Source organism: Homalodisca vitripennis, chromosome 6 (assembly GCF_021130785.1).
Source record: "Homalodisca vitripennis isolate AUS2020 chromosome 6, UT_GWSS_2.1, whole genome shotgun sequence".
NCBI classification, from domain to species: Eukaryota; Metazoa; Arthropoda; class Insecta; order Hemiptera; family Cicadellidae; genus Homalodisca; species Homalodisca vitripennis.
The window spans coordinates 61147499-61219587 of record NC_060212.1 but is presented as its reverse complement, the minus strand read 5'-3'; the positions used below and the strand labels follow the sequence as shown (position 1 = coordinate 61219587).

The 72089-nt window shown below is 33.8% G+C and overlaps 1 protein-coding gene across 1 annotated transcript; it reads left to right on the top strand.

Annotated features, from left to right (window-relative positions):
- The first annotated feature begins 24969 nt into the window (after positions 1-24969).
- LOC124364368 (transcription factor Sox-1a-like) lies at positions 24970-67834 on the top strand. Its single transcript, XM_046819770.1, has 6 exons — positions 24970-25126; positions 29173-29387; positions 40694-40903; positions 45420-45432; positions 63109-63226; positions 65536-67834. Exons 1-6 carry the CDS (start codon positions 25008-25010, stop codon positions 66067-66069), a joined length of 1209 nt encoding a protein of 402 aa, XP_046675726.1. The 5' UTR covers positions 24970-25007; the 3' UTR covers positions 66070-67834.
- Positions 67835-72089: the final 4255 nt, after the last annotated feature.

Here is a 72089-nt window from a genome sequence, read left to right as displayed (position 1 = left end):
TGAGACACCGTCAGATACCAGGCGCTGCAATAAAAGAAAGGTGAACTAGAGCTAAACTCGAAATTCAGTTTAATCAACCCTTCCTAGCATAGCTACATTATCAATACAGAATACGTCTGAGTTCATTAGCTTGACTAAATTAAGGACCGAAAACAAATTGACACGTCTCTAACAAAGCAACGAATCTACATATATACACGTCACTCAACTTCAATGGCGCCAATCCCTGAATATCTTATAATACTAGACTCATAATTATAATACAAGATAAAACATATTACGCAGTAAAATAAAAACAATTCAATAAAATTAAACCGATTTCAAAAACCTGTAAATGTTTTAACCAAAAAGTAAAATATAAAGATTAAAAATGTTTTAATTTATGAACATTTTTTGTAAGTGTTATTGACTTTGGAGACATCATATTTCGATAGATTTGTGCTTGTTCAACTCTATTTATTAACCTTTACACCTTAAGAAGAAGAAGATAGAATTATACATAAAGATGATACATTTCCAAAATCCTATTCTCTTTCAAATGAAAAGAATATAATTAAATTAAAACAGGATATGTATTAAATGCTACCGATGAACTATATTTCTGGTGAAGCATTAGGCATTCAATTACCTATTGGCAAGGTAGATTGCTATCATAGAGATACAACCTCTCATATATGAACACGTAGTGTAATAGGCCTGCTATTCATTATTTAGTGACTAATACAGCAATAAACGTTCATTACAAATGTTATATATGGTGTGGTTATCGACATATATCTATCACATTCACGATTGTTACATTCTCTAAGCCGCTTGACTGTTCGTTTTGTGTAGAACATTTCACATGAATATTAATAGGAAACGGATAACTATATTACGGATTGACTTTCTACTATTTATATGTCTCATAATATTATTAATTGTGGCTCGGACTTTAATTATTCTGAGACACCGGCTTTAATAAATAGCTTTCAATTTCTCAAATAAAAATTCTTCTCCGTTGTAATTCCTGATTTGGTTTTGACAATTTTTCAGGTTTTTGAAGTTGGTTCAGTTTTATTTTAAATTTTAACGATGAGTCTAAATCTAATAAGACGCCTTGTGGAATTAAATCTAGTCTTGTAAAAATATTGGTTTGAAGAAACATTTGATAAAAATATTAAAAATCAACTTGAGAAGAAATACCTTTTCCACATAGAAAATATATCTGCGTGTTGGGAAAAGGTTATGACGGTCGACAATGTACGCATTTTATACATAGGGAAAAGCAAATTTTCCGATCCGAAAAACTACTCACCTACCATCTGTTTGTATACATAATATACTGCTTCCCATTGCTTAGAATTCTGAATAGGAATAGTTCTATAGAGTGTGCTATGGTGTGCAATGATATAAGATCTAGGTACTTTATCTCAGAACTGAATTTTATAGCCAAAGTGAATTTAATTCTTGAGCTGTAATCAAGCTGGATACATAAAATCATGCATTCATTAGAGCATGGATTGAACAAATATTTAGATCCAAAGGAAACGTATAGTTTAATAGTACACTGAAATATGAATTATAACACACTCTTTCACTAAATTATATGAACAAACGTCTGAGATAAAAATAAAATCACTAAAGGACACTGCCGACTGAATTCTTGCAAAAAAATGAAACCATACTACAGTTTAAATTATCAAATCGTAGAGTTAATAGAGTCTTCCAATAGAAGTTTTGTTGCTCTGAGTTGCTTTATTACACCACACGGAGTCGTAAAATTCAAACCGATTTGGTTCCTGCAGGCTGCAATACATATTTAGCATTATTCGTCCAATGTTAAAAATATATTAAAAAATGTCTTTTATTTTATTTCTAACTCAGTATTTTCAACAAAAACGCCTTTTAAATCAAGATGAACATTATTGACTTATAAATGTTCAAGTGTTTAATAGTTATTTTAACTTTCCAGACCCCTTCATAACGAGAAGTATCTAATTTATAAATATATTTCTATTTAAATTGTATTAGAAATAATATATTGCGAGAGTCTTAAAAATGGAACGTTGTAACCAAAAGAAACTTGTACATTACAACTCCAAAAGTTAAAGATCAGAGATCTATCTAAGAAACTATAGATACTCTGATGTATAGACGAGGAAGTTTTTCCTAAAATTAAATTAAATTATTTGTACGATTGTTTTAAAATGTATAATTCTTAAGAGGGGCGAATAAAGGTGAACTATTAAATTTACGCTCTAAACTTTCCAGCATTAAAATTAAATTTGTTAGAAGTTTCAATTACAAATCAAACCAAATTCGCTTCTCAACCATAACAATATTGTTCATTCGAATAATTAATCTAGTATTTGAACAGAATATAAATAAGACACTTTCATTGTAATTAACGAACAAATACAGCTGAATGAGTTACTTGCCTGTATTGGCCAGGTTAGTTTAACACGTCCAAGAAATGTATACTATGGGTTTTGTAAACATTTATAGAATTTCTGAGTCAAAATAAATATGGTTACAATCAGCACTTTTCATTAAAAATGTAAGTAACAATCATAAGATTCGGCGAAGATGCTGATTCTGTATCTTTGTAAGTTGAAGTATTGTCCGGAACGAAATAATGATAATTTAAAAATCTTCCGGTTCTTGAATTCCTTGATTATGATTTGCACAACACTTGACAAACCAACAAACCTAAAGAACAAGAAAATTATTTTCCTTGGGAAGGAAAATATCTGAAGGAATTTTAGGTAGCCTACCAGTCATGAATCGGAGGTGTGGATGTTCTTAGAGCAAGTTTTACAAAGTGACAATGATTAGGAAAGCCCAAGAAAATAAACTCCTTTGCTCTCGGGAACTACCTACATCGTAAGTCGAGAAATTAAAAGTGCGGAAGTATAGAGGGAAAACGCTCATTTCAAGCCTTCAAAGATCTTAAGATAAATTATTCAGGAAATGATTCTATAAAACGAGCTACAATAAAATTTTGGGAATGGTGAAATCCGAAAAAGCAAGGTTTTGATAAATTTATACAATAAAGAACAAGGGTAATGCCAGTATCAAGGACTAGAATGACAATAAACCACTTAATTCCTTATTATGAAATGCTACAGACCCAGAATAAGATACTTGATCGTTCCAAATTTCCAACCAGAACTCTCGAAGCCTTGGATATGAATTTGGAATATTGAGATTAATAAAGAAAGTAGTGTTTGAAACCCGCAAGGGGAAGCCAAATGTGGAGATGGTGTTATATGTGAGCTTTTATATGATGCCAAGAATTACAAATAACTAACTGACACTCATATATGAAGGGGAGCATTTAGAAGCATTAAGCCAGAAAGTATGTTGTAAGACCCTAGACCCCAAAAGACTGGAAATGTTCAAGGGGTAAATACTCTCGGTGTATGTGAGAACAAAAATTAAATTATTCCAATGACAACTAGGTCTAATATTTAAATCGGATAGCACACGCATAAATGGCTCGAATACATTACATGGTAGTGTTTAAATAGGTAGTGTAAAATTCATATTTAAATACGTACAAAGCGATTAAAGTAAAACACATTATGTAATATTAGACCCAAATCAGGGAACTGAATATGAACCAGTAAAGTTCGTACATATCCAAATTGATTCTTGACGACATAAAAAAAGTAAACAATCGTTGTAAATATTATGTAGCCTAAAATTACACATGTGTTATTGGAGTTAAAACTATTTTTGCATTATGACTACATACGAATAACATGTTTGGCTTATTCCAGTTGAATTTTTGTATGTGGTGACATTAACCGTTCGCCCTTGACATTATTATTTTGCAAAAAAGATTGTTTAAGTTATGATGAGGGATTGACATATTATTGAGAACTGCTGGCCACGTATATATAAATTTCATGTCCTGTTTGTGTAAAAACTAATCTTCAGATATTTAATTTGGGGCATGAACTTCATACTCACCTCACACGACTATAGACTACACAGAACATTCCTTATCCTCGATTGATAATTAGGTAATTCATTCAAAATTTCATCATTAGGGGGCTGCAATTCAACCCATAAGTTTGCTTGAAACCAATAAGTAGTTTTACAATATTCTATCGGGACGGTTACTGATTAAGTATTACTATGAAATTTAAACCGGTTTCGAAATCTGCGTTCATACAGAATACTAAAAATCAAGTGTTTATCTCGATACTGACTATAAATTGATACAGTGCAACAGCATTGTTTTTTTTTAAAGTCATTGTACTCGTACCTGATATAAAAAAGACTGAAGGAGGAGTTTTTTGATTATTAGTTTCAAATGTTGTAGTTCATCTACGTAACTAAATATTTATGATCTTAGAATAGATCTAGCACAGTAAAGTTACAAAGTGGCACTCAGTTTCCAGGAACTTTGTTCGGATGTTTTCCATACATCCCTGTCTACACAGAACTATGGAACAGACAATGAAACAATTTGTACCATTTCTGTAAACATCTCGAACAAATATTTCAAGTCTTAATACTTGGCCATTTTAGTACCGTAACTTTTAAAAATTTTCATATTTTATCTTTATTTTTCGTCAGAATCATCCGATTTACAAATGTGTACGAACTTTAGTGTAGTACCATAAGTATACATGCTGAGTAAGATTGATTATTTATTTATTCACGGTAAACCCATTACATACAAAGATTGAACAAATTGGTAGAAAAAGCTGAATAGAATAATCAATAGTAAAGAAGTTCAAAATAATTATGATTATAGTACAAGAATAATTCAAATTAATAGCGTAGTAATAATAATTTAAATGCAGACTACGTAATAATAATAACATATCAACAACGTATTAAAAATAAATAATATATAACAACAATATAATAATAAATAATATATAACAACAATATAATAATAAATAATATAATAACAACGATATAAAATAAATAATATAAATAGCAATAACAGCAGTAAATAATCACAATGAATAAATACATCTATACTTACTTAAACTATAATTTAACTTCAACAGCACCATTATAGTTGTCATAGTTATTGTGTTTTGAAGAGACCAACAATAAGAGGTGTTTTTATAAATAACAAAAGAAAGCAAAACAATGGTTAATGGTGAAAAAATAAAAATATTAACAATTCCTAGTAATCAAAAACGACCGAGCTATAACACGCAGAAAAATAGTGCCCACTTTTAATAGTATATAACAACTACGGTATATATTTTAAAACAACAAAAACAATATTGTACAATAAACAGTTAAAACTCTAAAGACATTTCTTTGTATAAAATTTCATAGAGAGGTATACAAGCTGAAAGAGTATTCTCAGATACGTTGTACCTAAAAACCATTCAGGCATGCCTAATCCGAAGGGGATACAAACATACGTAAATCTCTTGCCATAACGACCTTCATATAATAGGCTACTTATATACATTCGTAAACCAAAAAGCAATAGGTTGAATGATAAGAACGTGAATGAATATAAAACTTATATTCACATATATATGCGTATATATTTTAGGTTACTTGAGGAACTTCTCTATATTCTTCCTCATATACTTTTAAATTTCACCAAGATCTTAATTACGGAACTGAATTTATATATTATTAAATTGTTATAATTACATCCTGAAAAACTCTAATTACTTCCAGCATACCTACTATTATTTAATATCAATGTTAAAAAACGTCATCATTGAAGACGTGATTATAAATAGTCTACAGGTGAACTCCTTGGAACAAAATACAATTGCTTGCACATGTATTGTATTATAGAGCGAGAGGGAGTCTCTAGGTGGGTTAATCTCAGTTTAGCCCTAAAGGAGTACTCTACTGTCTTCCGGCAATTTGGAGGCCTGCAGGTAAGAAAGTGCGTGCACCGCTTCCCCACACACCGCACCACCCTTCAGTCGCTACTCTTGGCCCAGTTTTAACTGTATTGTCACCCGGTACAATACAATTATTTATTGGGCGAGAATGGTAGGCCGGTAGCCAATGGGGTGCAGGGGCGGAGCGAGGGGCGGGGCTCGCGGGGGCGGCGGTAGGGGGCGGGGGGCTCGATACCTCAGTGCGTTCCGAGCTCTCTTCTCACACACGTCATAATGTACCTCTGTGCTCCTCGCCAGCTATAATAACCCCTGCTATTCCAGACTGTCGCGCGGATTTTGTTTGCTCTGATTGTGTTTTTGTTTTTTGTTTGTTCTCGTGTCGCGGTCCACTACACCATTCTGGATCTCCACCAAAGGGCGACCGACTTTTTCATCCGGTAAGTGGCTTTGTTTTACTGGCTGCTAATGTTTATTGGTGACCTCACTGTTAAGAATCCGTCCTAACAAATCTACAAATAGTTTTCCATTTGAATTTTAATACATCTGAAAATTGTGTGTTTTGTAACAGACTAGTAGACTAGATTGACTTGTAATACGTATGTGATCGATAAATATGTTTTGTGCTTATGTAAGAATTTAATAACAAGTTATACTTTCGTTTAGACTAGCCTAGTTCTGCATTTCAAAGACGTAATATTAAATTACTAAATCAAATAATCGCTACTGTTATAATGTTTGTAATAATCGTATTAGGTCCTATTTTATTAAATTGTGTATGAATTGACTATGGTCGTTAAATACGTCTAAAATAGATACACCCAAACCATTCAATGCTGATTGATTTAATGCTGTATTTGTATATGTTAAGCCTTAAAATAATAGCAGTTTTATGTGTAGGAATGTGCTCTAATCCCATAATGATACATTTTAATTCAAAATGATTATAGTTCGTTTTTGTTCAACATCTAAATATACTAGTTGTTTCAATTTGTCATGAACGTTATTTTTATACTATTCATAATCAATCATCAGTATTCTAGTCCATTTTGAATGTGACATATAATATTGTAAAGAATAATCAATGCGTCTTTTATTGGTTGGTACATTAAATTATAAACTTTAACCATCTAAACTGGCGATATTATGATAAATTGTTATTAATATTATTATTATTTTATAAGCAACCTTTTTTATCTTTAAAAAACTCAATGACACTGGTGAATAATTTTTAACTAAATTTAAATTTAATTCGGTTTAAAAAATGGGTCGTATATTAAATAGGTACTGCTATGATATACATTTTATTTAGTTATATTGATTTTTTTAAAACGTATCTTAAATAATAGTTATAACCTTACTGCTAGCTAAATAAAAGTTTCTATAATACGGAATAAGCATATTTAAATTAATACAAGATTGATCCACTAAGTATTCAGTAAATTATACTTTACAGTAATACTAATACAAGATAATAATAATTTCAACTGTTGTCAACCTTGCGTTGTCCGTGAATCACAGGTATTTTAGATTGTTTAATATTGATTCACCATTTAAGTGTACTATTAAAATTAAATTATGGCGATTCGGAATTTGGATTAAAATAGATGGACTCAATCAACTACACCCATGTATTATATGCATCATGCATCGTCTGAAAAATAATTCAAACCCTAAAAAAAATATTTTAACCCCTAATTTTGAATAGGTTATTTTAATATTTTAACACTTGAATTATAGCTTATTTTAACACTTGAAACTTATTTTGTTTTTCTCGGTATTAGCTTATGGAAACTTTGAACTGTATTGCACTATAAATCTGCATGATAATCATTTTAGCTTGTTTGTTTATAAATGCTCAAATATTACATCAGTAGTTGTTAAGTTAAGTAACGCTAGTACATTACAGTAACATGAATATTGGTTATTGAATTTATATTGTTAATAAACTTAAACAATAATTAAAGGGCCCAGCATTAGATTCGATGGCCCCAACAGGGTTTCCCGCTTACTCTTTCCATAACGATTATAAAAAAATTAAACAATAAATTCGAAAGTGGTGGGTTCTAACATATTTTCGAAATCGACGCGACGGTACGGCGGTAGTGGGAAACCTGGAATTGGGAAGTGGGGAGCAAGCCCGTCCTTACTCCTCATATTTAAAAATAAACCATTTATCGTACCTACAGAATATTTTTATACAGAAATTAGAATTTCTCAATTGAATAAATTACAAAAACAGGGGTTTGAGTGTTATTAATTTCTGGTCAAATGTAATGAATGTATTGATATTACAGTAGACTCCTTAATGTTCTCCGTTGGCCATTTTAATTAGGCTATGTGACATAAGTGACATACTAAAATAATGTAGCCTTTTAATCTAAGAAAATAATAATTATTTTCTTATACAGTTTTGACAATAAATTCCGATCCGACAATATTTTAATTCGGCCTACTTAAAATTGCAATAAAGAATTCAGTAGGCCTACTTTACTACTAATTAGTGTGGGAGGGATGCTTGTTTGTGCCTTATTAACATTCGCGGTTTAAATTGTTTTAACTTCTCTGGTGCAATATTGCCACACATAAAACAAACGCTTAGAACCCACAAAAAAGAACGTGAATTTTCTATACTTGTACGGTTACGTTGGTAACCCGTATATAAATATTATATACACAACTTCCCAGGAAGTTCCTCTTGTTGGCTTCACATTGATTAACACGATAGTAAATACTAGACCACTGGTTCATATAGTTTGTTTTTCATATTATAAGTAGTATATACCCTTTTAAAATCCTGGTTACGGTTATCGTATTATTTTTCAAGGTTTAGCATTCCTGCACCTCTACAGTTTTTAGACAGTGCTTTTTATAGTTCTACTAGCCGTTACTCGCGGCTTCGCACGCATTTCTTAGGTTTTGCACCTGTATGAGCAACAATTCTGAATTAAGTTAGTTATATTTCCGACGCTAATGTTGAGTTTGCCTTGTTGACACGATAAAGAAAATTTGTTAAAAGTGTATATTTATGGTCATTTTAATCTACTCCAGTCTGTTTTTGTTTTTAATTTTTTTTTTTTTTTTACTCCAAAGCTGATATTGCCTGACATAAAGAAAATATAAAGACAACTTCGGCAGGTTTCATAACAGTACTTAAATGTATAGTAAGTTCGACTACATTGTATCTTATATCTGCACTGCTACCAGTTACCCGTTCCTTTACATGCAATTTAGTAGGTGTTGACGTTTATAGTCACTGCAGGTTCGAGTTAATTATATTTCCGACGCCGATGTTGACTGCCTTGTTTATACGATGAAGAAAATATTATGTCAAGAGATCAGGGAAGTCAGTCTACTTCTGTCAAACAAGAGAAATAAGATGGGGTTTATATCAGTAGCCTATTTAAATTTACAGTAAATTTTTTTGATATTTTAGAAAATTTAATGCTGGAATTGGTACATTAGTTCAAATTGTCCAATCTAACATTAGTTTCATCTAACATGGTTCTTGTCGAATGCTTGAAAAGGGAGTGTTCGGAGTCAAATTGTGACCTTATGTTTAGGACATTTTAGGTAAAGTAGATTAGTAGCCTCCCTTACTTAATCGCTGACATCTAGTCTAAATTCTTAATCAAAAATGTACTCTTTAGACAATTTACTCATTGAAAATGTAAACAAATAGAAAATAATAAGCAATATTTACACAGAACAGTTTATTAAATTTGACATGCTCAATCAATTAATATTACACAACTTCAGAGACCAAAATGGCAGTTTTCGCTACTTTAAAGACCAGTGGGGCGTAGCCCGAAGACATTTTAAAAATAAGAATAGGCCTTTATTTATCCTAGGAACCGTAAGAATGTACATGTAGAATTTCAGTACAATCGGTTGAGTAGTTGTCAACGCGTGAAAACAAATCAAACAGACAAAGGCATTTCGTATTATAGTATTATTGATTAAAAAGAAGTAACTGAACAATTTCAATTATTGCATTGTTGTATATTTCAAAACAATTATATAAATTTATGTATCATTGATTTTATTAAAAAAAAATTAATATTTTACTACTAACGCGTGGGCAGTTATTGTTATGTTTGTTATTCTATGATAAAAAGGTATTGTCTCAATATCAAAAACATTTCAATTGCGGTAGTCTATAGGCTACTATGCGTTACTTAGCCTATAATGCTAAGCTATAGGTACCGTGGAGTGTAACTTACTTTGTTGTTTTGAGAGGAATGCATTTCGAACCTTATGAGTTTATATGACGCTTTTCGTTAATATCTTTTTTTACTTTTAAGCCTATTACCAATTAAAAAATAAGCTTGCTTTTATAGCAATAAGTTTTGAGGTTGGTACTTGTATTGCCAACATTATGCAGTAAAAACTTCCATAGCGAAGTATGTGTAACGTATTTTGTTTCAGCAACGTCACTTCACGTATTGGGCCCATGGTCAAAATGTCGTTCTGCGTACAGATCGTATCCTCAAAGGTCTTTTATGGAGGCCCTTTGTAGAATATGTCGGTTTCTCATTTAGCCACTATTTTTATTTTACATCAGTAAATTATCAGGTATTTAAATTGCGTTTCAGTTTAATGAAATTATTCTATTTCCATTGTGTTTATTTCAATTACCATGTACATTAAATTATTTTGAATAATATAATAAACTCATTAATGATTTAATTAGTATTACATCACTGAATATTTATATAAATAATAGACTCCAGTAAATATCAAATGAAGTATAAACGTGTATAAATTACTTAAGGTTTGACGGTATTAACTTGTTACTTTTTAGCACTGAATGGTCAATATGGTGACCTGATATCTCTTTAAAGCCCGAAAGCTGCTGATTATTTACCTAAAATTACTTAAAGTTTAAAGGCAAGGTCAAAATTCTTGACCCTTTCTAGGATTGGATAAATGTCACATAGTGCACTTAATATATTGAGTTTTCCAAAACATAAGACTCTCTCTACACGTAGCCTACCACCCGTTAAAGTTTTTTGGGTTTTGCTACCTTTAAATGATAATTTAGGTTTCAATTGTATGATCTTACCCCAATAAACATTAAGGTAGGAAACGATTAATAACATTATCCTCCAAGTAGGCATGTACCGACTCACATGGGTTTATTCTTCATCTGAATAAGTAAACGACGATTATCTCAGTGAAAATGAAGAGCTGCTAACATAGCGCTATGTTTCTCTACTAGATAGGCCTACAAATCAGAGAATTGTTTTTGTAAATACAGAATTGTTTGACTCTTAGTAACTGAGTGTAACTCCGTCTGATGATCTAGCCTACTTCCAAAGTATCCCATTTTTCAGGATTCCTATGTCTCATTGTTTTTAATTATAATAAAATAGAAGCAAAATGTAGACATTTTCAGTGTAATGCGGGTAGGTCCGTACTCACACCGGGTTTTTCGGACAATTCTACCGGGGCCCGGGTCGGACCCTGCCATACGTCTTTTTGAAGACGGACAAGATAGCCTATCGCAATATGATAACTGTAACGCTATTAGAGGCAAGAATTTTAATACCGTTCATTACAATTTCCAAGATACAGACTTTTACTGTTTTACTTTTAATGTTAATTTTAAAATAATAGATTAAATGGGGGGGAGGGGTGAAACGGTATGTCAGGGGGCGCGGTTGCAGGTCATGACGGGGCCTTGCCGAATAACTTTTCCGGGGCCCGCCAAAGTGGAGTACGGTCCTGAAAGAGGGTTTTCGTGAAAATAATAATTCATATAATTTATCATTGGATTAAGCCAAATTTTGTGCAGAGATCATTCTTACAAATAACAAATTAAGGACACATTTCTGGGAAACCTCATTGGAAAGATAGTGATAAAAGAACAGTGGAAACTAGTGGCACTTAATAGGTCTTTATATAAAAAAATTTTGAGCCCCCCGAAATGGGATTTAGGGGAGATGGGCGTGTTGTAACAGTGGTTAAAAATGTTCACTTCTATTTCCTAGAAGGGTGTCCCGAGTTCCATCACTCTATCTTTATCCATTACAAACTAAACCAAGTGTATCCAATATTTTTAACTAACAGTATAATGGTTATATGTACGTTATTTTTACAACGTGGTGTAAAATAAAAAAGCAATTTAAGAACTCGCTGGTCATCAACACCAATTGTTGCCCCTACAGCGTTTGTTATCCAGTAAGGTTTCCAGATAGCCTACGAATACTTTTTCAAACAGAATCGCAACTGATTGCACCCAAACCAAGCCAAAAATACTTAAACATCTTTCAGGTTTTAAAGTGAAGTTTTAAGGAGTATTTGAATACATATCATGGCAAAAGTAGTAGTTCCACTAGATTGTTTTATAACCTCCATATTAATAATGCATCTTGAATTTTGTTTCATTATGGAAAGTACAGCTACTCATTCTAGTTTTTAAAGTAAGGGAATGTTTTATCTGCTTCACTTTTAAACGTGACAAACTGGTTTATTAAAAATTCAAACTTTTATTGGTCACCAAATTTGATGGAGTAACATTTGAGACCTCTAGTTTGGGCCATTCTTCTTTTTATAATAGCTTTAAAATGGGTAACTTAATAGGGGTTCCTGTTTAAACATTTTGACTTTCCCAAAATACCCCAATTTGAGGGGGGAGGAGTAAAAAATTTTCATACGTCAAAATCTCATCAGTTGGTCATATAAACATTCCCCAGATTAAATCACTCATAACAAAGGGAATGGGGGGGGGGCAGGAATTTTAAGACACCCGGTAGCCTACTGTTACTGCTATAAATATACAAGGAAGTGTACGCCATACCATGTTTTGTGTAACAGCATTCGCTATGATCGTATGCAAAATTTCAAGTCTATACCTCTTTCTTTAGGCCAGACCCGTACTCAGGCTAGTTTTTGTGGACAATTTTATCGGGCCCCGCCACACGTTCATTGATGGGCCATTTGGACGGCCGCGGGACATGACGGGGCCCGGCCTAATATCTTTTCCGGGACTCGCCAATGCCGAGTACGGCCCTGTATTAGACTATAATTATGTGGGTTACTATGCACATTTTAAAATTTCATACCTATAACACCAATGTAAAATGTTTTACTAACGCTCAGCCAAACGAACTCGATGTTGTTTTTATAGAAATGAACATGCAAGTCTTTTAGATTAATTCATTTGGAGTATATGCTTCGATAACGCGTAGCCCTTAAAATATTGCTCTTATTTGTTAATTATTTTGATTAAAACCAAAACAAAAATAAGTTATTAAATGTCGTTATATGGATTCATCAAATGATCTGACAGTTTATGAGGGTTTCCAACGAGGCCAGTTAATTTCCCCTAACCCCATTCATAGTACTGAGAAGCAGATTTTGAATTGGCTCTTATATATCCGCTTCAGCCCATTAAACTTATACAACCAGAGACAGCAAGAAAGAATCAGATCTTTCAATCTCTAAAAGCAATTCGGTGATGGGCAGATATAATAGATATCACAATATGTCACAATAGTCGAGACCGTCTCAATAGCTGTATGTAATAGCAGCACAATAGTGCGCATTGTCACAATGGCCGAGAATAGGGGCGCTCTGTGGACACAATTTGTCTAACGTTGGAGACACAATACACAATGTTGGAGCAAGCTAGACCGGAAATACGGTTGCACCGTGGGACCGGCGACTTCCGCTATTTAGTCGTTGTTTCTTATTTCTGTACAATTTATCAGGAAACGGGCTCAAATCATATGGCTGTGAGAAAAACTCTGGTCATCTCACCAAAAATAGTTGCAGTAATCAGTAAAATAGTGATTTTTTTCCCATTGTTGCTGGAGCTCTGCAAAAATTCATCGGTAAGCAGTTCACCACAGGATTCCTTTTAAATATATTCTGTGCTTTCAAATAAACTCCAATAATTGGTTCACAGTAAGTATTAACATAATTTAAATCTGCGCAGTTATAAAAACTGTTGGTTTTTTTAGAAGAGGAAAACTATTATAAGAAAGAAATAGCCAAGTAGGCAGTAATTAAGAATTTATTAATTTTTCTCCTTGCCATACAGTTTTGTCTATCTTCTACAACAAAAGCATTCATATCTCTTGTTGTATAAAACAATCAATTTAAAATGTGTTTGTTAAAATCGGATGGTTTAAAAAAACCTAATAATTTTCAATATTAAAGTTTTAAATTTATGAAAGTTTTCCTTGTCCTGTGTAAAGGACTATTTTAGTCCTTAAACCTTAGTTTTGACTTGAGAGTTTTACTGGGGCTTGTCGCCTATTCAGCGCTCTCAAATAGATACATTTTGAAAATGAATTAACAATTTCAACGATCATCGTTATTTTTAAGGTTTTTTAGTAAGTAATTTATTGTATCTACTATTATCTCATGAATTTAAAATAGATATACCTAATTCAATCACATCAAAGGGAGTTAGGAGTATCAGGGAAAGAGTATTGTCTGCTTATTGGTGGTACAGTATTTGTCTCGGAGGTACTTCACACATTTCTCACCGGAGTAAAACATCCTTGACTCCAAGAGTTGTAACCGGGATTTGATTTTTTACAGTCATTGATTTTGTCTGAATTCTCCCATGACCTCGCATTGATCCCTATATACGATAGAAAGTTGTCTGTGCTGTTCAATGCGGAAGTTTCTCTAGTCTTGTACTGGTGCACATTCCTGTCCTGAATGAGCTCATAGTAGAATCAGCAGCAGAATATCTAGACAGAGAAGGGTCAGCAAGCTCACTGAAGACTCTCTGAGTATCAATTTGGAAACTATTCAAATTGTAGTTTTGACTACGTTATATGTAGTTTTGTTCTACATGTTGTTGGGAAGGGATGATTGGATGTGAGTTTAGCTCCAGTTTACTTTCCTCTTAGCGCAGCAACGCTCTGACGCTGTCACAGGCCTGACTCCTGAAATCTGGAGTCATGTTCGTCTGAAGAAATTTAAGAAAGAAGCTCAAAATGAGTTCATTACGTCGTTTTCTACATCAGATACACATTGACTACTAAATATATAAATATAGTGTAATCTAGTTGAGAGGCTCTCTCATTGTCTCATAAGGTTTAGTTCTGTCTCCTAAAGAGGCCTACTCTTTCAAATTTGAAAAACAGTTATCCAATATTCTCAGACCGCTAGTTAAATCTGGATTTATCAAGCCAAAACATGCTGCTTTCAGCATATCCAATAAACAGTATTTTAATCGGTTTTGTAAAACGTAATTCCTTCAGGCGGATATGGTAGTCCTAGCCTAGCCATCTAAAAAGATTTGACTTAAAGGATTCATTCTCTTCCGAGACAGCTTCAACCACCATCACAATGAGGGGCATCCGTTTTCTCACTTCCATAGGCAGAAGGTGACTAAAATATGATTTACAATCTCTCACTACGGTATGAAGATGACTTTATGTGATGGATGCTGAGCATCACTTGTCCATATTGATGCCACAATGTTGAATGACAGAGAGTCAAACATTCTTGAGGGCTGAAGACATATGCTGAACACTTTTTCGCCAATGTAACAACGCAATCATGAAATTTATGACACAATAATAAATTGGTCGAATTGTTTCACCTAAACCTAATTTGTTTGGGATACTAAATTTCGAAGCTCCCAATAAAATTTACGAGCCAAGGAAACAGTTTAGTGAATATTTTACTGACAAACGTAAATAAAAATAGGACAATCATTTTAAAATGCTATTATCATCTTATTTGAGAATTTGTATGACATTTTCTGTTTTTGAAGTGGCCAGAATTACACATTAGGAGTGGGAGAATGAAAGACTGATAAATTTAGTCAATAGTACCATAATGAGACTAAACGAAGCTATGATTGACGACACGGACAACTCAATGTCTATGTCTATGTGGCTTGTTTCTTATACGCATTAAAATCAAATCATTTATTGGCATGATTATAACAATACAATTTGGGTGCACGTCACGATACAATTAAAAACACCACACTTCAAGTAATTATACGTTTTTATCCTAAACTAAATGAATCTTGACAAATATTTCATACAATGATGGGGACAGACTCGTCAAGGCTGTAGTATGCCTCTCCAATCAGATGACTTCTCAAACGCGCCTTGAAACTTTAATACTAGGAGACTTCTTAATAACTTCAGGCATACAGTTAAATATTTTTGGACCATCAAAATATAGTGAATACATAAACAAACTTAATCTAAATTTTTTATACTGAGCTCGGATCTCTTTTGGGTATAGTAATTGTGCTTTAGAGTGGGAAAAAGAATTTGGTGCTGAAAGGTAATTATTTGGGTGTAATAAATAATTGTGAGGGAAACTTAAGACGCCATCCGATCGGAAAATAAAGACGTGGTTCATCACTTCCTCGCTCACCGCAGACAACTATGATCGAGATAATACCTTTAGAATAATTGGGTTTGGTACAGTAGGAATATAGAAAAATCGTTAAATTCACTTGTTTTTTTTTTGGAAAAGATCCTTTACCATCTACTTTCAATTTTCAAATTTCAAAAGTCCAACAGCGTTCCGGAGTGTATCGACAACTTTTTTAGTTAATTTTTCTTCCAATCTATTAATTTTATTACATATTTAATCTCTAAACCAAAATAAAGAAACACGAGACCCAATACGATGTATGTATGAACTGACACAGTATTCATTTTAATGTATAAGAATTGATTCAGTACATTTAAAAAAATTAGGGTTCTATACTACGGTACTGTTTGGTTACTCAGAACAGGATGGTAGGCAGTAGGGTTTCTGCTGCCGGTTGCTTGGGAGTTCAGTACTTCGTAAGGGTCTATAATCCTACAAGGGCCACTATATAGAGTTTGTTGCAGAGGTTTTAGTCTACATGTTGGTTGTTGCCGACTCGTATGTAATGGAATAAAGTATTAGCTATAGTTTTTTAAAGGCAGTACAGCTTCAATTCTTCTCCTAAACACAATGCCAACTGCTTGTGCTTTGGATAACATGAACTAACCAACAGCTTACTTTTCCTAATTATTACTCTAGTCTATTATTGGTCATCTCTCCGGAAATAGCTACGAATCCGCTTCTATTTTTATTGAAAATTCCACATATCCAATTAGAATAATTAAAACCGTCTTAAGAGCAGAGACAGAGAGCCCAATGTACTCGTACATTGTATAACCACACAACTTGGGATTTCTTGAAATCTATAGAGAAATTTCCTCTAAGAAATACATTGATCGTCAGAAGCTCTACTTTTGGTGGAGGTCTAGATGGGAGGGTTTAAAAAGAGTTAAAATTTGAAATATAAATTTTCCTCCGATTTTTATTATATTTAGCTTCAAATGCTTTAACCCACCCGTCAGACATGTTATATCAGCTTCACCCCAGCTTATACAGTCCTTCCATTGATGACTTTTAGTTTTCTAACTGTGATATAACTAATAATTATGTGCCTCACGTTTGGTTTTTTAACTCTTTTGAGACCCTCCAATTTCGACCTCTACCCAAATCTTCTCTACCGATGGAGGGAGGCTACACACTGAATCCACTACTGTAAACTGTGCTCTAACAAAAGTGTTTAGGTTGAATCAAAATATCATTCTTTAAAAACTGAGTTCTAATAAGTTGGTTACATCGAAGTGGGATCTTAACTGTAAAGAAAGGAAACTGATATAGATGGCAGAATAATATTATAGTACAATTGCCCAATATATAAAAACTACAGGTATGTGTATTGCAATGTCCCATGTATACCTGTATTGGCAAGCTAATAACATTTATGCATTTCAGCAATATAGAAAAATATTATAGAAATGTATGCACTGAGTGGTTTTTACAGAGGTACGATAAAATATGTCAATACACGACATGTAACGAAAAATCATTTTGCATTTTTTACATGACTTTGGAAAATAACAATTGTTTAACATATATTTTTAAATTGGTTTTTTATGTATATGTATTAGTTTTCGCTTTCGTTTTATTTATTTATGGTTATTGTAAACAGCCGTACAGGTATATAATGGTGTTACTACAAACGTAATTCTTCCCCAAACTCACTACTTTCACCAACAGTAGTGATATTTCAGAGTTTATCAGTAATTAAATTTTGAAATTTAACAAAAAACATTTATTACGAAAAAACAGTATAACTCCTTTTTTGTTTAAGCTTAAGGAAGAGAAATATAGGGCGCTAATTAGGCTAACACCTCGTTAGATATTCAATAAAAAATTAATAATTAATTATAAAAATTGGTGACAATCAAATGACATTGTAGGACGCCATAGTTATTCTGACGCTCGCCAGAAGGCGAGACCAACTTTTTGTGTGAATTTAGTTTCAGACACTATCGCCAAAAACGGAAAGTAACTGTATGAAATCCGCCAATAAAAACTATAATTTCAGCCAGAAGCAGCGTAAAATGTGAGAAACGATTCACCCCTAACCGTGTCGGTCCCCCTTGTCTAATGCCTGTGTTTATCGCTTAAGACATAAATGATGGCCAAATAACAGGGCCGGTTGACCCACTAGTAGGGGAGAACAATCACACTTCCTGCACCCCCTCCGGTCACATCATCGGGTGCCCCCTCACCCCTTCTCTGCTACACACCCCTGCTTCGCCCATACCTTGCTGGTGAGCGGGTAAGTTTGAGGATTTGAAATTCAATGATAAGTGAATTCTTAGATGAAAATTATGAAATACTATTCGCCTTGATATTTTTCCAATAGTTTTCTCGAATAATTTAAAATTGGAGACGATTGCCATTTACTATTGGCCTCTTATCAGTCGTAGGTGGTTGGTAAGCGAATACAGACCCTTGTGACCTGTATTCTGTAGTTCAGTTAGCGTTTTGTTTTTTTTTTTTTTTATTAAGTGCATGTTTTAGAGTTAGTGAAGTTGACACACAACATGGCGGTTGTGATTCCTGACTTATGCGTGTCACAACGCTCTGGTATGATTTATTTATTTTAACCTAGTTTGTAATTATGTGTTAGGTTAGTTATATACCTGAAGAAGAGACCAGATTGCAGATCTTGAAACGTAGTGTTACTGATTTTTTATATTACTGAACGATGGCAAATGTCCGGAAAACCCCCTGTTCCCTTCACAATCCTACCATCGTCAAAAAAACAAACTTCAAACAAAGAAGATAATTATAAAGTAGACTGAAACTAAACTATGTACACTTTCATATTATATAGAAAATTATAAACGTATTGGTATAGTTGCAAAGGGTCATTTTCGAAATTTCTCTGAATGATATGGGGTATGTGTAATTTAGAATGGCACAAGACCAAAATAACTGATTTGAGCGTCTTTGTTAAGACCGGTACGTTACTCTATTCCTCTTAACATCTTTCCTTCCTAATCAAGATCCATCTAAGATAATAGTATTCACAATGTATCTAAACCAATATATTTTGCAATATAAATAATGCTTTTTTATGAGTACCTAATATTTGAACTACGCAACTCTATTTGTTATTCTAAGAATATTGAGATCAAAATTAATCTCTCATATTGATTTTAAAAACTAACTAAAATACTATTTTTTTTTTTCAAAACAGGCATTATTATTATCCATACAATTTTCTTGGATTTCTTAACAAATATATTTTGTAACATAAATAATAGTTTTTTATGGTTACCTAATATTTGAACAAAGCAACTCTACTTTTTATTCCAAGCATATTTATATCAAAATTAATCTCACTCATATTGATTATTAAGCTAATTCAAAAACATATTTTATCAAAACAATCATTATTATTATCCATACAATTTTCTTGGATTAAATGGCCTCAGGAAATATATTTAGGAGTATAAGTTTTGAAAAAAGTGAAGAAAAACTGTAACACTAATTTTCGCGGTCTTGCATCTTACCTAGTCTTTTCTGACCTTCATATATCAAAACGCCTTTGCCATAAAAAATCAAAAAAGTTGTGCACCTAGCAGAAACTAAAATTATCAATAATATAATAAATATATTTATATCAGTGATAAATTTTACTGTCTGTTAAAAATTTTCAAATATAAAAAAATACAGTTTAAAGGCACTAATAAAAGACATGTTGCATTGTACAGGGTGGTGACATATATTTTTATTGACGGGTATTAACCAAAATAATATCTCAATAGAATATTCTAAATTGCTAAACAATTACTTTAATTTTCAAATAAATACGTAGCTTAGTCCAGTATTGAATGGGAAAAGTAGTCTAAATTATGCTTAATGAATATTAGCCAAGGCTTTTGATCTATTAATTTCAAAACAAATTCATCTATTTTTGGTTTTAATTTGATTGAAATGACCAAAAACTTATTTGTTGAACGTATAATAAAGATTAATTATTCTAGTAACGTGTAATTTGACTGTTCGGTGTAAAGGGAATTCGATTTTCCCATCACTCACTAGTCCAGAGTGCGCTCACTTGCTTTCTAAGCACTTCCAGAGTAACTTCCCCCTACTCAGTAGCCAAGTATTTCCAGAGTAACTTCCCCCCACTCAGTAGCCAAGCATTTCGAGAGTAACTTAGGAGACCTCGGTAGTTCTTTCAGAGAACATAATTCTTTGGGAATCCATACTATTCTTATATAGAATATATTGCAGTATATATAGATCTTTACAGTATAGTAATAATAAAAACCTAAAAGGGCGCAACAATCCAGTTGTAGCTTCTGCAGAAATTGTTTAAAACACTTGTTGACATTTTCCTAGAAGTCTTTTAATATGCACCTTTTTATACAAGACCAGAGATATGCACAAGATAAGATGATAGTATTTGTGTCTCACGATAAAGAGAATTTTCTTGTTGACTTTAAACTATTACAATTTGTAATAACATTATTTCGCAACGGCCATCTATCTATCTATAGAATTATACATATATCGCAGGGACGTACCGCTTATTACATAGGGAGTTTCTCCCGCCGTGAATTTCTACCGAGCATGTCTGTAAGTACAAAATGCTAGAGTTTAGACTTTTTGCAACCCATCTAATTTGTTTTAGGGCGACTATGGAATGAATACAGTACTTTAACTGAGTACAGGACGTTGCAGTGATTTATGACGTTAGTTTTTTTTATATAAAATGCGACCAACCATGGGTACTGATTATTTTGTTGTATGCTCATTTTCAAGTTGATAACATTTTCGGCGATAAATGGAACATAAGATCAAAGAAAATACGGAATCGCAATACACTACAAGTAAACCCGGCAAAAAGAGATACACGATAAACAGGTTTTCAGGTCTGTTCGGGAAGTTAGAATGAAAAAACATGTAAGCGCACACCGACAGGAATAGTTGCCTAACTCAAAAACCTTGATTTTCCAGAAATTCTAAGCATCACTTTTTAGGAATTTTATGCTCAACAAACTGCAAAAATTTTGAAATGTATAACAAATTTGTTTTGATTTATACGAAAATAAGAAAACTGTACGTCATTTTTGTATTAAAGCCTCCCATTATTTAAAAAATGAAACTAAAATGTGTCTGTTTCTTGAATAAAACTAGAGCATCGCTTTTCTTAGAGATGGGTTGCATTACGACCTGTACCGGTTTTACCAAGAGATATCTAGCAACTTTTTGGTTCAGACGAGTACATTTTCAGGTTGTTTTGAATAAAAAAACACGATGTTTTGAATATTATATATTATAACTGGAATTTCTGACCTCTCTGACTTGCTTTTGGATCTCAGATTTTCAATTTATGCAAATCCTTGCCATATTCAGAAACTGAGGTGTCTACAATGGGTTGGAGAACCAAACCCTTTGTTATGTTAGCAGAATTGTCAATCTGTAGTTTTGCAAAATTTAGTTAGCTTCCTTTTATAGCCTATATACAAATGAATTATATAATTATTTTTTGCACTAATTGTACTTATACTTGCTTATTACTTCATTGTATTCAAAGTTCAATGAGGAAATGTAAAAGCCTGAAGTACTGTAAAGTCTTCCCCGAAGTTGAAACACATTTTTATTTGTATTAAGTACGTTAAATACTGTTTATTTGTACAAATTTTTGAAATATAAACATATAAAGATAGCAAAAAGGATGTAGCTTACTTATTTTGATTCAAAACGTTATTTAGATTGACATTTGGTATTATGTCTTGTTTGAACGAATCCAAGATGAGCTCACTCAAATGTTATTTTTACAACCCTATATGGGAATTACAGTAATATAATCAAATTTAACTAAGCAAATAAAATGGAACGAGGTATCACTTTTATATGACTTTAAACGTATCGGATGTAATTGTCAAATGACAGACAGAACATGTGATTAATTTGTATTGTTTTTGGAATTTTTTTCTTATAAACAAACTCGAAAATTCCAATTTACTTCTCAACAAATCTACGGGAAGTCGACGGACACTGAAGGAACAAGTTCGGGCACCTTGTCGACTTAACCAGCTTAGCGCCCCCTCCCTTTAATATCCCCCTGAGCCGATCATCCTTTGTCCGGCCCTGTCCGGCTCGTCTCATGCAAATACTGTATCTCCCCGGTAATCATTTCATCCTTTGATTTCTTGCGCTCCGGCTGCCCCCGTCAATGGACCTGTCCTTCCAAGACTTCTTCATTCCATTCGTAGTCTATCTTCCTCTTATCTCCCTGACCACCTCCCCACTGAACAGTCACTGTAATCTTCCTGAAGAGAAGTATTCATCTCGGTGTTCGCACAGGAGTCCATTCTTCAGAATTATGTTCGAATTTTGCCTACTATCGAATCTTTAACAGCGATGCAGAACTACATCAAATTAAAGACTACAATTTGTGACTATCATAATCGTGGTGGTATAACATCAATATGAAGATTTTCTAAAGCTTAATTAATCCTTCCGTTAATTTTTGATTAGCTCGAGTTTCATCCATCAGTGCCAATTTGTACTACGTATACAGTTTAGTAATAAATTTCATCTACAACATTCAGATCTACATTCAGTTGTAATCTGTTCATTCATATCTTTTATGATTTGGAATGAAAAGAAAAAATCAATTGCAAGCACGGTCATACTATTGTATGTACGAATAAATACTTTTAGATTGAAATGTTGCTTTTAGTGTTTACTTGTATTAATGATTTTTTTTATTGAAGCCTCAAAAATACAATGGAATATATAAAAAATATATGTAAGGCGATTTCCGCTCGCCACTTATAACTATCATTAATTTAAAACGCTCATCGTTGATTCTTTTGAACAAATCAACTCAAAAAGATGTCAACACACTGAAAGTGTCGGAATCGAAAATTATGATTCATTCCAGTGACACATAATTAACGAGTAACAGCTTATTTTTAATTACAGTACATTCCTCATTGTTGTATTAATTTATACAATTATTTCGAGAGCTTAAATGTATTTTATTATTAATCAACTTTTGTCAAGGGTTGACAAAATGAAACTATAATGAATGACCATTGGTTGATTTGACATTGAATACACTAAAACAGTGGACACTGTTCTTAACTAAGCTTGATTATTATATATATATAAAAAAAAACAGGACATAAATGAGTAAACCTGCATTCATTATTGCGTATTATTTCGAAATTATCTGACTGTATACCTTTTTTTTACATTTTGTTGACCCTTTGAAATGAAACCGGCTTCATTACTCCCCGAGCGATGTGAAACTTCATATACTTCTACGTCCTTATTTTTCATTTTAGCGTTTTAAAGATTTAATCGATAAGCACCAAAACGCTTTTTAGTTGTTTTTAGAGTATACTTTTGAATACTATGATAAATATAGTATTAAGTACAAAATTGTTTGGGAATTAATTTCTGATTAACGTTACAAAATATCGAATAAAGCGTTTCGATGCGCATACCTTTGAAGTGAAATATTTACAATAATTAATTATTCTACAACTAACACTGAGCTCGTAAAATTCCACGTGGGTTAACATTGTTCTTTTTAGGGCTACAATCTAGACAGCCTGCCCAAGCTAAATGCAGTCGATTCTTCAAGATTTTTTTGTCGATTTGCCTGAGAACACTTATATCCAGAAATATGTCCCGGAAGCGTTTGATTTTCTTATCATGATTGCCGAATTCCGCTCCCGAGTCCCTACTTCCGGTGCGACAGTACGTTCTTCTACTTTCTCACGGCCTGGTAGGCACAGTGTTGTAGCTTATCAGGAATAGAACTTATTTTGGAATGTTGATTCGATGACGTAGCTCAGAAAACAATGATTGGTTCATGTAATCTGCAATTGATGCTGACTTGATAATGCGACTGCTAAACCATACACAAAGCATTCATTCCTTCATTCATTCATTCAATGCACCATAAAAATACAACTAAAAATAAATTTGGGAAAAGAGCTAGAAAATTCATACGTAAAAATACCCAAACAAATTTTCACGTTTTTTCAAATGACTTTAGTCTCACACTTAAAGAAGTTCTTCTTGTTTTTAGGGCTCCTTCAATTGCCTTTTTGAGTATGACCTACTTAGCATTACTTTTGCATATAAACACCGTTATATGTTTATTATTTTTACATATAATTGTATTCGTTTCATAAAAGCCTCCAAATAGTGTCACAGACTAACGATGTACATGTTTGGTTTGTTATCATGTTAAATAGGCCTATGATTTATGATATTTAAATATTCCTTGGCCTAATTTTCTTCGGCTACTCGTTTGGTTGATTTTAAACTCTAAAATCGCTTTATCAAGGATTGTTTTTAAATACTAACCATTAAAAAGTAATTACATTTGAAAGTTTCGAAAACTTTCTTAAGCATTAGTAATGTGGATTGCGATTTACTTGTTTTTAATTTAATCTTTACAGGTACGGACGAAGTACGCCACACCAAGTGTCACATATCAGATTATATGTGTTGAGTTCAAAATGTCGTCTAAACTACATATGTCACATGTTAAAATGATTTACGATTGTACTCAGTAAAAAAAATTTATTGGGGTATTTTCTCGTGGTTATCGTGGTTACCCATAAGACCGATTTTAAAGACGTGTTCGCTAACGCTCAGCCAATTGAAGCTACGCAAAATGTTGTAAAGATCCTTTACCTCACACACAACTCCAAACTAACAATAATTTTTAATATGAACGTCCTGTTCTAAAGACTGTAGAAGCAGTTGAGAATGAGGGAACATGTCTTACTGAACAAAGTCCACCAGATAAGATAAGGATCGCTCAGCTATGAACAAGCCAGTATTGTCCTGGATCTCGTCTCGCACGCTATGTCCTTAGTGCAAGTCAAGGAGGAGATCCTGTCCCGGGTCCAAGTTCAGGATGCTTTCAAGGAGATCCATCAGATCCTTCTCTACCGCAAGACTGGCAGGATGAGTTTAGACTCTATGTAGGTATTCCAAGTCGATACGCTCAACGACACTGTATTTTTCATTCACTAATTTTAAATTATTACGATTCATATAAAATGCAAGATCATGACCTTGCATATTTATTTATTTTTAAACCATATTTAATGATAAATGTAATGCATTATCAGTTTTATCTGCCTCCACAATTAAAAAACTAATTAGGTGAACCTTAAATCGTCTGTATAGTTTATATTATTACTACTACTTTCGATTAATATTTAATTAGCCTAATATTTAATGAAGTGTCATTTGCTACGTGCCATACAGGCCAAAATATACATAGATTAATACTGACAATTTGAAATGTAAACAGACATAGTAGTATGTTACACGTTGAACAATTATTCCGGGAGATTTTTCGTTTTCGCCGATAATGGCCTCCAGAACGCAAAAGAGACGGAATAAAAATATTGTATTGGTCTATGTAGTATTACGTGGGCTTGTGAACACAAATTATTGTTGTAATTTTAAATTTGTTCAAACTAAACGTCGTACAGATATTGTAGTATGTGCACATGATAAGCTCGTTAGCCAGTCTCTAATATATAAATGTTACGAAGTGACAGCTGTTATATAGTTTGTGCAAACTGTTACTCTAATTATTTCATAACACACACTCATAAAAATTAAATTTTATTACGAAACTAAAAAATTAGGGAACTGCGGAGAAAGTAATTTAGAATCCTCAGTAAATTTACAGCGATGTTTGTTCTTACAAGATTTATAACAGCTCGTTTTTAAAAGTACCTTTTACGACAATATCAGGTCTTTACAAGTGAATATGTATGAATGAATATAAACAACATTTATCATTGATTGTTACTAAATAAAGTACGCGTTATCAGAACCCACTTATATGGTATAACGACTTTGTAATGTTTGAAGATGATGCCGTTTTTTAATTTTTTTCAGTGTTTCGACCACTCCAGACTCGACATACTATCAGTGTTGTATAAATTAACCTTCATAACTAATAATTCCTCTTCGGTTCGATAATAGAGATTACAGCCACACATGAAATCTTCCTTTATCCGTTTCCGCCGGAAGGAATCTTAAACTTGCTAAATTAAAAATAACCTGCTCAACAATTAAGAAAAACTGCTAATATCTTTACGATAAGAAAGAAATTTCGTTATCTAATATCGTCGTTATCTAATATAAAGCTACCTACTCTAATAGAACATTTCCTTTTCTACATGTAACAGAAAACGTTGGGATTGTTAGATGTAGTTACATCTAAACTGATTTATTAATTTCTAATTAATATGTTTATTAATCGTACCCATGATAAATTATTGTCTATGATTAATTCGTCTATTTCAGCTGATATGAACTATGCTGATTCATGTAATAATGGCGTTTCAAAATAGTTCACTATATGTCCGTCTGTCTGTTCTTGCGTCCTTCTTTGCGATAACTCCTCGTCTATATAGCTATCCTTCCGTCCTTCCGTCTGTCCGTATTTGTGGTAACTCTCTACAGAAAGGTCCTAGAGACTGGAAACTTGGTACGTAGGTTTCTCTTGGTCCAAGGAAGGCGCTTGTTATTTTGCAATCTTAAGATCAAAGAGCAACACGTCTATATGGCTATCCTTCCGCCTGTCCGTATTTGTGGTAACTCTTTACAGAAAGGTCCTAGAGACTGGAAACTTGGTACGTAGGTTTCTCTTGGTCCAAGGAAGGCGCTTGTAAATTTTGCAATATTAAGATCAAAGAGCAACACGTCTATATGGCTATCCGTCCATCTGTCCGTATTTATGGTAACGCTTTACAGAAAGGTCCTAGAGACTTGAAACTTGGTATATACGGTTCTCTTGAGAAAAGTAAGAACCGTATTGAATTTGAGATTAAAATTAACAAAGTGCAGACATAACTGTTCGATAACTCTTAATAGAAAGTTTTTACAGACTTATTACTTGGTACATAGGTACCTATTTGTATAAAAAGTCGTTTTGAAGCCTACATATCATGGGTTAAAGATATAACGACAAATCGTCCTTCTTAACCTTGCCAGTGTCATAATATATTCTTACGTTCTCTTCTTATCTGAAAATATTCTTTTTCAAAAATTATATTGCATCCCTCAACAATTTAGGCTTCGGAGCCTTGATTTATAATACGCTACTGATATTATCTCATATCAGCAATGTAGATTAATTATCTTTTTTACTCAGATATTCTTATTTTATGTCGGAACCAAATTTTATGGGCTTTTGAAATTAAAAAATAATTTACGTTAGAGATATATAATGAAGTCAACAAGAGTTATTTTACTTATAAGAGAACTAATTAAGCTCTATTCTGCAGATAATATCCGAATTCCAGCAATTTCTGACGCAATATAGTTAAGTTCGGTTCGTAGAAATATTGTATTGTATTCCCAAGTTCGTGAGGTTGTCGAGCGCAGCTCCAGTTGGCTTGCGACGCTGCGCAGCATTATCAGGAGTGTATTTAATCCCTATGATGGCCCCCATTGTGACTGTAATGGCCGGGACAAATGGCAGCAATCCCAAACATGCCTAGGCTGACAATGTGGCATCATTTTGTGCTCAATGCGGCACATTTGTGCTTTGTGCTCCAAATGCGCATTATTTATGCATGTGTTTACAGCGGCCACAATGCCGTCCTGCTGCCGCCCGCCCCGAGCTACGCTCTATGATTCCATTATCGAGCGCTTCTGTCTGTCTGGGGTGGTCACTTTACCGATTGTTTACCTTTGCCTTATTTTTACAGTTTGAAGATAATTTGTGGAAATCGGAAAGGTCCACTTGTTTCAGGAATGTTTTCGAAGTAAAATTTCGAATCCATTTGTTATGAATTCAGACTAAGGAAACTATTGATTATGAGTAAAAACCAAAGTTGAACCCAAGGAACAACCTTTGGATATCGTTGGACCAAATTTTAATGATTTGTTAGTTTAAAGAGCACTGTTGTAAAACAGTGTACAGTAATGATACTATTGTATTTACCATCCTCGAATCAATAGTTCCCATCCCATACATCTATTTTATTCCTTGCTTCAAACTAAAAACTATTTAATAATTTATACAAAATATTGTACTACGTAAACAAATACAAGGGTATTAAAATCTGTATGGTGAGAGTGTATGAAATATTGAATAATTAAGAATAACGTTATAGTGTAATCGTAGAAGAAAAAAAATAAGGAAGTTAAAATATGTTTACAAATAGATTCGCTCGTATGTAACATTTTGTGGCCTTACTTCATAAATTCTTCATTGCTCTTTTACAGTTAATTTGGAAAATCCTCAGGTTGCCTTCATTGTCAGATCTTTAGATGTAATTATATAGTTTTGATTTCGCGTAATTTGTAACTTCCCTCGGGGTTTGTAACTTTCCACGGATTTGTACTGTCGACTTGTTTGAAATTTTCCACGTGATTTGTAAATTTCTATGTGATTCGTAACTTTCCACATGATTTGTAATTGTGCACGTAATTTGTAACTTTCGACGTGTTTGAAATTTTCCACGTGGTTTGTAAATTTCTATGTGATTCGTAAAAACTTTCTACATGATTAGTAACTTTGCACTTGAGTTGTAACTTTCTACGTGATTTATACTTTCAACGCATCAACGCATTTTTACTTCGAATTGTTTAAAATTGTCTTCGTATTTGTAACTTACCACGTAATGTGTAACTTTCCACGGGGTTTGGAACTTTGCATTTAATTTGTAACTTCCCCCGGATTTCTACTTTCGCCGTGTTTATAATTTTCCTCGTATTTGTAACTTTCCACGTAATGTGTAACTTTCTACGGGGTTTGGAACTTAGCATATAATTTGTAACTTCTCACGGATTTGTACTTTCGACGTGTTTGAAATTTTCAACGTGATTTGTAACTTTCCACGTAATGTGTAGCTTTCCACGAGGTTTGTTACTTTGCAAGTAATTTGTAACTTCCACGGATTTGAACTTTCGACGCGTTTGACATTTTTCACGTGATTTGTAACTTTCCACGGATTTGCAACTTTCCACAGGTTTGTAACTTGAGTGTGTGTTGCAGGTCGGCCAACGCGATGTGCGAGAACGGGTTCGGCAGTGTTGGGGTGGGTGTGGGCTCGCTGAGCTCGCTGCAAGGGCTCGGCGGCCCCAAGAAGACCCAGGAGGACCACATCAAGCGTCCCATGAACGCCTTCATGGTCTGGTCCAGGCTCCAGCGGCGCAAGATTGCGCAGGACAACCCTAAGATGCACAACTCTGAGATCTCCAAGAGACTTGGTGAGCAACGTTTCGTTTATAGTTGATAAATTAAAATCAGTCTGGATGTTGTAATTACAAGGTGAAGTTAAAAATAATTTGAAATAACTTGGTCCTGGTTTATAGGTTTGGGCTTATACGGAATCAAAATTATAATATAAACATGTAATAACCCAAGAAATTGTAATTTCTTGCGTAATATTCCTGCGAAACGTAGGTTAACTTCCGTTTTAATTAACATTGAATTCCATAATTTACATTGGTTGTTTCTTACACTTCTCAATAAATGTGTCTGATATTGTACTTAAGAAAAGATTAAATTATATCATTCTCCTGTTACAATGCTGTATTTCTCAGCCTAATATATTTTAATTAAGTTCGAAACCGTGGAGATAACGGCTAAAATATTTATTATACTTAATCCCACTGTTTATGCTTACTGAACACAATACAAAGAAGCTATTTTTTATGATTCAGTCACTATCAATATTTTAAATCGCATGAATAGGTCTAAATCTCAATAGTTTAATGAACTGTAATAATTAAGTCTTGATCAAGATACCAACCTGTCTGTATTGCTACTCCAGAGTAAGACCTAGATTGAGAGTGTTATTGTCCGATTAGTTAGTGCTTCTTGTATTTTATAAAATTAGTAAAGAATCTTGGAGTTTTAATACGATGAGCTATGGTTAAAATAGAAAAACAGCTAATACAATCTCAGGAATAAATATTTATATTTAAAAAATGCTAGTGTTTAAACGAACTTCCAAAGAAGTCGAACGGTGAATTATTTACCCAAAGTTATTTTATTAGTTAAAATGACTCAGTAATTATGTTGGACACCAAATCCATGCCATGAAGGTTAGTTTTAAGACATTTTGTATATTCTGTTGTAATATACACAAAGACCCAGAATACTCCCATAAGATTCTTAAGACCTACCTATCTTCCACAGTTAAATATAGGGTGACATCATAAAAGGAATGGCAAAACATATATGGGACACATTTTTACAAGAGGTCGTTGATAATATTTAACAAGAAACCCCGAATATGAACACTATAACAGCATAATATGAGTATAACACTAATTACCATATTATACATTATATTAACATTATACTATTTATCACCGATAATGTTTGAGAAAATAAATTGTTGTTTAAAACTGTATCAAGGAAATTGATATTATACCGGAAAACTGTTATTATGGTATAAACTCCAGGTGTGTGAAGCTATAAACTCCAATAATTACTTTAATTATGGATTTATGTAATAATAGCGTAATTTTAGTTACCTTGAAAATATGATTCATTGTGGCTTTACTATTGAATTAAACTGCTCCTAAAATAATGGCCTTCAATTCATGTAGTTCATCAGATTATCAGTAGAATTATCAGTTGTGGTGATACCCAATATACAATGCCAGTGCAATAAAAAAGATGCATCATTGATATTTGACTATCCGTCTATTAAAACCCATAATTACACTATATCTTGTTTTGGTTTGGCAAAATTGTTTTCAGACATTTATGTTTTGAGGTCCCTAGCCAAATACTGCCCTAATCAAGTACTGATGACGTATTATGGCCTGATTTATCCACACCTTTCCTACGGATTGGTTTTTTTGGGGAACGTGCGCAAACAATAAGTTTTTAAGAGTATTTAAATTGTAAAAGGAAGCGATTCGAATAATTGTAAAAATGAATTTCAGAGAATCCAGCAAATTCAAACATTTAAACAACTGCAACTATTGACTCTGCCGAGTCTATACATTTTGCAAACAATTATGTTCTGTGAGTCAAGATGTGCTCTTGTAAGGGGCCGAGACATACATGGGTATGAGACAAGAGGCAGAGACAGCTACCGAACTGAAAGACACAGAACGGTTATGAGCACCTGCCTTCATAGGCTGGTGTTCATTTAATCAACAGATTGTCGGATTCCATAAAAATGCCCCAATGCCCAAACCATTCAAAATCAGCCTCAAACGCTTTTTAGCGTCAAAGACATTTTATAATGTCGGCGAATTAATGGCACGCAACTGGGTGACCGATCATTTACAAGACTGACCCCGACGTTGGAATTGGGTAGAATTGGCGTATGAATGAGACTGAAAGAATGCAAAAAACTTTATGTCTGAATGGTTATTGTGGTATAAATAACAAAGATATTTTAATTTAAATCCCTAGACTTTTGTTATACAACATGTTGACATGTTTTCGCAACAAAAGATTTAACTTGACTTGACTTGACCTTCCGTAACAAACAAAAAAATTACTTTTGTCCCGATAAAATTGCCAAATATCCCACTGTGAGTAGTAAGAAAGTAAAAAATTCTTGAAGTTTTATATTGAAACAAATGTTATACTTAAAAAAATTTCAAACCGTGTTTGAAAGTGCCCAAAACTACAAGTTTCACTGTCAAAAAGTCGTGGGAAATTCGTTATTTTAAAATAGTCACTGAAGACTCTCTTGATAAAACTCCTTTATAAGACGTCAGAAAACGGTGTGCAAATGGGGGAATTAATAACGCGAACTAGCGGGCCGGGGGCGGAGTGGAAAACAGGATAAAGTGTATTATATTGCAGGAGAGCCGACGACAATAGCGGGGAAAACAAAGGCTAAAAATAAGTCAAACAGGGACAATCTCGATGACGTGCACTTAGACGGAGACAAAAGAAAATGACGAGTTGCATGAGCCTCCGTTGTACCGGGTCGTTGGGACTCACTGGGGCGGTATAAGTTGGAATTAATTAAGAGACTCGGGTGTCTTGGAGGGTGGAAGGAAGGGGCGGGGGGAGTTAAGAACCCTTTGGCTGCTCTACGCTTGCCCGATCACCCTTTCCGACCGTGAAGGAAAATAAACAGCTGATCGATATCTTGATTAGTCCCTCAAGGGACATTCGCAGTCTAGGAGACAGACGACTCATTTCTGTGATAGGTTTTGTTGATTTTGTAACAACAATGCGTTTTAAATACTCAAAATGGGGAATTGCTATTTTTATTTTTTATGGGTTCGCTCTTTTCTGATCATGATCAGAAACTGTATGGTGGACCGTGAGTCCCTGAAGGATTAAAGAATGTTTAAATATGTTAAAATAACGTTATAAAATACGTTATTCTAATAAAAATGACATGTTTAAAAAATGCAACAATTATTATTTTGTAACCATGTACTTGGCCAAAAACTTAAAAATTTTTGGGTGGTCTAGACAACTGATATTTACCTGTAGTGGACAGAGTAAGGCCCCATTTTGTTGGCCTGTTTCTTTGTTGAGAACGATCTTTCAAATAATAATAATAATAATAGTTTACTTAAAAAGTAATTGAAAATTTTGGGGGGCTCCGTACCCTTTAAACCCCCTCGCTGGATACGTCCTTGTACTTGAGAATGTTACATATTATTTCACAATATATCATATTCAAACAAATGGGTTTCATACTATAGGCAACACATAACTAAAAAGGTATATTGTTTTCTGTATATCATTTTTAAACTAATAGAGATAATTACAATTCGTCTTCACCAAAGTGTTTAGGATATAAAGACCTGTAAAATGGTGTACAGAATGTTAGAATTTGAAAGTTTTGAAACTCAAACATGGGACCCTCTGTTTCTGGGAACATCCTGCATTTTTACATATTACAAATTCTTTGGTGTCGATTTAGTGAAGAATCCGCTTAGAATAAATTTCTGCAGTTAGCCGTTTGACTGCTAGCATATGAGACGGGTGGATACACACCCTGATATATTGATATAAACATTATAGAGGATTATTTTTAAATTAGTACAAAAATAAAGTTAATTTATTTGTAGATGAAGAGTTTCAAATTCGTGCATAAAAATTTAATATATACAGTTTTAGTGTACATTATGAAGCTATTAATATTCACAACAAAAACTCAACATAAGTGTTTTTATAGACCCATCCTGCTTATATTCAGGCGACATTGAATAATGGTGCAATTCCAAATAATTTGTACTTTATTTCATGAATGAATACAATACAGCTGATTGTTAAAAAAATGGAAAGGGCAGTTTTATTTTGTAAGGTTATGTTGTGTTTTGATTGACTACCAAACCATATATGAAATGGTTACCAAAAAAGCAAGAATGGTTTCTTGTTTTGGCGTTATCTTTAACTCATGCTCTTATTAATGTTTATAGTATACAAAAGTATTTGTAGTGCATGTTAAAATTTCTATATTGCGCATAAAACGTGTTAATATAAAGTTGTTTTATGGTTTTCATAATTTTGTAACTGTTTGTTAGCAAATACATTAACCTTTTTTGCACCGTTCTTTTTTAATAAACCAGTATTAATGTTTAATTAAATCAATACATACAAAAAATTAAACAGAAAAAGCAGTATCTGTTTATTAAATGAACATTCTTCATATTTTTTTAAAACTGTATGTTTGTTTATTATTGGCCTATTTTACATATTTGTCTTCAAAATTAAATTCTCCACAAGTTTTAGTTAAAATATCGGCGTGTTTATTACCAATTTAATAAAATAAATGTACTTCAAATCTTAAAAAAAACATGTTTTCCTGTTTCCTGACCGAATCTTGCATATTTTGTCTGATATCTCAAATATGGGACGTCTTAGAGGTCTGGGACGTACTTTATTCATTTTTTCAGTTCATTTTACATTAAATACGATAAATTTTTAACACCTAACTTTACGCCATATAAACATTGTTTCGCTTTATTTTCCTCCTTTCCCAGAACATCGGGCGAAATCTTCCTCTAACTGTAGTTCGCTAACAAAGCATTTATGGACGTATGCTTATATAAACTTTTTTAATTATTTTCATGAGAGGAAACCACCTTAGAAGTTTTTTGGGTTATTACTCGTGGAACAGCCTGCATAATTACATTATATTGAACTGGTAATTGCGTATCGGGAACATATTTAATGGTCCAAAGGGTCGCAGTCATGCCAGTTTAGGTTGTGAGAGAGCGTGTGGCAGAGAGTTTGCGTTGAGCAGGTCAGAAATACAAAGTACTCAAGTGGCCAAGTACCTGTGGACAGAGTTTAGTAATTATTAGTCACTGGCTGAGCGATAGTTACAACTCGAGGGACTGGAAAAATCTTATTTCATTCTTTTTATCCGAAAAGAATAAAAGAATATCCCGGAAAGGAATTGACCTACAGATTTGAAAGTTTGCACGAAGCTTCTTTTCCATTACAGGCAAAACTGGGTTCGATTATGTTTCATGGCACTCCATGGGATTTGACTGAGCGTTAGCGAATATTTTACATTGGCCTTATAGTTAACCATTACGGCAATAAATTTATAAAGCACAATGATATTAGATCCAAACATTTGACATTTTTATTCGTATTACTAAAAGGAAAAATTATAGAGTGAAAAGTCATTGTTGAAAGACGAGATTTGATTTCAACGCACTCTTGCGTTGTAGTATCCTCCTTTACTGGAAATTTTATTTTTTGAACACTGCTATGAAACCTAACTTAATATACAAAAATGTGAATGTATCATGTGGCAAGATATCTTGAGATAGGTTTCAACTGTATGCTTTAAACTTTCTATAACACTTCGAGTCTACATAGACAAGAATGAGTGCTATGGCGGTGTATGTCCAACCACGGAGTTTGGCTGAGCGTCATTGAAGTTTATCACTCAGTAGGTCGATACAATTTCTCTTTCGTCTGTCGGTGGGGGGGGGGGAAGAAGGCTTGATCAAAATATCTTTTTAGTTTAATTATTTGTTTGTCTATCTGTCCACAGAAAATCTCAAAATGAAATTATGTATAGATTTGCAATTTTATAAACAACCTCAGCGACGCCTGCAGTACGACACATGGTATACCTTGTAAATATTGTGATGTGCACTTAACTGTTGAACTAAATTTATGTGACCAAATTAAGAATTATCACGCTTGTTTTAGATTTTTTTTAAGTAGACAATAATTGTAAACATTAGAATCAACTCTTCAACCAAGAGACGTACAGTTTGTAATAGATCAAAGTAACTTTATACCTCGCTGAAGGCGGTGGGTAAAATATTGTCCGTACTAATTTAATTTCCGATAAAGACAATACCGATACATTATTGATGCAATTCTGATAAAGGTGAGTTGTGCGCTTTTGTTACATTGTACAGTACAGACATAGTTTTGAATTTAAAGTTTGAAACTATTTGGAATCCTTGATAGCCAGATGTTGTTAAGAAGATTTTGTTAATTTCAGCACTATATATATCGATAGCAGCCACTATCTATATGCTCTATTTACGTGTATGATACACATAGTTACAAAAGTGGTAAACAGCTATAAAGGTCAAGTCAGTAGCTGCCTAGAGAGTGAGAGAGAGAGAATGAGTCTGTGACGAGGATTCAAGGTGATCAAGTCCATACAAGGTCCTATTCACGTATAAAAGCTGCCAATCCGCCAAACACGTCCATAACAATATTTTATGTGCTGCTTGGGGGAGACGACATATTTTGTGCGGCCACCGTCCTAAAAACGAGGGCCCCTTTCTCGGAATTAGTCATATGTGCGGTCTTCGTAGTAGAGCAGCTCCAAGTGGAAGTGTTCGATATTATCGACAGTATTTTAAATTGTAGTAGTGGATTTGCTTGGGATTGATTGAGAATATTGATATAGATCGGTTAGCAGTGGTTTAGAGCTAAAATTAAGGATGGTTCTAGAGGCACCATTTATAAATGTTTATACTCGGATGATATCAAAAGCACAGGAGTGAATCAGCATTGAATCATGAAATTATCTATGAACCAAAATAAAGCATTATCCGTTGCAAAATTCATTAGTTTTGTGTTTACACGATTATTACATTTGTTTATTGAGGGCACTCTAAATGTTTCTTATAATAGATTTTTTTTCTAGAATAAATAATTATAGATTGTTCATGTTATATTCGAATGGTTATAAATTCACTTTTAAAATTTGTACTAATTGTCAGTTCTGTAGACATGTCATTAGGCCCCATCCTGTTTACCCTTCCCCCCAAAAGTCCACTGTAGTAGACCCTTCTTTTCCTAAAGCAAGGCACACCACTGTTTGCAACATAAAAATTCCGTATGAGTCATCAGGGTACACGCCGACTCATTGACTCACACTGTGTTATTGGATATGACAGCTTCTATAGGGTTTTAGATTTATTTCTAATAATTACCGTAACAATTTTATTATATTTGATGCTTTTGAGTATGGTAATTATTTTCTATTGTATCATTTTGAGTAAGGACTTGAGCGATGTATACAATCTGTGTTATAACATCTATACTAGTATTTTGGTTGAAATTAAAGGTCTTTATTTAGTTAGAACCCTCCATGTAGGAGGAATGGAAAAACTGTATTTTACTACAAACTAGACGCGTATTGTGTTCTTTTAAATAATGCAATAATTTTGGTCATCTTTAATGAGGCGTTACTATTTTTGTACGTTTCATAGATTTACCATTTTTACACCCTTGTATTTTTTCCCAAATATATAGTATTGGTATACCCCCTTCTAAACTGTCAGAATGATCCCCTTTATCAATAATTCTCTGATAAGTGCGTAATTGACATAACATTATTGCTTTCGTCCAGATATTATTTTTTCTAAGAATATTCTTAATGGCCACACAGTTGGGTTAGTATTTTAAGGACATGAAAACAAAATGTAAGTATGATCACGTCCCTCTGTTTTGTAGCCAATATACCACCCTGCGATCAGTAATCTGCATGATCCGCACCCACCCCATACAGTCCATGCTCGCACCACCTTGCACCCCTAATGAGGTCATTAGTGACTTCACGTGTTATCAGCACTTATCACGGGCCACCGACTCCCCTCCCCTCCCCTTGCATACCCCCTCTCACCCCACAGTTACACGAATCACTGCTACCCACTGTCCTCCGGTCTCGAGTGTCTCTGGTTAATAATTAACACCGTGTTAGCGGTCTGTCTGGTTTAGGGTTACGTCATCCCTCCCTCCCTCCCTCCCCCTCCAACCGAGTGTTTCTGATGTATTTGGAGTAGACACTGTTGCTGTCGAGCTCATTGGAATTCGATTTACAGGAGATAATTAATTCATTTTATTCACATACGCACTGTGATGCAGTCCAGTGATAAATATGTGACATTAATATTTGAACCGTACCGGCTAAATCACGAAATCTTGTTAGCTGAGCGTTAGCGAAGCCTATCGCTCGAGAGGCTGGAAAAAGTCATTTCTGTCCGGTTATCTGTCCGTACGATATCATGAAAACGAACTGATTTACAGACTTGATATTTGGAATCTTCATTTCTACATGTGCAACATTGGCTGAGGGTTACTGAAAATTTTTACAATGGTCTTATAGATGAACTATGAGCTATAGATGACTCATCAGACAAGGGGAAATAGAAATAAATAAATATATGAACAAACTAAGCACAATCATTTGAGATTTTAGTATGCGATATATTAACACAATGTAGTCCAAATGCCCCAAAACATCCTCTCTCAATAATATTTTAAATGTGAAAGTGACTGACTGTTTGTTTTGTATCACCCGTAAATTTTACATTCACATTCTTCCGGTTCCTGGGATGAACATAGGCCTATTATTATTTCGAAAAACCCTCCGGACTACGCCCCACTGGTCTTTAAAGTAACGAACAATCCCATCTTGGTCTCTAAAGTTGTGTAATATGAATTGAATGCACTGTGTAAAAATTGGTTATTATTTTAATTTGTTTACATTTATAATGAGTAAACCTTCTAATACCCTAAGTAATCATAATTACTACTCCGATTTATATTTCAGCGTGTAGATAAGTACTAATCTACCTTAAAATGTCCCTAAAACATAAGAAGGTCAGAATTTTAACTCCGAAGGCTCCCGTTGAAGCACTCGAAAAGAACTATGTTAGATGAAATTTCACTGGACTGTTTGTTGTATTGAACTAATGTACCGATTCCAGCTCTAAATGTTCCAAGATATTTAAAAACTTTTACTATAAATTTAAAGACTGATCAAAACCCTTCTTAGTTATCTTTTTACTGAAGTAGGCTTTTCTGATGGGTGTCGGGATGTGTGTTTCCTTGATCAGGAAACAAAATAAACTCAACTGTGGAGCTAAACATGATAAGAACTATGTAAATTACAATGTCCATAATTATAAACTTATTTCATTGATTGTGGCAACAAGGCAAACTCAAAATTAGCGTCGGGAATATAATTCATTGGAACGTGCAACGCTTATTAAATTTCGTGCAAAACAACGGGTAACTGCTAGCATTGCAGAAATAATAGAGAATGTAATCTAACTTTTAATATACATTCAAAGAGTGTTATGAAACCTATCTAAGTTGTGTTTTGACAAAACTAGGCTTTACAGAGCCGTGTGTACGTATTTTCTTGATCGGAGATAAGCAAAATCAGCTTTGGAACAAAAAATACCAAGACCGGAGTAAATTAAAATGACCATAAATATACACTTTAACATATCGACGCTCAACATTGGTGTCGGAAATATAATTCACTCGAACCTGAAGTGCTCATTCAAGTGCAGAAATCTACGAAATTGCGTGCGAAGTCGCGGGTAATTGCTATTAAAATATAATTTATTAGTGACTTTGTTGAGCAGACGCTTATTCACAGAGTACAGAAACTGAATATTTGAAAGTCGATGTTATAATTTGGTGACAAGATATGATTTCAGCGTACTATTGCATTATAGTAGAGCCTACTATATTTAGCTCAACTGAACTGACTTTTATTTTATATATACCCAGAATCTGGAAAAAAGAAGATGACATCTAAAGCAGTTAGTTAACATACTATTATACTAGTAGAGGTTGACACTAACCGTAAGGACTTCCAACAGGTTAAACTCACAGATGTTGTGGCGTATTTATTACCTTATAACTGTTACTTCAGAACTATAAAAAACATGATTACTCTTCAATAATATGTTATATTCTGTTATACTTATTTGTGCATTTAATTTCACATCCTAAAAATCTGTTGTGCGCATTGAGATTAACCTGGTATGGGGGCGATCCCTTGATAAGATTGTAGGATATCAAAACAATTTAAATGGCCACAGGTCTGAATAAACTATGATAACTGCTTCATACAGAGGTACTTTGTTGGTAGTGGCAAGTCCTTGAAATTTATACGATTTTAAATGTCTGTTTCAAAAAAAAAATTAGGCCTTAATTTGAACTATGTGTAGAGTGCTTAGTTACCTTTATAGGAAAAATTATTAACCAATTATAATTCTTGCACCCTGTTCAAAACTGTTAAGTCGTATAAATTTAACTATTGTTAAACTCTAATGTACTATGCTTTGGTGACGTATATTCTGGATTTTTGTGTCACTTAAAACTTTGATTCTGTATTTCAAGAATGTCAGTAAAACACATTACGTGAATTTTCTCCTTTGTATTCTTAATTAATGAAAAATGTCTTTTGTAGTAAAACATTACGTCAAAGGCAGTAAGTAACCTTTTATTTTCCGGTCAACAACCGGTAACGGTTTCTGCGCAACTTCATTATAATTGTTTCCGTTTTGTTTTAAGTTATTTTCTATTCGTCGCTCTGAATCCTGAAGCTAAGATGAAGAAGACTTACCGATTTTGTTCTGTATCGTTACAGTAAATTAAAATAGGTTTCTGATCTTCCGAAATTGTCATTTACCACTTGTATCACTGTGATAGGGACAATAATTTGTGTTCGTGCTTAGGTTTATGTGGCCTACAATATAATAAACGCCTATGAGATAATTTGGTGTTGCTGTGGAAAGCCAATGAAGATCTGTCTCCAAAGCAAGACCAAAGTTTCTCGAGACGACAATTTGTTGTGTTAGCGGTGTTGTAATCGGATGTGAATCTGATAACTTAGAGAGCATAAAATAATTAATTCAATTTTTAAATAATAATAGGTGTTATTTTCTATTTGAACATTGCACACTTGGGGATCCTGGAGGGTCTGAAACACCTTGTTCTTTTGATTGTCCATGATAAATTTATATCTTTGTGGGTATGATTTTCCTGTTGAACGTAATGCTAATTTTGTTTAAAAAAAGACAATATTTTATCCTTACCGATGGTTTAGATGGATGTATTCGGGATTAAATGGATATTCACTACGTTGGCTTATACATCTTTTGTACTTCCCGCCTTGCTAGCTGGGACAAGTATTTTGCAAAATAACTGCCTGTTTACTGATTCCCTTTTTTTTTAGTTCCACATTAGCGTTTCCTAAAAATTGGCACAAATACAAGTGAGAAATCCAAGTATTCTGCAACGAAACACGACCTTTTATCCTTTATGTAAGATTTGTCTGTGTTTGCAGGAGCTGAATGGAAACTGCTGACGGAGAACGAAAAGCGACCGTTTATCGACGAGGCCAAGAGGCTGAGGGCCATGCACATGAAGGAACATCCTGACTACAAGTACAGGCCCCGGAGGAAGCCCAAGACTTTGCGCAAGGAAGGATATCCCTACACCATGCCGTACCAGTCAGTCCCCATCGATGCTCTAAGAGCAGGTCAGTTCACAAGATGTACTTTTTGAACCTTAGTTGTAGTCACTGACTAATGTAAGCTTCACTTATATCTGACATGTTATTAAAGGAGATGATAAATTATAAGCGCCTAATGTTCATAGGAGCCTTTCTTCTGTTTGTTAGTAATATAGATATCCTGGAGTATATATTAGATATCTGAAATTAATTTGAAAAATTTTCTCTAGAATGAATGACATATTTTTACCGCTTTTGTAACAATTATTGTAGAGATTATTTTGATATAGATTATGTTAAATATAACACAATTTAAAGACAGAAAATTGTGCAGAAGTTGCTATACATATGGTGTTCCGTCTCAAAGTTATGTCTGAAGGTTAAAAAAAATGTAACATTTATTAAAATACTTAAATTAAATTATTGTTAGCCTATTTACAAAATTTCTAACACTGCTGAAGAAATTTTTGGCCTAAAAACCATGAGCACATTTTAAAGCCAAGTACTACATATTTTGGGAGAAAGGATTACTCTGCAATATAAAAATACTTTCTGTATATCTTCAAATTAAATTAAACTAAAAATGTTTATATTCTCAATATTATATTACACATTATAGTATTTTATTTATTATTCGCTTTGAACAAAGTGTTAAAAATTAACACAATTACCGATTGCCTTTAACATAGGCTAATAATACATGTAATATAATGTTAGTGAAGTACCTACTTCTGTGATAAAAAATCGCTTTTGCAATAAACATTGCAAATATTTTACAAATTTTATTGTTATCATATCATTAATTGTTGTGTTTATAAAAACACTTTAACATTGAAAATAAGAATTCAACGTTAAAAAAATGTTACAAAATAAAGTATTAATAATTTTTATGAAGCATGAAACTATGAAAAGGAATCACAAAATTTACAAACCACAGGAAAAATATATCATCAGACTTATTAAAAGCGTAGCACATAAAATCTGTGTTTTCTTTAAAAAAAAAAATGAAGTTAAGACGACTGCACTCTTCAAATTAATAAATATGTTTGTTTTACTAAATTGGATCTGTCCGACAAAGGAATTCGTGTTATCTCATTATTTGAACAACACGACCCTATTCTCAGAGGGACCCCACCAATTAACCCCAATGAGACCAGTAATAATATTTATTGCCCTCCATTTATATGAGCTTGTCGAAACGGCATTTTCGGTTTAAACTAACTACCTATGCTCACTTTTTGTTTCATGTTTTTACCGCTCACCTCGGTTCGTTTTTGTCCCAGGTTTATAACTAGCCACCGCACTTGTGGGGCCTCTGAGACCTCTGAGAAGACAAAAGGTAACAACCAAGGTAGGCGAGTCGGACAGGCGTTAATTGTGATAAGAACACCCCCCCCCGCCCCTCCCACCACCCGCTATTCCAGTATGAACAAAAAGGGTCCGTCAAGACAATTAGTGAGTATCTGGAGATTCGAGCGGCGTTTACACCACTTCCCATAATTTGACATTCATATTTCGAGTGTCAGGTTCACACCTGCGAGCACATTCCTGCTCCCCCCCCCCCCCACCAAATTTGGACACCTGGACCCGGTGTGTGGCCCCACCCCCTGGACCGTATTACCATAAGTAACGAGACCGAGGCAGGCCATGCCAGCCGCGACATGATTCTCAGGGGCGTAACTATCGTATCGTCCCCCCCGGTCAAGTAAATCAATAATCCCCCCCCACTGAAATTTTTATTTGAATGCATACTAATCAATGCTTTTTGTCCCACTTGTTTCTTACATTGGCCCCCTCCACCCCCTTATTACCTTATAGGTAGTTACGGCTCTGATATCGCCTGGTCCTTCCCGGACCGGATCTCTACCTCCGAGAATGTGTTAATTCCACACCTTATTTATGGGCTATTGATTTATTCCGTGTGATTCTCTTCTGGCGTTGTGGCCCAACTGACCTCGAACCTCTGTGTGTCCGAACTCCTGGATTGTGCACTTAAATATCAAATCAACTTTGTTTTTTTTTTATTATATGGAGTCCTTACCTGCATATAAGTATTACAAATGTGTGATCTCTATGGATTTCAATTAACTATTTACTTTCTTTTACAAATGCGTATGTTTAATATTCCAAATATTGAATAATTAGACATTGTTATTTAAACTGAATTTCGAACTCGCACCAGACACTTTATAAGATACCCATTTTAGGTATATTCTTTATAATTTATTACTAGTATGATAATGTTCCATGAAATTTATACAATATTGAGTGATAGGCCTAAATCCATCTTTAAAATAACTTACTTCTAATCTACGTACTTACTTCTTATACAAAATAAGACGTTGGTTCTTGCTTAAATCATATTTTCCCTGTACTCAGCAACCGGATTAAGTTACGGTGACTTTTACCGTAAATATATCAGACAATTCTTTAAACTTCTTTACGCCATTTACTAAACAGTCGACCATTTCAGCTAGTTTTCGTTCCTGAATGTACAATTGTATGCAAACCATATCTATTAAAAACATCTTAGAGTAATGTTACGAGAGTATTGTGAAATGTGTTGTCAGAAACAAAAACACTTAGTTTGTGTATTATTTATATTTATAACAACAATCCGCAATTTTATTATTAATGGTTAGACCTACATTTTCAACAAATTAATAAACAAATCTTTCCACTATGCGATGTAAAAAATTTAGTTAGGGACGAAAATATTTTTATATACTTCTGTCAAAACAGTATTGAAATAGTTAAATTGCATCCACACGAAGAAGTAATAAGAAAAACTAAATCGGCACGGATGAAGGCTTCACTAACGCAAATTAAATAGTAATTTTTAGTTTCTCCGCAATTGACAACCGAGTACTTAAATACTTTAGAAAACAAAAAAAGTCTCACTGCACTATAATATAGTAGAGTAGTGTATCAAATTGATTGATATATTCTAGTTACTGTAGTATCAGGAAAAGTTAACTTTGAGATAATGATTCTGCATAAGGGTAAATTAATAGTGCAAGGTGAATTAAACTCAATTTAAACATGCCAAAAATAAAAAAATAAATTATATGTACGCGTTTAAGGCAATTTGTAATGAAAGTCGTAAATTGTATTATAGTTGTGTTTTAATAATAAAAAAATAATGTGGTCCTAATTGATCTGAAAATCTATGGCAATAATTTTTTAAATAAATAAAATAAACTCACTGGTTTGGGGTGACTATAATTATTATTGTTATGCATCAAAATATAGCCTAGGATTCTAACGGCCGGCGTACACAAACAACCACATCTCCGGGATTAAAGTAATATTTTTCGATGAAAAGGAACAAGACAGCAGTGCCAGAATTGTGTGTCCCTGGGTCAAAATAAAAATCAAGCAAACAAAACCTTAACGTCTATACCATATCAGGATTAGATCAATAGAGTCAGACAACATCTGTACGGTCGGCCAAGAAGAATACGAAATGGACATAACTTCGGTCACAACAGCGTCTATAAATAAAGCAACACCAAGGCAGTGCAATCGAAGATAAAACAAATCAGGACTTACAATCGGCAGCGGACGGCAGAGAGGCTGCCCACAATAAGGATAATCAAAAGAGACAAGAAGGACCTGACTTCACCGAGCATGACTCAGGATTAGAGAGGCTACTGGGCGCGAATCGGGCCCGGTCTGAGCGGCCGTGGCCCGTGACATACTGTTATAGCGACTCCCGCGGTTAGAGGCTAGTTTACACGCCCCGGGGGAGGCTTTGTCTCCGTCAACTGATGCCGCCCGGCGCAACCAGCCGAAACGTCGGCATTACAAGCAATCTGACCAGATAACATCATTGAATCCTTCTTCAGAATTGGAAGGATATGTGAGTGCAACCCGGTGTGCTCCTGGAAAACGTGTTCTTCATACTAAAGCTTTAAACAATATAATAGAGAAGAATACGTCTTGTAAACGTATTAAAGAGCATCCCTGTTATGTACCGTTAAATTGATATATGAAATAGAAAGTGGTATATATATTATTTTTGATAAATCTCAAATCTACAATTTGAAATCTCTTGTTTTTAATTGTGACCCAACGTTATAATTTCGATAAAATTTTAACACAGTTGGAATTTTTAGTGGGTACGCCTTTGGTCCTATTTTTAGCTCTCACCAAACCTCTCAAACGTTTCTATAGGTTCGTACCCATTCGAATATTTGATTGCTATCTTAGGAATTTGAGGTTAAACCTTTAGAATTTTATTCCCGTTACGAGACATTATCATATGAATATTTTTCTTACATCTTTATCAGTGCGAGACAACTCTTGCGCAGTTATGGCTGGAGGCATTACTAGATAAGATAAGATAAAGTAGGAAAAAGTCTGCAGAATATAAAACCTTATCATCTACTTGACTATAGGTTATTTTCTACGAAAAGAGTAGGCCTAATATCATTGGAAGGGCATCCTCTTGATTTATCTATATTATGACTACAGGTTTAATCATCTACAACGGAACCAATTTCAATATTTTTTTATTTTTACTGAGAATGGCATTTTTTATTTTGTTTAGAATCAGCTGTAGGGATGATGTTAAATAAACAATTTCACGCGTTTATTAGCCGTAATATTATAGCACATTTTTCATCAGGAGGATAATTTTAGTAAACACCCAAATGCTATATGTTTTTGACTTGAAAGTGATTCTATATACTCTTTCATTTTTAAATGGGGAAATACAATGCCATTTGTAATTTTTCTGAATACTCGATAAATAACTAAATAGCTTTTGGATGCGTACTGATATCTTCAGTAAGAGACATCTTCTAATTCTGCGGATCGTAAAATTGTTTGAAGTTCAATACTGTAGACTAAAATAAAGATGACCTCTTGTTAACAGTTTAAAGGTCTATAAATGATACATATTGGCGTTAATCTGCTTGTTGTTCCTGCAATGGGATACTTATTAAGAATTTTACCAAATGTTTGTGGTAAAACATTATACCAGGAGAGTATTAGAAAACAAATTGGAAAGTAATTCTTGAACTGGGACCTTCATATAACAGCGGTTATTTATTCACATAAATTCTACAACCATCAATGTTTAAAAACTCTATGTAAATAATTTTGTTATGTCATCTTTAAAAGACTAATCCAAGCTGAACAACTGTTTTGCTTTCGTAAAATTTACGTATCAAAAGCATAATACAGTCTGGTGAAGTAATGTACTGATATGTAATATACTGTTAGGTTATAGATGATTTTCATTGAATATGATTTAAACTGATCATAATGTGCATTGGTTCAGTCCGTTTAAGAATTGTTTCAACCACTACTGACAAGTGCTAGTAAACATTTAGTTTCTTTTGTGTCCACTTATCAACCAATAAGAGTTTTAATCAAAATCAGACCGATCTCCTTAAAAATGTAGATTACTTCACCGATACGAGTTACACCCGTACAACACTTAATTTCTTATTTCAGCCTATTAGAACCCTTGCGGAATATAACAGACAGTGACGTCAGTCCCAGTAAAGTGTGAAACCCACGGGGCTGGCAGGGTGCGGGTGCGAGTGCGGGCGATGCCGAGGTGTGCGTGTTAAGACAAAGTAGAATCCCCACAGCCTCTGCATGTCCCACACCTGTATATTACCGGCGACATAATCCGACAACCTTCGATATATGGCGGATTATGGGCCTTGCTGCCTTCGCCTTGCCTAATTCCAGCCACCTTTTTTTGGAAGTGTTGAATAGGATTGCCTCTCCGTCCCGGGGACCAGCGGCGTACCGCGCGGCGTAGGACGGGGTTAATTTTAATAAATATTGGTGGCCGCCGAACTACTAGCGGAGAGCGTGACTCGACTGGGAATGTCCTGGACCACCTGTCCCTGCCTTTCCTGCCTCCGCTGGCTTTGCGACCGCGGCTATTTCAGCCTGTCGTTCGATAAATTTACCGTACTGACTTCCCAAGAGGCTCTAACCTTGCTCAATTAACTCCCGGAATTCTTCTCTCCGTTTTTTTTGGTGGTACTACCACTTATCCACTTATCCGTCATATATTCTTCACTGTTGCAAGAACATATTTTGATTTTCTTTTTATACGCAAGGGCTAAAATGATCTTCTGAACGCCTTGAATTGATAAGGATTAGTGCTATCGTTTTAGTTTGTAAGGACTGCTTAATTAAACTTTTAGATCCGGTCAAGAATTGAACTATAAAGCACATCGGATCTATTTGGGACTAGTAGTGCCAGTGCCCTGGATTTTTGGGATTCCCACTTGTATAAGTGTTAATAAATTTCTTCTAGAAAAGATATTCTCTTATATTTGCCATCGTTAAGTGAGACAAAAAAATAAATCAATAAACTGATGTCTTCTTCAGGTTAATAACCTAACACATTATTATAAACTAGGTTAAAATAACTCTAAAACATGCACTTAACTCAGTCGTAGGTGGCTGGTCGGCGAATGCAGACCTATTGTGACCTGTACTCTGTAATTCAGTTTTTATAATTAGTGTTGTGTTTAATTAAGTGCACGTTTTCGAGTTAGTGAAGCTGACAAACTACATGGTGTGAATCCTGACTTACGCGTGTCACAACGCTCTGGTATGATTTGTTTATTTTAGCCTAGTTTGTAATTATGTGTCAGGTTAGTAAAGTTATTTACCTGAAGAAGAGATCAGATTGCAGACCTCGAAACGTAGTGTTACTGATGTTTTGCATCATTGAACGATGGCAAATGTCCGGTAAAAAACTGTTTTATTCACAATCCTTCCATCGCCAAAAACAAACTCGAAACAAAGAACTCAGTTATACCCAAGTTGTATAACATGCTCTCAGTTGTGCAGACAAAATCTTAAAATAAACATTTCAATGCGTACGGAAGCTGCTATGAAACAACAGTGTAAATCAAAGTTGGATAGAATGAATTATATTGAGAAAAGCACAAACAAGGTTAGAAATATCCTAACGGACCTCGTAAGTAGTGTCCTCAAATTTTTGTTTTGTGTATTGCAAGCACAAATTTTGATGTCCTTTTAGTAGACCTGGAGGGTTTAGAAAATGCTTCAGGACCTTGCACACGATGTCCTGAGCGGGTGAATCAATGCTAATTTATTTTATCGGATTATTGGCACATATTTTGACAGTGCAGGTGAGCGCGATTCAGGAGGCACTTGGTACTCAGCAATGCAATGCGGGACACTGCATGTTACAATTCAGGACTCGGTACATCGTTATAAACTTTCGCACCGACGATTGTGCTGTGTTGTTACCTTTTTACCCTTTTTGTTACATTTTGTGACTATTAAAATATAGGAATCCTTTCTGCACAACGCTTGATAATTTTGCAAATAAGGATTGATCACAATGCACGCACGTGACAAAAATTTAGTTATGAATTATTATAAACGTTTATTGGATTTATTTCACTAACTTAATAGAATAGATTACTTCCCCCAGCGAGAGCAGTCAGATGTTCTGAAAATACAGAAAGGATTGAAATATAGAGATTCTCCAAGTTATACTTATTATTTAATATGATTTGAACTCAGGTAATGTATACGCCAACCTTTGAAATGGCAATGTAAGTCATGATTTTATACGATTAGTCTTGAAAAGCGAAGTTAAAAAAAAAAAAATGTTATGGCTATCTTCTGAATAAAATTTGTACACATACGTTTGAAAACTATAAAACACACAATTTTCTAAAGATATTAGGTTTTCCATGATATTATAATATTCTCCAATCAACGTCAACACCAGTAGGCCCCAATTTGTGAAAATGGTAAACTAAATCAGTTCTATTGGTTTAATTCAATTAATTTTGATCGTACTAATACTTAGTGTATCAAAATTGTAAGTTTTGGAATATTTTATAATACAAAGCGATATATTTTTTAATATACGGTTGATTCCCAAACACGGGAACACATAACATTTAAAAAATAAAGAAATAAAATGAAAAAAGGGAAAAATCTCTGACCAAGCAAGCGAAAAATGGAATTTTTAAATCACCAAATCGGCATAAAACAATCTAGGAGTTAATAATCTTGGACTAAAGGAATGTTTGTAAAAATATATTTATATCTAAAAGAAATCCTTACATTGTTTTATATTTTTATTATAATAATTACCGTCGAAAACTTCAATATTTAAAAAAATATCGTTATTGCCGTTTTTATCAAGTTGAGTGAAGCCTTTTGAATGATCTCACTCTGCGTGGTCGTGATTATATTGGTTGTGGGGGAGAGGGAGGGGGAGGGGGCATTTGTAGGGTGAAGCGATTATAGAACGTGTGGCTTCAGAATCGGGAGATTTAATTCTAAACGGAGTCCTGAAAAGTGTCTATTGACAACAACACAGTCTGGGGACAGGTTCGGTAGGGTCTCTCGGGTCTGCGCGGCGTCCCGCGGCTCGAATTTCAGTCCCACATTGTTATTGCTCCCCTCTCAAAACTATAATTTGATGTTTTTCATTAATTTTAATACATTTTTCATAGATCTGCTTTCACTTCCTAAAACCCAAAATGAAATCTCTATGCTCAATTTTAAGGTGGTGTAATAGATATATACTTATAACAAAATACTAAATTTTAAATTTAAAGGTCATGTAATTAAGATAAATATTTAATGTAATTATAAAATATTTTAATCTGATTCACAAAGTGGGTTCATGAAGAAGTGGTCATGCTTACCTAAAACCCTAAAAAATGAAGCAAAATATTAAGAGTTTCTTTCCTCATAAGTTACAAATGAACAATTTTCATTTCATCGAGTTTACAGTGAGTCCAGTCTCATGGAATGCAACCACTATATTTTTTTAATCGGCTAATTTTTTTACAACTACCAGTACACAAACAGTCCATATATTTTCTATTATTTTACAAAAGAAAACTCACAATTCTCCAATAATTTGTGTATTTTTACCACGAGGCCTTTCGACATCGAAGATGCCATCATCAGGTGTGAATCAACAATTTAAAAACAAATATCAGCTGAGTAAAACTAACAAGATTTATATGGTTAAAAGTAAAATAAAATAAAATAAATATTAGTATATCTATAAAAGTTTTGGTCAAAAAAAGAATTTAGTTATATTTTAAAGGAATGGTGAATTTTGAATCGGCCCAAAATCATTGTTTAATATTTTATCTTTATGTTTTGTTGTGTATAATGTTTCATATGCGTCGAGTTCTTCTTGTTTATGGACTTGTTTTAATAATGTAAAGTTTTTAAAGGTGTGGTTTGTTTCAAATGCATGTTTGGCAATAGCAGATTTTTCAGTTTGTCCATATTTATAATATCTTTCGTGTTCTTTAAATTTTTTTTAATGATTCTTTTTGTCTGGCCAATATAAATTTTATCACAATCTTCACAGTTAATTTTGTAAATGCCACTTTTATTTTCATCTAAAATTTGATCTTTAGGATTTCCAATTAGGTTATTTATGTTATATGGTGTGTAAAATGTTATGTTCATGTCAAGATGTTTTCTAAATACTTTTTTAATTTCTTTATAAAATGGACCATAACTCATGGATTGCCAGTTCCGTTTTTCTTTTTGTTCACTTTTTAAAGTTGTTCTCGATGTTTTTGATAAATTCTTCTTTTGTTTTTTTAATAAACCGTCAATTAATTTAGTTGAGTATCCATTGAAAGCTGCTGTACTTTTTATGTTTCTTATTTCCTTCATGTATTCATCGTGTTTTAAAGGTGTTGTAAGTAATCTATTAATTGTGTGGAAAGCAGCTCTTTTTTGGGAGGGTGGATGGTTCGAATCGTGTGGTATGTATCTGTTGTTGCAAGTGGATTTTCTGTAAATGTCATATTCTATGTCGCCATTATTACACAAATTATTGGAGAATTGTGAGTTTTCTTTTGTAAAATAATAGAAAATTTATATTCCAATAAGAAGAGCTCCTCCTCCTTCAGTCCATATATTGTTGTTGATTTTGTTCAGTGGTTAATTTTGTGATTCTGTTGACTTTGAATTCACGGTTGGGTAGCCTAATTTTCGTCTGCTGAGTATACCGATCTACGTTTTCTATTTGGGCTTACTGTCGGTAATGTCTTTGATTGTATTAGTTACACAAGAGATAACTCCTCTAGTGCTATAAATTGAAACACGACAAAAGTGAGCGCTTGGACCGCCATCTGTGGAGTGAAATCCTTAGGTAGCACGTATTTGAACGTTAAGTGGCGCGGCCCTGGTGTAGATCCACAGAACTAACTGAAAACCCCAGAACTTAGCATATAACAGATTTATCTCCGGTGTAATTAATGCAATCAAAGGCAATTATGAACTCAAGAAACATTATATTTGTTTCATATTATCAGCTGCTAATAGTAGTAATTAGCTGATTGTGAACTCTACCGTTCATAGATTAAACGTTCATCCTCCGCCGATAAAATAAATAAAACGAAATGTTGCAAACATAATAGAAAGCTTAACTAACAATCACAATTAGGCAAAATCATTTTAAGAAATTATATTATAAACAAAATATATTAGTTTAAGAACACTTTGATTTAAACTGAATTAAAAAGGATGATGTGTTCCATCTCTTCAATTTTATTTGAATGAGCAAATTAACTAACTTTATACCATTTAGTAAAATGTAATTAATGAAAACAAATTTAAAAAATCTACAAACCTTTTTTATATTAACAGTGTTTTTAAATGGATGATTCCATACCAGAAAGAATCAATCTATGCTTGTTGTAGTAGAAGCATACTTTTATTTACCAATTGCACTCATTGCATGTTTAGGAATTGATTCAATATTATTATAGCACGCAATAATATTCAAGATAATTGCGTTGTTTCACTGGCTTTGATAGCTTTCTGTATCTTAACAGCTTTAGGAAATGTACCAATCTATAAATCATAATAATTCAGAACAAAATGTACAATAACTTGTGGAAGGGTGCTTGTTGGATACTGAATTTGTTTCTATGAATTCTAGCTTCATTTTACTGCACGAGAAGAAAAACTAAAACATGCTTTTTCAAATATAATAACTAATTTTTAAAATTGTCTAACAATTGCTTTTCAACAAGATCCGCTAACCACCATTGAAATCGAAATGTTCCAGGTAATAAAATTGTAAGGTATACTTCTAAAAGAGAGCTGTGCCATAAACGTTATTCCAATATTCCTTATGCCTGAAAACGTATAAAGCTCTACGTGTGCGCTGAGCTCTCAATCCTATTGTCGAGGTACAGTAACTATTTATGTCTGTGGAATTTGCATTGTCAACTTCATAGCTCCAACAACTTGTATTTCCCTCAAAGCTAACAACCACAAAAATTATTCAAATCAGTGTTAATAAAGAATTTAGCTTTGTGCTTTTATAGATGAATCCCATAGTAGGAGTACGCCACACCATTATGTCGCGTAGTAGGCTTTGCTGCTGTTGCCATTGCTTTCAAATCTATAGCTTATATCACTATCGAGTTGTCCTGCGGATAGATATGAAGACGGAAATCATAAGGAAATTGTTATATCTCCTCCGGAAAGCTTAAGGGAAACTGTGTCATCCTACTGAGTTTTAGCCTTCAATGACACTCCAAATTTTATGGCTGGAAATGCACCATCATAGATCAAAGTCGTGTGTATAATTCACGCAAAATTAAAAGTCCACAGATGATATCTTTCTTGGAATGTCTTGCCGCGTAATGCATCCGCATTATTTGTTAATTAAATCAGGTTTCATAGTAGTATTCAAGTAATAAGTTCCAGTGAGTTAAAGACAGTAGTACAACTCAAGAATGCGCTAAAACCAAATATTGTCACCTAGTCTTAACATTGACTTTCCATTCCTTTTCTTTTTACTTACGAAAAAAATTAATACATTATGACTTTTAATAACATACTGAAATCTCAAATTATTGGATTCAGTTTGTTTACAAAATTTTATTTATTTTTCCTTTTCCTGTTGCCACTACTTTTGCTGCTAGACACCTGTATTAATGGCAACAATGCATTTCGATTCCATTTTGCCATATCCTTATCTACCATATCCTTATCAATTTCTAGGTCACTCACCTTATTCTTCTGAGTGGTCTTTTTACTTCTGGGTTCAATTAGAAATTCTAGACTATCACTATTCTCTCTCTATAAAATTAATGTGCGCTAACGCTCAATCTAATCCTATGAGTGACGTGCACTATCATCGAACTCAGTGTTGTTTATATAGAAATGAAGTTTCTTGCAAAATTTGAAGTTTATAGGTCAGTTACTATATTGTGGAGAGAGAGAGACAGACTTAAGTGAAACAAACACTCAAGTGAACGGTTGCCTAACCAATAATTTGGCACTGAGCTTTCTTATGGGCGTAGCCTAGTTTCTGTAGGACATATTAATAGGTCTATTGAAATTATATTAATAAACATAATTTTAAAACTTTTACAATTATATTGTAAACCTTGAAAAGTAAATGATAATTCAAATATGAGTTTATATTTAATAAGGGTATGTGCTTCTCACTCTTTATTAACCATTATCAAGTAATAAATATGTACTAAAAATCATAAAATATTTATTGTAATATTTCCATTTTCCAAACCATAAAAATGTTATTGCTTTATTGACTAGGTACTACCTTCCCAATTTGAAGAAAATTTGTTAGAGACTCCTAAAATGATTGGAACCATATTCTTCTACATCATATTGTTCTAATTTTAGTACCGATGCTATTGTCATATTGTTGAACTTCACTGAGGCTCTACAATTGACATGGATACAAAAATATACAGTATTTCAGTATACTGTCAATAATTCTATATGGCGCCTGCTGTATAGACTTGTAGCAGTATCAGTTATCGTGTTTCATTGTTTGTATAGATCTCCATTAACAAACAATTAAAATCAGTCAAAATCACGTTGAACGTTTAAGGAAATTCTTAGAAAACCGTACCTTAAAATAGCGCTTCAGTATATGAATCATAGGCTATAAATACAACTCATGTTAATCACTGTGTACGAACCTCGAGGGGGGAAAAGAAGCGTGGAAAACATTTCATTCCTGTTGATACGCTGAGCTGCTACTCTGGGTAAATAAATTCTGGGAGAAAGTGGAGGCGTAAAATCTGTTAATTTCCATACGTTTGTCGGCCACTTCTGTTGATGGATGATGTGGTTATATATTTACCTCCCCCCCTCCCCTCTCACCCCCTCCACACCCTGTACGCCAGGTGTTTACATAACTACAGATAAATGGAGTCTCTAATGAGGCTGACACTGCCATTTATTACGGACCACAATCAATTCCTATGACACAATTAACTCTGCCATTGATCTTTTCTTCCTGCTGGCACGTCTTGTGTTGCCGTTGAGTATTGTCTGGTTGTGTTCTGGAAGGGACCTGTTACCGCTTTACCAGTGACTTCCATTTTCAAACTTTCCGAATGGTAGTTTTTGATAAAAACTGGAAATTGCTCGATGGTAAAAGCGATAAAAAAATTAAATTTTTGATATTTCAAATATAATTACAGAAATTATACGAGATCTTTTTCAGCGAGAACAATAAAACTGTGTTGTAACAAAATATTTGTGTCAAATCCATGAATGTTTCATTTCAGCAACTTAGATTCTCAAAGAAAAATCTTATGTTTTATTTCGATTTCCCTACAGTAAAGTCTATACAAAGAATAAATTATAAACATAATTAATATTAACAGATTTAGTTTTTTCCTTTAATTCTTTTTCTTTCTTTCTAAGTGAAAAAATGTAGGGATTTATGATGAATTTCTATTTATAACGCAATTTTAAACTCTAGCCCCATGTGAAAAATCTAAGCACCAGATGATGCTCTTTATTTTTATATTTTCTTCTGTAAAACCACTTTCTATTTTAAAACAGAAAACAGCTTATACGAATTCTAGACATTACATTGCTCTTGTTCAGTTATAGCTGGAAAATGATTACTTCCTGCTACTTATCTCTTCAGCAATAAGAGACTACCGGAAGTTGACTTCCCTTCTCAAAACATTCCACAATCACAATAACTTCCGTTGGCCTTGCGTAATACGGTTTCTCCTAGATTAATTTTAGAAATTATGGCTTATTTCATTTCCCAAATTCGGGCTCTTCTAATTCAAGAAAACCATCGACTCCGCGAGTAAAACAAACACGATGATGACCGGATTCGTTTCAAAATCGATTGACTATCTATTCAATAAGTATTAATCAAATAATTTAACTACTCGAATAATATTTGATAAATAGGCAGAGAAGTAAAATTTTTATTTTTTTCTGTGATTTGGATACGTATTTTCTAGTTTATTTGATTTATTAGTTCATAGAAGATTCATTTATGTTGGATTTTGATGAGTGATATTACCTAATGGTTTGTCATTTCGGTTCTGCCGTTGTCTAAAATCTCAGCTACACCATTTTGTCCAATAGACTCGAAACTGACTAATGATTTGATAGTAAATGAACATAAATTTCATCAGATTATTGTCATAATTACACCGAAAGATATTATTCAATACAAATAATAAGTTTTATTTATTCCGTCACCTGAGGAATTCTAAAAAAATATTTTAAAACCAATCAATACAGATTTCTTGGAGAATTATTGTATTGAAAGATTAATTAATACATTTATGCTTGTATTTAGTATTTTTATGCAAGATCTAAAGTTAGCTAGATGGCCCATACAAAGTTGCAGGGACACAATTAGGATTTATAGCAGATGTCCCTATAAAGAGCAGATTCGGAAAATAAATATTTGGCGATAATAATATAAATACATCCTTGCTTTTCTTTTCTGTCTTCAAAAATAATAAAAATGTTATACAATAATGTTTCTAAAAAAAAAATAACTGTATGTCGGACCTAAGAAAAATAAAATAAAAATAAAACAAATTTGTTGATGTTCTTTTATGCTGTCTGTTCACAGGAATTTAGCAATAAATATGAAAATTTCTAAAAGTTTTGTTCTAATGATATATCATAAATAATAATTGAGAGTTTGACCAAAGTATCTTTGAAGTTTTAACATCACTACATTTGTAAAAATTATTCCGAAAGAGTTCGGCTCATCATATGTAAAGCTATTAAAATTAGGTTTTGACTATTTTACTTGGTTCTGTTATATTGAATTGAGACAAGGAAGTGTAATTCATAACATAGATTATTGTAAACGCTGACAAAACGAATATTTCCTAACTCCGTACATAGTAGTAGCATTCTTATACTAGGGCATTTTGTGAAACAATCGAAATTCCTTCTAATTCATCTCCAGCACTACAAAATACCGCAGGTGCCACTAAACACAACGCAGGAGACATGTTTTACCACCTAAACGGTTTGATGTGAACAGCGGTGCGTGGAGGGCGGTGCAGACAATACAATTAGCCAGTATGAATTGACCAGTTTTATGTCCCATTGTTGGATGCCATGCGATTGTCCTGGCCTACACCGGCATCCTTCAACGTCGCGTCCTGGCAGGAGTCACCTGTGAAATACTAGGCGTCCAATCACAGGCCTCGGCCTCCGTATACATTCCGATCACACCCAGTGGGCGGGTGATCGCGGCCTTTGTGGCAGTCGTCTGTCTCGGTGATCGGGCAGGCCAAAACTAACGAGGGATTTGGTCAAGGCGGTGGAACAGAACTTGATTTGAATGTTAAACTTTTCTCCAGCTTGGTCTAAAGGAACAATTCGATGGTTAAAGTAAATTGATGTAACGGAGTATCGAAAGCGCCAAAACTACGAACATGATTATAAAGGATGAGTTTATCAATCTCAACAGACGGACTGATTTCCATTTCACCCGTAAATCAGGATTTTTATTCGACCCGAAAATCTGTAGTTCTTTTCTTGGTTAATAATGAATCTGTATATATCCAACTTTCAAGTCTCTGTGACTTTCCGTCAAGAGGTATCATACAGATTGCCGACGGACTGATTTGTATTTGACCCGAAAATCAGTAGTTCTTTCTTAGACAAAGAAGAATCTGTATATATCCAGTTTTCTGGTCTCTGTGACTTTCCGTCAAGAGGTGTCACACAGATGGTAGACGGACTGAGTTTTCTTTGAACCGAAAATCAGTAGTTCTTTCTTAGACAAAGAAGAATCTGTATATATCCAGTTTTCTGGTATCTGTGACTTTCCGTCAAGAGGTGTTACACATATGGTAGACGGACTGAGTTTCCTTTGACCCGAAAATCAGTAGTCCTTCTTGGAAAGATCTATAAATATCCAGTTTCAAGTCTATGTGACTTTCCGTCAAGAGGTATCACACAGATGGTAGACGGACTAAGTTTCATTTGAATCGAAAATCAGTAGTTCTTTCTTATACAAAGAAGAATCTGTATATATCCAGTTTCAAGTCTCTGTGACTTTCCGTCAAGAGGTATCGCAGAGATGGAGACAGGCAGACAAATGGACCTTTGCCTCCATAATTATTACGGTTCCTCCTTGGACTAAGAGGAACCCACTTACCAAGTTTGAACTCTGTAAGATCTTTATATTAAGAGTTATAGTTCAGACGGGCCGTAACGACAAATCTAACCACGTTGACTGCGATAGACGCTTATGGCGCAAACTCATTATAATTATAACGCATTACATTAATTTTTTCGACATTCATACAAATACCCCTGTACTGATTCCTAAAGATTTCGAAGGGGTAGTAAAAAGTAGGCAAGTAAATAGGAACTGCCTACCGACAGTTAAATTGGGTTGTAAAATTCAGTTAAAGAGATGTTACAGAAGATAATGCAGACGAGTTGTCGTAGTCAGCTTCTATCTAATACGTATGCTTATTATATAGAGAAAACTATTGTTGGTATAGTGTAGTTTAGTTTACTGCCTCTAGTCGAGTCGTTACTCTGAACCAATACGACAACTTCGTCCCGGAGGTTATACTGACAACCAGTATGTCTCTAGTTTAAGTGTCTCTGAGGTTCTAGAATGTTTGACAGTGGCTATCAGAACTGACGTGAATACCTTTCTATTGACAATGAAATAGAGGTGATAAATTTATATTTATTACTACTGTATACGATTGGAAAATGGGAGTCAGAGATGTAATAGTCCTATAAGTTAGAGAAGACTCTAGCCTTTCTCAATTCTTCACTATTCCAAACATACTTATTTGAACAATTTTTTGGGTGGAGACATTTTAGATTAAGCCGGGTGGTTTTTCCTAGACTGTTGTGTAAGGAAATCCATATGACAGCGTCGATTAGTCTAGATAAGATTATTGATTTGTATTTGTAACAGTTATTTATTTTGTTGGATGTAGCCAACAATCTTTATCCTTTTTACACCCAAGCAGCGAGTAGGATTAATTGATAGAGGACATTATTGATATATCTTGGGTGATGGAATCAATCAAGGACCATTAACCTCTCTCTTACACAATGCCTAATCAATCACGATCAGCACTAGGGACAGGCAGCTTGTGGCCTTGAGGACACCCGGTAACTGCTCAGCACCAGACGGACGTATATTGTCGCTCAAGTATAATCTCAACACCAGTGTGGATAGAAATTTGAAGATTTCCATTCATTATAACAGTACGATTTCAGTGATGATTACGTTTTATAGGCGTGTCTGTATGACCTTTGATTATTCAAAGGAGACAACCAAGGTCCTTTTTCTTTTGAGACGCTAGTGGAGAGAACCAAAAATTACTAACTCACCAGTTATAACTTATAGAGCTGATTTACTTGGAGTGTCGAACTGGAGTGTCTTTTGGCTAAACACCGGATGTACTGGTAGCCATTTTGATTTTAGCACTATCAGAACAATTGTTAAACCTCATACACAAGTGGGCCTGTAGTGCTGAGAGATCTTCCGTCTAGATATTCGCTTCAACCTCTAAGCAACTAAGAAAATAGACTTTGCTAATATAAATAAAAAATGAATGAATGAATAAATTAATTCATTTCCAATCAATATAAACACAATTGTAAACATTACCATTTTTGGAAATTGACTGACCACAGTTTACAAGGAGTGTGGCCAGTTCGTAATTTGAAAAAAAAACAACAATAAATACACGTTTGTGAGACTCTAGCATCTTAGATTACTTTGAGCCGCCATTTGGATATCTACTAACAATATTTATGCAATATTACAATTCAGAAAATAAATTATATGCAATATACAACAAAACACAAAACAAATTCCACAAATACATACACAAATATAATTAACAATAAATACCAATAAACAATGATAAGAAGTAATATACAATATATACAAAGACCGCGAAACTCTATCAAAGTACCTTACACTTTATGACATCACAGTTCTTAATAGCCAATGTCTTGCTGCAAAGTAAGCCAAACAATTACTTTTTGAACATTTTTTAAAAAATTAGGAATATTTTAGAAAAAAATAATAGTATTATTAAAGTTAAATTGTTGTCGTGTACATTTATTTATGTCATGCACAATAAACATTTTTAATACTAAACTTCCCATTCAATGTTTTCGAAAAGCGTATTGCTAGAAATCATATAACCCGCCCCCACTGTTTACGAAACGCTTTATTTTATTGACCAATCTGCTCGAACCGCGTTGACCCGGCCCCCAGGCTAATACACTCTTCACTTTATATAGTCTGCAGTAATAAAGGCGAGGTGTACAGAGGCTGATCAATAAGGCCGTGGCAAGGCGGGCGCGGGAGCGGTGACTGTGGCGTGTTTCCCGCCCGTTCATCAGCTGACAACCCACCTTGAGACAAGGAATCGTGGACTTGACGACGATAGGACAGAGACTAAATTAGGGAGTTTTAGTCTATGTTATGCTTATTTCTGCATATCGTTGAGTGCCGTAATGCTAAAATGGTTTTATTCTATCAGCAAAACTGCATAATGAGTTACACTGTACCTTTTATTTGTATAATTTAAAGCCCGTCATATAGTATTTCCAAAAAGTATTATATTTTTCTGATCAAAGAAAACTCAAACGATGTTATTTTATAGTGAAAAGACATTTTTTCTATTTTTATAACAAACTTGTGTACTTGTTTAAACTGAAATTCTTTTAATAATTATTTAAATAAAGTGAAAGAAATGGGTTTTTTTTTAAGAAATTAGTCAATATTTCTACTTTACAACGTAACGTTTCTATGTCCGGTTGAATGGTGTAGGCCTAAACCCTATATTTGTTAACAATATTGATACAAATAACTACGTGCTTTAAAAATTATTGCGTTCATTCGTGCAAACTGACGTTATTTTAATCTGTATTTCACGACCAGTAATTATTTTTATGTAAATACTGAAATAGTGGTGAATACTAAAAAGGAATCACGGAAGAGTAAATCACTACGGTGAAATAAATCCAATAATCCAAATGAATCGTGAAAACAAAATCTATGTAGAAATTAATAAAACCGCGCCATAATTTAATTAGTATAATATTATAAACAATAGAATAAACGAGCAAAATAAAAACAGATAATGCGAGTGTTCGGTCGTCATTAAAATCACACAGTTCACCGGTATTGTCTGTGCAAACTCAAAAATAACTACTCTGTTTGTATCGAAGAATGTTTTAATTAACAGTTCCGCTCCGACGATTCTGGCGATAATGGTTTGTGAGGCGTAACAATACAATTTTGAATAATCCAATTGTTTCCGGTTCGCGAAGGGATTTGTATTGTTCGATTGATCTGTTCTTATCCCATGAGAAAGGCATTGTTTGTTTAATTAATGAACCTCTTATTATCCTTGGTTTTATGTCGAGGAAGTTTATTGTTCTCTTAATTTTATTACAGAAACAACTCGGGTGAATAATTAACTTTAGAACTTTTGCGACACATTTCAGGTGATTATTTATTGTTGATACGAAGTTTCTGGAATTTTAACAATAATTTATAAAACTATTTCTTTTTTTCCTGTTCCTATTTGTTTTTTTCGTAGGTTTTCATAGTTATTTTCATTAAAAATTCATAAACATACGCTGTGTTTGGTATTTGTAAACAGTAAACTTGTTTTATTTTTCCATTTAATATGTCGTAAGTAACAGAATTCTAGTTTATTTTTGGAATTGTGTGTTATTTAATTGATATTGAACTCTGTTGAAAAAAGAGAAAAATACAGAGTTCGTTGTGCTTATTACATCTTAGGCGATAACCTACGTCATGATTGCTGTTGTAAAAAACGTCCATAAGTAATAATTATTAATACAATGTTACACTGCATTTTTATGAAATCAATCTTACTGTCGTACTGTATTATAAATTATGTAATATTTTTAATTTTATTATATTTGTTATACCCAATGTTATATTACGATCAATGTTATTGTTGGATACTTACAATTTCAGTCACCAATTTATGCGTAGAATTGCCAACACACTTTCGATAATTTGCACGTAACTATGAGATACTACAGTTTTAAATTAAATAGATTTTGTTAAAACATCTACATTTTTGAACATTACTTACCACATTGCGCTGTATTTGTATTATCACGGGATATTTTGGTAACGGATGCCATCAAGAAATAGATTTTAACTGTCGATATTAGATTATTAACTACTGTAATCCATAACTAAAGTATTGATAGTCCCAGATCTCACTACATTTTTGAATATTACTTACCACATTGCGATGTATTTGTATTATAACGGGATATTTTGGTAACGGATGCCATCAAGAAATAGATTTTAACTGTCGATATTAGATTATTAACTACTGTAATCCATAACTAAAGTATTGATAGTCCCAGATCTCACTACATTTTTGAACATTACTTACCACATTGCGATGTATTTGTATTATCACGGGATATTTTGGTAACGGATGCCATCAAGAAATAGATTTTAACTGTCGATATTAGATTATTAACTACTGTAATCCATAACTAAAGTATTGATAGTCCCAGATCTCACTACATTTTTGAATATTACTTACCACATTGCGATGTATTTGTATTATAACGGGATATTTTGGTAACGGATGCCATCAAGAAATAGATTTTAACTGTCGATATTAGATTATTAACTACTGTAATCCATAACTAAAGTATTGATAGTCCCAGATCTCACTACATTTTTGAACATTACTTACCACATTGCGATGTATTTGTATTATCACGGGATATTTTGGTAACGGATGCCATCAAGAAATAGATTTTAACTGTCGATATTAGATTATTAACTACTGTAATCCATAACTAAAGTATTGATAGTCCCAGATCTCACTAGATTTTTGTACATTACTTACCAAATTGCGATGTATTTGTATTATCACGGGATATTTTGGTAACGGATGCCATCAAGAAATAGATTTTAACTGTCGATATTAGATTATTAACTACTGTAATCCATAACTAAAGTATTGATAGTCCTAGATCTCACTAGATTTTTGTTTTACTATGCAAATATATTCAATTTTAATATGTCCAAAAACAAAAGAGATGCTTCTTCCCACTTCTAAGTTTATAGCATGTATTATTCTAACCCCTCCGATAACAGTTATTATCTTTACCAATAAGTAAATAGTAAATTTGTTCTTTCCTGTGTTAATACTCAAGTCAGAGTATTTCTTGGGAGCTATTTAACTAAGCTGCTACTAAAGGAATTCTTGCAGAAATACTGTACTTTCAAACCATCTTTGTGAACACGTGGCAAAAAATGTATTAAGACGATACGCTTGAATATTGTTGGAAAGCAACTATCGGTATATTCATCGATTAGTCAAGTCTTAATTTAAAATTGTTTACAACGTAATCATGTATTTAGTCAAATTTTTATAATAAAGCTATCGATTGTTTAAGATCACCGGTTACCGGTTATTAAATTATGATTTATGTATGATCGTTTCAGGCCACAGGTACCCTATTAATGATAATCTGGGTATGATTATTTAAGGTCGACGGTTACCTATTAATGATAATCTATGTATGATTGTTTAAGGCCGCAGGTTACCTAATAATGATAATTTAGGTATGATTGTTTAAAGTCGCCGTTACCTATTAAATGATAATCTAGGAATGATTGTTTAAAGTCACAGTTCCCTATAAATGATAATCTAGATATGATTGTTTACGGTCACCGGTTATCTATTAAATTATAATCTAGGTACCTATGATTGTTTAAAGTCGCCGTTACGTATTAAATGATAATCTAGGAATGATTGTTTAAAGTCACAATTACCTATAAATGATAATCTATATATGATAGTTTAAGGTCACCGGTTACCTATTTAATGATAATGGCATGGTTGTTTAAGGTTACCGTTACCCATTACAAGATAATCAAGGTATCGCTTGTTACAGGGATGGCTGGGCAGGTGGGGTCCTTACTACAGTCCCGCAGCGGCATACGGGTCTCTGAGCGCAGCGAGCATGGCGGCAGCGGCGGCGGCAGCACAGACGTCCATGTCCGCCGGTCTATCAGCACAAGCTCAGGTCAGTCCTAGAGTCACATTAGTATAGAGACAATGATTTTCTATTCTTTTATTAAACCTCCAAAATAGACTATGGGTAATTTGAAAGGACACAAAAGTGTCGGACATTTGTCATAGTTATATACTGTCAGTATTCTTCTGGAATAAAAACTTATCATCTAAGTTAAAGAATACACGAAAATGAATGCTCCAACAAAATAAGTCGATGAATTCGTCAAAGCCATTGAGGCTGCACATAACAAATTCAATTCCTTGAATACTTTGGCAACCTCGAGTTATGTATTAGGAGGCTTAGTGACGTAATCACAATGCGCAAGTTAATAATTTTCTTGAACATCTATCAGAGAGTACACAAATTCTTGTAGAAACATTGTTTAAGGAGGATTGATTGATTTATAATACAGGTCAGCTCTTTGTTTGAAGTTTATTTTTGTCGATGGAAGGACTGTGAAGGAAACAGGATTTTCCGGACATTTGCCATTGTTCAGTGAAACAAAAAATCAGTAACACTACGTTTCTAGATGTGCAATCTGATCTCTTCTTCAAGTAAAAAAAAAAAAAACTAACCTAATACATAATTATTACAAACTAGATTAAAATAAACAAATTATACCAAAGCATTGTGGCACGCCTAAGTCAGGAATCATAACCACCATGTTGGGTGTCAACTTCACTAACTCTAAAACGTGCACTTAATAAAAAACTTTACACAACACTAATCATTAAAACTGAACTACAAAATACGTCTGCATTCGTCTACTAACCACCTAGAATTGACCTGAGACCAAGGTCTTATTGAAGTAAATTCCTGAAGAAGAGATCTACGTAGAAACGTAGTGTTACTGATGTTTTGGTTCATTGATCGATGGCAAATGTCCGGAAGAATCCTGTTTCTTTCACAGGTCAGCTGTTAGGTTAAATATAGAGAGCGTGGGTATATTATTAACCTGAGATCGTAACATAACAGTCCAGAGCCGTACATACAGAGGGGCTTTTGAGGTCTAAGCAAAAAAGACACTTGAGTTCAGTTAGACCACAAATAAATGAAACAGTGATCAATCATGGGAAGTGATTATACTATAAACTACCAATAAGCCCGTGGCCCCCTAAGACAAGGTACGGCCCTGTACCTCACTTGCAGGTGTCAGAGGAATCGTGTTCATTAGGCGTCCATGTAATCCAGCCCGCAGTTCCACCGCGGGGCCGAGTGCCGTAGCCGACAGCGGTTACACAGCATTCGTCCCGCCCTGTCTGTGCAGTCCTGCTTCTATTTACGTCCTTAATTCTTCTATTCTGAACCTACATTTCCATTCCGATACGCGTTCTGAGAGTACCAGTGCTTTTAGAGCAGTTCGCAATTGTCGTACTCTGCTCACATGAAATTTGAGTGGAACCTCTATTCAGTAAGACTAAGAAATATTGCTACTTTCAAAACTCTCATACGGACGTTCGCTACTACTATTTCTGACAATACTTTTGATGCTAAAACCTGAATTATCGTGGGCATTATTCAAGTTAAATAAAATGCGAATTGTTTTACAATCATTGATGGCAGTAAGTACTTAATCTAATAGTGGTCAGTCCGTCTATGCGGTAACGATTGATAAAATGGTCTAAGAGACTTGATACTTTGCTCATAGGCTCCTTTTGGTCCGAGGATGCTATTTATTTTGGGGTAAAAAGCCAAAGGACATATTTCCGTCTGCCGGTGTATGTAAGAATGTTTGCTACAACTAAACGTAAAGTTCAAACACTAATGAGTTAACATTTATACATTATAAGAAGTGCCAGGTTAACGGTTCTTTGGAATTACGTCTTCACCAACACTAGAAGCTGTTCTAATACATTCTATCTAGTATTAGTTAAAACTAGTAGAAAACAGGCTGGCAACAAAACTGAAAATTTTTAAAATTACATCAGCTTTGCCAGTGTTAAAGCTAGCCAGAGGAAACAGACTCATTTTCTTAAACTCGTACGAGTATGTTATTTTTTCAATTATAGTATCCTGACTAAAAGGCATAACCGGAAAATCATAATAGGCTACTATGATAATGAAGTCTTTTTGTAAACCACAATTGGCCAATTTTTATGAAGGTCATCGATGATTTATAGGAGGAAGAATGAATCTATTGGTAGGTCAATGGAAAACAACATTATCCACTGTTGATCTGTATTAGTCATTATCTTTGCTATTCTGTTTCCACTAAGGCGGAGAAGATCCATCGATGGAGGAACAGACTGTTGAAAACTCTTTTCATGATATCTACTTTCCACTTCTGCGGTGAATCTAATCTTATCAACTATGTACAGGTGGTGAGCAGTATGGACGCCATGAAGTACTCGATGGAAGCCGCAGCTGCAGACAAGTACCGCAGCGCCTACATGCCCCCGAGTAGCCTAGCTATGGGGATGTACTCCGACCCAAAATACTTGGATTCCACGCCCAAAACCTCTTACGGTTACCTGGACCCCGCCTTTACGAAGGCATACTTCGAGTCATCCAAAATGTACATGGAGAGTAACAAGGCGTACGGAGGCGACCTGAGCCCCAGAGGACACGGCTACTCGGCTCTGGACTTGGGGAAGCTGTATCCAGAACAGCCGACTTCCGCTACTCAGGAGACTCAGAGGAGTCCTGCACAGACTCCGGAGGACCGTCCTGAGCGCGAGCACGAACCTTCTTCCGCCTCCTCGACATCCTCGACTTCCCCCGGCGGCCTCCCCTGCTACTACCAACCCTCCGGGCTCCTCCCTGTGTCCCAGTACCCGGTGCCTCCGTACCACCAACCCTCCGCCTCCCAACCTACCTCCGACTTCAGGAGACCCCTTACCGTCATCTTCTGACCTGACAAAGTCTAGGGTCTCTGCACCACGCTCTTGGACGATAGACGCCGTTGTATATAGACCCCTTTGGTTTTGATATTAATTTCAATCGTGACCTTTCTGTAGACTTAAGTCCTCGTAGAACATTTGAACAAACGTCTCATCCGAGGTTGAACACATTTACAAGTTATTGCATTTTTCATGACTAAATACTTTTTTGTTATTTGAAGTATAATTTTCTTTTTTTTTAGAGCCAGGTTGTGGTCAACTTTTTTTGCTCTTGGCTTTACTTGTTTCCAACGTTACGAACACATTTTTTATAGTTTTTGTGTAGTTTTTATTTAATAATTTATGAATTCCATTCTTTTATTTTATAATTTGAAAAATGTTTGGGTATACTATTTGAAGAACAATAAAGAGCGCCTGAATTTATGTTGACGTTGACTGCTCTTTGCAAAATAAAACAGTTATAATACTCTCACTCTCGTGCGATTTGTTGACTTTATTTGTATAATACTAGTAGGTGTATTAGTAACCAATGCAATATTCTAAACTGATAAACAAACTTAATGTTTTATTTTTCCCGCATTGTTAATAAGAGGCAATGTTTTTGTTTAGTTTTCAGAAATCTTGTTCTGTTTGGTAGCTGAACCATTTTTTGCTTATGTTAATAGCGGTAGTAGTGTGTGTATTTGTACCGGATACGGAAACTGATGAATTATAGTGCTCAATTTATCGCACTTTATTTGAAAGACTACTTAGATATGTTAAGGAAACCAACTGTAAGTGTACTACACAGTTACATTATTTGATTGTAATTTAAACGTAGATTCCTTAATTTGTCGAATTTGCTTCCATACCTGACATCTGTATGTGCCATACATATTTAATTTATGTACCAATGTTATTATGAACAAAACCTAATGTTGATAATTCGCCTATAACGTTATTTCTTTGTTAGTGGCGAGTGTGAACAACTTAACGAACAATGTTTTTTTGTTATTTCTATCTGTTTCTTTTTTTACCCTCCACTCATAAATTGTAAGATAGTATTAATAAGTAAACGTCCATATTTTTTAAAATTATTCCATTTAATACCACTGTCCTGTCTGAGTTAGTCCAAGTCAAATAAATATGAGTTTTACAAATAACTTTTTTATTTTTTTATACAATTTCAGCTAGGATAATACTGTTGAATTGTGTTTAAAAGAAATATTGTGACGTTTACTTTAACAATATTTTTTTGGATATATTAAGTTGACGCAATGGCGGAAAGTATTCCATTGGTTATTCCAATTTGAATATTTAAAAGTTATTGGACTCACGTTAAAAATAAATTGTGCAATAGAAATCATTATTGGAGTTTGAATAATTAAATTAAAATGTGTAGTGTTTTTTATTTTTTTTTTAATTAATAAACACCCTTTAATTAGTAGGACGCAATTATGTAGCTCATTGCGTGCTGACCAATTGACGCTTTTGATTTAGCTTTAGTAGTGTTATTATTTCTTCTTTTTTTAACTCTTGTTTCATGTTCATGAGTCAAACAGAGCTGAATTTATTTAGGCTGTTGTTTGTACTGTTGTGATATTATTTAGCCATGTACGTAAACCCCTGTAGATATTATGTACAAAGTATTGAGCGATATTTTTGTTAATGTTTTGTTGGCCATATTTTTATTATTAATGTTGTTGTTCCTTACTCTAGTGTTCAGACTGGTTGTCTTCTATGTTACATTTAGCCAACACATTTCTCTCATCAATAAATTATGGATTCTTTATCGAAATGATTTTATTATTTACCTTTACACATTGCCTTCAGTACTTTAGGTTATGATAGATATACTGTATTTTTAATTGTTACATTTTTTCATTAAAATGAGAATCCAGTTATTCAGAAGAATCGAGAGCTTCTTCTTAGTTAACTAGTTCTGTTAAATTCGAACTGACCATAAAAGGCTACGGTAACTAATTTATTGTTTAAAGGCTACGTAATCAGATCCCATTACTTTCTCTGATCTCAGGGGTGCCGTTGTATCGGCCAATGGCAAAAGGGCATCGAAAAGAAACCAACCATAATGGGAATAGCCCAAAACTTCATAGAAAGAGTCTTGATCCAAATCTAAACCTCCAGAGGCGGAAAAGGATGGAGCAAACGTACATAACCGAGAAGCTGTGTTTAGTGTAGTTTTCACGTGATTTTCTGCAAAATACTGTGCCATCACAGAGATCAAGCAGACTGCATATACAATTCAGTGAAGGTCTCGACAGAGCTACCCTTATAGGCATAATATTTGGCAGATTGGCCTAGAATCCATTTAGTTTTCTCTGAGAAACCTGGACACTCCAATGGAGAGTGTGGTTTTAGTATAGAGTAATTCCGTCTCGAATTTTAAAAATTGAGGGTTTTAAATGCTGTTTTTGGCACAATTTGTATGGTAGTTCTATTTCAATTTGGTAACTTTTCCTGCACTGAGTACAAACGTGGGGATCGGATTGGTAAGAATGTTTTGAGAAATATCAAGACCCATATATGATGGTATTATTAGCGTCCTATTCTGCTATAATACAGCATTCGTGGTCCTTCGGTAGAAAAATTATAATCATTGTTCCTGTTAACCTAAAGTAGAACAACCTTTTAAACCAAAATGTCCTCGAATGTGTAAATTTGTGTACCCAAGTAATGATCCACGCTGTGGAACGAGTGAAATTCGTATGTAGATTAAAAACATCAGGTATGTACATCAAATTTAAAACGGGGATATTTTGGTGAGTTTTGGACCTAATAGGTGTTAATGTAGGAATTTTTACGAGGAGCAAAACCTCTCAGCTTTCCGGTTAACTACAAAATTTTTATTGCAGAAAATGTCAAATTAAATGTTAACGAAGAAGTCTCTTTAATATATTATTATACAGATGAAGATGTGAAAAAGACTAGAAACATAAATCTGCAAACTCGCCCACGTGCAGTTCAATATAGAAGATCAGTAACGTAAGTATACATTTTGGTATAGCGGTTATAACATTTAGGTAGATTTCCATTAAAGCCCATACTGAAGGTAAGTAACTTACTTTGTATTCCATGAAACAACCAATAAAATTACTTTTTATCAACACGCCACACTTTTACGTAGTTAACTCGTACAAGTAAAACTTTACTTATTCATATGAAACGTCAACTTCTGTTTATACAAAATTAACATATTATATTCTTAAGGGACAAATATGAAAGGTCTAGTAGGATGTAACCAAGTATTTCTGGCTCAATTCAATGTCAAACTAACATTTACTATGCCTTAATGAATGTAATAAATGTTCTAAGAAAATATTATGAGAATCATATTTCTTTATTGAATTAGGTTTTATAAGACATAAGGTGGAAGTACGCCACACACGTGTCGTAACCGTTGCATGCTAGATTTCAAATGTAGCTCATTTCATCCTCAAGATGTCCTGCGGACAAAAAGACGATCATTCAAGAAAGAATTTGTCAAGAAAATTACGCATCATAGAACTCGTTCTTGAGGAAATTAAGTTTCATGCAAAATTTAAAGCCTACCAATATAATCTTTCTCGAAGTATCTTGCCCCATGATTCGTTCGGATTTGTATTTATCAAATTGTGTTTCAAATCAGTGTTTAAGTAATAATAGCGTACAATCAAATAAAATTGTGGCAGTATACCGCCACCATTTACCATTTTTTCTTTTTTGGCATGGTGCTGCTGATCGCTTCTCGATCTCCACACACAGGCTACGCCCATGTAGAGATCATTTCCTGTTTTAGCATGTATGTTGAGATCTTTGTATCTATGAGGAAATAAATAAAATATTCATTCATTCATTCATAGTTATGCTACACGTTTGAAACTTATGGTTGTATTTAGTTCTTTTTGAAATTTATTTCGTCGGCTATGTCCTTGTTGCCTTCTATATTACTCATAAGAACAATTATAAAATATCAGACCAACGCCCAACCAAATCTCATAGTGACATGCACCATCATTGAAATTAGGTTTTCATCATATATAAATTAATCTTCATGAAAAATTCCAAGTCTATGGGCCAGTTCGATTTTGAGATATCGTGCGAATGGGCATAGGAGAAATTAGATTTTTCACCTACAAGAGTGATAGGCTTCTCTAAAGCTCAGCAAATAAGAACTGTTCACTCACAAGTATGTTTTTTAGATGGACGAAAACCCTTTAAAACACTTAACTTCGGTGTTATTTTTTATTGTGAATAATCAAAACTTTATTTTTTTCCAAAACTGTGAAAATAAAATACACTTTCACCAGAGATCACCATTTCAGATATTAAACTAACTACAGACAAAACATACCCGAAGGATAAGAAGATTTATTGATAGATTAACATGTATTTGTTTGAATACTTTGGGAATGTGCAAATATTATTTTTTTAATCGGCCGTCTAACAGAGTAAGCCATCTTTACATTCAAACGGCTAGGCCATTTCAATACATTCACATAATTTATACTACAGTGCTGCTATTCCATTCGTCGTATAAACATGCATAAATTTCTTAGAAGAAATTACTGCAAATTTTTTTATTGTCTTTTATAGTCTCGTAATATTACAAACGTTGTCTATCGATGACAGTTACTACGCTATAGGACATAAAGACTAGACAGGCTAACGATGGCATATAAAATCAAACAATACAGATGATATTTGCATAAGAGTAAGACATCACTTTCTCGTAACTATAACAGCTAGTGTCCCTTCTCCCAAACTTTACTTTCCCTATATAAACATCTCTTTCCCTGTATAAAAACATCAGTGCGATTTCGTTATTTGATTCGACAGTAATATGTCCAAACAGCGATAATATTTTAACATCGATATGAATCTTAAAATAGTGTTACGTTTAAGAACGAATACTTAATTATGAAATGACAGATAATCTTTTAAAAGATTTCATGTGTTCTTTTCCAACTAGATGAAAGTATCGTTCAGTACTCGTCTGGAAAGTACTGCGTACCTTCCTCGCTCGGTTTCGCCTTTTCCATAATTGCATTGTCGCCCCTCAATAGGTCACTTTCGAGGGGTAGGGTACGGTAACCGGACCCGGTTTTTTATATCGAAGAATATAATCATCAATACCTAATATTCGCATCTCAAATCCTAGACTGTCAATCGAAATAAAATAATCTATACTCCTCAATAACAATCATATGCTTTAAATTAAAATATGAATTTAATGTTTACAGTGATCAAAAACATTATTATAACCAAAATTAGGAAAACTGAAGACGACCATATTTGTTCCTCTCACAGTTACAGTTGTTTCTTTCCCACAAATTTCACGTAATGGGTTTTTCGGTACGAGTCCAGCATGTTGAAGTCACAAAAACATGTCTTATCATCTTTCAAAGCAATGTCGCTTAGTTTTCTAAAATTGACTGTCGTTTTTAATAATCAATGTTATCTATATATAAAATAGAATTACATTACGAGTATTATTTGAAAATGTTTACAGCTGTTGATGTAGATTATTTAAGTTAATAGTTCAAAATAATTAATCAGTATCGATTGATTATATCGATGGTTATGATTAAGTAATATCGTTTGCCAATTTCGATATAAAAAACCGGGTCCGCTTATCGTACCCTACCCATTACGAGACTAGTAATAAAATGTACTATTATAAACCACTTGGGTACATTATAACATTTTAACATGTGATTTTTTGTGGATTAGGTGCTAAGACGTATGTTACATGCTATCGGGTACTTTGATACTCGGCTGAGTCGGTTTATTTGAATGTAGATAAGATAGATTTCAATGATAGTGCATGTCCTCTTATGGAATTTGGCTAAGCCTGAGCAAAGCCCACAACTAGAGTGATATCTCGAGAATTAATTGAGCTATAAACTTGAAATTTTGTACATTTTAGCTGGCTATCAGTAAGAGCTGTTTTCAAAATTCATCTTCTGTCGGTCTGATCCTGTCCATCATGTAGTTCCACTGTGATATCCATGATCGATGGATTTGGTTATGTAACTTTTGAATGTTTAATGTTA

What these genes read in the sequence shown, in the direction of transcription:
- LOC124364368 (XM_046819770.1), top strand. Translation starts at nt 25,008, where the DNA reads ATGTCCTTAGTGCAAGTCAAGGAGGAGATCCTGTCCCGGGTCCAAGTT. An exon ending in AGGATGAGTTTAGACTCTAT is followed by an intron (nt 25,127 to 29,172) that starts GTAGGTATTCCA and finishes TGTGTGTTGCAG; the next exon opens with GTCGGCCAACGCGATGTGCG. An exon ending in TGAGATCTCCAAGAGACTTG is followed by an intron (nt 29,388 to 40,693) that starts GTGAGCAACGTT and finishes CTGTGTTTGCAG; the next exon opens with GAGCTGAATGGAAACTGCTG.